We start from the raw sequence: 72,089 nt of genomic DNA, 5'->3' as shown, positions 1-72,089 counted from the left end.
TATTTTTGCTATTTCATCTTTTTTGTTGGTTTCTTTCCAAGGTCTTATAGAACACTTTTTTCTTTTTTTCTGTTTTATTTCACCAATAGATAATTTTTTTATATGGGGAATTCTGCTTTTTATCATGATTTTGAACCTTTTACATTTAAAATACTATTGCTGTGGTTTCTGAAGTTAGTTAGATATTCCCCAGGAAAATTTAATTATAGAATTTAAGATTTTATATTGTTTACTGTCCATCTTTATTGCAGAATTTACCTGGCGATCAGAAAATACACAAGGAGTACTCAGAGATTCAGGAAAAACCCTTTATTTAAAGCAGTGCTGCTGGTTCAGGGAATACAAAGATCCAAAGCCTGAACAATTTATACAATGAGATTATTCCTTATATATATTTATAAATTCTTTGTTTCCTAACGCCCTCGTTTTTGTGGCAGGTTTTCACAGCTCCTCCTGAGTCAGTTAGAATGGGGAAGTTAGATTGTATCTAGATGCCTGGCCTTGGTGGTGCCAGCAACCCCGCTCCAGCCACGCTGCAAAATTCCTGGCCCATGATCCCTGCAAACTGAGCACCCAGGAAAACAGACTATTGCCTAAGGAAGGGGCAGTGACTTAATCACAGGCTAACAAGAATGTGCCCTAGGACACCGGTAACTGGCCCCGATTCGGATTGCTAGCCCCCTCTCCCCCCACTCCAGGTTGCCCCCTATATTCCTCTTCATCTTCACCAATAGACTGTGAATTTGATTTGTTCTACACCAAGCACAGTGCCTGACACAAAGACTGTGGTTTTATGAATTCTTTGCTAAATAAATGACAGTGTTTTCTGCCACAGTTCCGGAAACATTCATGGGATAAGAACAATTTTAAACTCTTTCAGTTGAAGAATCCATGTGTAACAATACAAGTTTTGCCCTTCCAGCTACAAGTTTGTTGGCTTAATGATGTGTTTATTGATGATGTTGCTGATGACACAGTCATCAGAATAAGAAATGAAGACGCACAGACCTCCTTGCAAGAGAAGGATGGGTAATAAGCTTCCATTTCCTATTGAATTACATATTGTGAAAACACAGAACAAATATTTATATGAATAGGAAAACAATTTCTCTTGTTTAGACAGGTTAAAATAAGATTTCTTTCATGGTGGAGACATAGTCATTGCTTTTGGTAGAATGCATAATACCCTTGTTTTACAGCCTGGAGGAAATCATGTTTTTTGTTTTTTGTGTTTTTTTTTACTCAGGCTTTCTTTCTGTTTCATTTGTGTTTCCAAAGTGATTCTTTATTTCAGGAGCTCAAATTGATTCATTTGAGTAGCCTACCAAATCTTCCACTGTGCTTATATTGTTCTGTGACATGTATTTTTTTCTTAGTTTTTCTCGCGCCCCCACTCCCCATTTCAGTACTAGAAGAAAGCTTTATCACCAATTCATGGTGGTTATTAATAGGCTGCTGGTCCAACGTGGCATTTCATATGTTTGTTTTTATACAAAGGAAGAATAACATTTTGTTGTTATCGCTCTGCTTATGTAATTGCTATGCTTAAAGTAGGAACATTTTTGTTTAAAGGTTCCAAATTTTGTGAGTTTATCTATTAATTTGAAACAGGTAATGGGTATTGAACTATGATTTGTGCATCCTTCATACTCTGCTGATTTTTGAGATAAATCAAGATTTCATTTCCTCATTTTATAAACAAGCTAAAAATGTGATTTACGAAAATAAGCAAACCAAAACAAAAGCAATTTGCACACAGCATTTTTTCTGTTATACCAGTGAGCTGTTCACATCCTCATATTGTAGCGTTCCAAACAGTTCTTATATAAGGTATTAGAACAACTAGCTTACAAAAGTATGCTGAAAATTGCATGCTGTTATGATGTAAGACAATGCAAGGGCCATGATGTAAAGGCCCATACTTAGACTTTTCATTCCTAGTGCCAACAGATAGTGGAGTGATGGTGCATGCTCAAGATATATTTGGTGAAGAAAAAATACAGTAAAGAATAAATTATTCTATAGGGAATACATTCTAGTTTCCATTCTTTAAAATCCTTTCATTTCTTTTTAATCATTTTCATTCATATATATTTCATACATATATGAAATTTCTTTAGGAATAAGAAAATAGCAGCTAATGTTTTTGAACAGCAGTTATATTCTAGGCAGTGTGCTAAGTGCTATGTATGATTTCCTTAATATTTTACTTTTATGAGGTCAATTTTATCCCATTTATAAGATGGGGAAAATGAAGGAGGAAAGTATATTCGAGTCCATTAAAAGGGTTTTCTCCATTTGAGATGGTACGTGTGTGGCTCTGTTAGAAGTCAAGTGAAAGATAAGAAACAGTTTTATGCTCTCTGGTTTTGGAAAACCATTATTCAATTAATCTACAACTGACTGTGACATATGAAAAATAACATAATTTTAAATAAGTGGAATATAAACTGAAATAAAAATGAATAGAAAACATATAATGGTTTTCTCTTAATAGAAATCATTTAGTTTTATTACTTTACAACATCCATGAAAATAAAAATGTAAGATATGACAGATCAAAGGCCAAAACAACCATGATATTATCTATTAATGCAATTTCAAGGCAACCAGCACCATGGTGTCTGTTTTCCCAGATAGTGATATCACTCTTTAATCCTTTATTATAAATTTAAGAGTAAACATCAATAGTTTAGGCCATTTGATTAAAATGGAAATCACCTACATCTTTGGGGATTGTCACCCATTCCTTGTTTACAGATGCATGAAACTCAAGCTTTTACTTTTAATATAAGAACAGTGGCTTTTCTTTAAAATTCCTTCCTATTAATAATTGGTGTCATGCAGAAGTGAGGGTAATGAGGGAGAAGAAATGAGGATAAGGAAGGGAATATTCCTGGTGGTTTTAAAATCCAGACATCACTATTGTCTTGACCACAATAAAAGTCTAATTTTATGTAATTCATGTATTACAAAAACAAGAATGAAAAAGTAATCAGGCAGCAAAATGACATTTATTATTGGCTGTTTTGAGGTAGATTAACTTTTTTGAGTTGCACAATCTCACTCTCCATCTGTTCCGTAACCTTGAGAGCCATGTCTCTCCAAGAGCAGGTTTTTGGGAAAAATTCCAGGCCCAGCTGCAGCCCCTGGGTCATGTTTATCTGGGATTCTGTTTCCAGACACCATGAGACATGTCTGGTCTTTATAGTCATCGGGTGAGACATGAGTTTGGCAGCTTAGTGATAGAAACCTATAATCAGTTAATAAGCAACACAAAATAAAATTAAGACAATCAAAGACTATCCCAACTATTAGGGAAATTCAGTATTTAATAATTGAATGACTGTTCTTCTGTGCTGTGTTTTGTATGTAAAGGAAGAAATAATCCCTCCCAGAAGCAAGTTTTATTTTTAGTGGCATTTGTACTTATTATCATTTTATTAAGTGTGTTGGTGACTCCTTTTCTGTTATAAACAATAGCTTTCCCATATTAAGAAAGAAACAAGAAGGAAGGGAGGTAGGGAGGTAGAGGTAAGGAGGTAGAGGTAGGGAGGAAAATAAACATGTAGGTCAATCACTGATCCCATTTCTCTCTGGGGCTATTTTGCTTGCAGTCTTTCTAAATTTTTTTAAGAATTGGCTTCATTTTTTATTATTCGTTCCATTGCTCCCTTCATTTTGGTTTCTACCACCTTCTGTTGCTGTCTAATTCCCAATGGGTACTGCAATAAGTTGACAAAGTGCCATTTTATTTTTATAGGCTAGGTTGAAAACAGACTCAGGGAAGTTAACTGTCTTGCTCAAGATCACCCAGTTTGTAAATAGTAGGCTGAGCTTAAAACTGAGGTTTTCAACATCAAAACATGTCTTTCAAAATCTCCTCATTTGAGTTTTCTTTGACTTCATTCATTGGTCTGGCATCAAAGCCTCCCCTGCTTTCTCCTAAACCTGTATTTCACTTTCTCTCTCAGTGATGCTTTAGGAAGACCCCTTGCATAGCCAAGTTAGTTGGATAACAATTCTGAAAGCTACCACTTATTGGATGGCGTGCCCACTAATGCCCTGAGTGCTTCATATATGTTTAATCTTTACCACAATGAGACAGTTCAGGGCCAGGCTGACCTATGGGTGCTTCAGGCAGGCTAATTTGCTCCCCCTGAAATAAAATTCCTCAAATATTTGGACAGCATTGAATTAGATGAAACATTGAACCCAAAATAAGGAACAGGCACAGATAAGATACCGTCTAAGGTAGCAAAGTCCACTTTGAAAATAAAAGTTCTATAATTTCTTCTCTCAAAACAGTTGAGGGATGTTAGTTTTATGTTGAATGACCTTTGGAAAGGTGGGGTAGGAAGTTACTGAGTGCTCACTGCACTCCTCCCCAATCTAAATGGCAAGTGTTCCTTCTAGTCACACACAATGATCTTTCTTAAGAACTTTCTAGAAATGCAGCTGTGTTTATCTCATTACATTTAGTGGATGTTCTCTGACCTGATGGGTGTTCTGGATATCTGACTCAGATGACCTGCCTTGAAACTCACACTGATAATAGCATTACTGTTTTCATTTACTGAAGTATACCAGCATTCACACCCAGGTGGAGCTCCACTCCATATTTCTCTAATCCTCCTCCTGTTTGGTCTTACAATTCCTGGTTCCATATTTTGAGTGTTTCATCTTCATCTACTTTTATGGCAGGATTTATTTTAGGGGTTAAATGTTAAGCAATTGTACTTCTTACACAATTTCCACCCCCTCTCTCCAATATGTTCTCATTGTCTCAGTTTTTTCTCTCTGCAATGGTCTCTCCAGTTTTTTTTGTTGTTGTTGTTTTAATTAAATCTTTATTGTTCAGATTATTACAGTTGTTTCTCTTTTTCCCCCCATAACTCCCCTCCACCCTCTGCCCTTACCCACTCCCACTGTCCTCATCCATAGGTGTACAATTTTTGTCCAGTCTCTTCCTCCACCCCCCACACTCCTTTCCACCCCAAGAATAGTCAGTCCACTCCCTTTCTATGCCCCTGATTCTATTATATTCACCAGTTTACTCTGTTCATCAGATTTTTTATTCACTTGATTTTTAGATTCACTTGTTGATAGATATGTAATTGTTGTTCATAATTTTTATCTTTACTTTTTTCTTCTTCTTCCTCTTCTTTTTTATTAAAAATATATTTTTATTGATTTTTTACAGAGAGGAAGGGAGAGGGATAGAGAGTTAGAAACATCGATGAGAGAGAAACATCGATCAGCTGCCCCCTGCACACTCCCCATTGGGGATGTGCCCGCAACCAAGTTACATGCCCTTGACCGGAATCAAACCTGGGACCTTTGAGTCCACAGGCCGATGCTCTATCCACTGAGCCAAACCGGTCAGGGCATTCTTCCTCTTCTTAAAGAATACCTTTCAGCATTTCATATAATACTGGTTTGGTGGTGATAAACTCCTTTAGCTTTTTTTTTTTTTTTTTTTTTTTTTTTTTTATCAGTGAAGCTCTTTATCTGACCTTCAATTCTGAATGATAGCTTTGCTGGATAAAGTAATCTTGGTTTTATGTTCTTGCTATTCATCACTTTGAATATTTCTTGCCACTCCCTTCTGGCTTGCATAGTTTCTGTTGAGAAATCAGCTGACAATCAATCGTATGGGTACTCCCTTGTAGGTAACTGATTTTTTTTTCTCTTGCTGCTTTTAAGATTCTCTCTTTGTCTTTTGCCCTTGGCATTTTAAATATGATGTGTCTTGGTGTGGTCCTCTTTGGATTCCTTTTGTTTGGGTTTCTCTGCGCTTTCTGGACTTGTAAGTCTATTTCTTTCACCGGGTAGGGGAAGTTTACTGTCATTATTTCATCAAATAGGTTTTCAATATCTTGCTCTCTCTCTTCTTCTGGCACCCCTATAATTCGGATGTTGGTACACTTGAAGCTGTCCCAGAGGCTCCTTACACTATCTTCATACTTTTGGATTATTTTTTCTTTTTGCTTTTCCGGTTGGGTATTTTTTGCTTATTATTTGAAATCTTTGACTTGATTCTTGGGATCCTCTTGTCTGCTGTTTGATCTCTGCATATTATTCTTTATTTCAGTCAGTGTATGCTTAATTTCTAGTTGGTTCGTTTTCAAATCCTCGAGGGTCTCACTAAATTTATTGGTGGTTTCTAGAAAATTCTTGAGTAACCTTATAACCATGGTTTTGAACTCTATACCCAGTAGTTTGCTTTCCTCCATTTCTGTCATTTGTGTCTTGTTTCTTTGTCTCCACATTTTTTATGCTTCCCTGTGTTGATAGAGTGGCTTTCTGTGCTAGGTGTCCTATAGGACCCCGTGGCTCAGCCTCCCCAATTACCTGAGGTGGACACTCTTGGTGCACCCCTTTGTGGGCTCTGTGCACAGTCTTGTTGTAATTAATCCTTGATTGTTGTTGCTATCACTGGGAGGAATTGACCTCCAGGCCAATTGTCTGTGAGAATCAGCTGTATTTACAGTGGGAGAAATTCTGTGCTGAAGACACCCTTATGGGGCAATACTTGCTTCAATGGGGCTTTGGTGCTCACTGAGTCTGTCCCCTGAGTGTGTCCCTTATGGGTCTGAGGAGTTGTAATCTGGATGGTCCCACTCTGACCACTAGGTACACAGGCTCTTGGATCTCTAAGGAGGTGCTAATTTAGCCTCTTCCTGAGGCTACCCAGCAGGAGCTATGGAGAGATCTGCAGATTCCTCTTCCTTGTTTGAGGTTTGGAGGTGCTCAGATGAGGCCCAGCTGTGAAGCAGTGCAAGCTGCTGTGGGGTCTTGAGCCTTCTTTTGGATGTTCTGGTTCTCTCTGACCCAGCTGCAGTTTGTTAGGTAATTTTAGATCTCAAAGGGCCAGCCCATTCATATACAAAAGCTTCCTCTCACAGCTTGGATGGGGTGGGGTCTCAGGGAATCAACAGGGCAGACACCAGCATCCTCCGTTGCCAGCCCTTTCTGCATGTGCCTCTGTACCTCTGCACTTTACTTCTGCACCTCCTGAGTCTCAGTGTGATTTTCTCTTTTCTTCTAGTTGTAGAATTTCCACTCAGCCAGCCTTCCTTTGGTTCTGGGTGATGTCTGTTTTGTCTTTAGTTGTAGTTTTGAAGTGGTTGTGCGAGGCAGCAATTTCAGGTGTTTACCTATGCCACCATCTTTCTTTACCTATGCTGCCATCTTTCTCTCCAGTTTTTATTTATATCAATAAATTTTCTTCAAAGATGCAATTCAGCATTTCCACTTAAATACCCTACAAAGGCATTATTGATCTTTTATCAAATTGGCCCCTACTTTTGCTAAGTTCCTCTCCCTCCCTTTTACCATTTCCAGTATAAACCATGTTTTAGTGATTGTTGTGAGAAGGCTAAACAGGGCTAATTCAAATGTAATCCTGATATTTTGGGGGCTAGCAATTGGAATCCATGCCAGCAAGCTCAGTATACATTCTTGATTACCTATAATTAAGTCATTACCTCCTTCCCAGAACTGGTCTTGCAGAACCTGTTACAGAGGTTGTACAACCGTTGACAGTGCACTGTCTGGAGGGAGGGTTATTAATGCTGGCATCAGGCCAAACCATCAGATAGGGCCTGAAGACCCCCAACACCTGAGGGCCTCCTTGCAAAGCCCGTGAAAAGGACTGGAAGCATAAGCCATATTTGTGGGACAAAGACCACAGGGAGATATAAAATGAAGGCCCCTGCATGTTTCATTACTCAGATTTGGAAAGCTATTCCCTGAGTCCACTGGCATAATTAAACAAGTGTCCTTCCATTTCTTTAAAGCGTCGCTTGGTTTTCTTTGGTCTTTTGCAACAGTTGAGTCTCATGGCTTCATTTCCATCAAGGCTGCTTTATTTCCATTATCTCTGCTTCCATAAAGCTGGTCTCTCACCTTTTAATGCCAAGACTTTTAGAGAGGTTCTAACTGATCTCTCTGCCTCCACCCCTCTGTCCATCAGCACATATTCATGTTCTCTTAGGGTTAGACTTCTGAAAGTCTAATTTGTATTTATCAGCCCTCTATTTTCAAAGCCCCAATATCTTCTAATTATGATAGACTAAGAGCCATACTCCTGACTACTTTTAAGCAGGTCCAAAGTTACTTTGCTTTCTTTTTTTTCTTTTTTTAAAATTTGTTCTAAGAACATTTTGTTTCTCTTTACTCATTGACTTCCTCTTAGTATCTCCCACCTGCCTGGGTTGCCTCTTTTCTTCTCTTCATCTACCTAATACTGTCCTACTTCCAAAATCCAATAATTCTTCTTACATGCTCCTTCTCAGACATCCTCACCAGGAAAGGATCTTACTGTTTTCATGATCACAACTTCAGTCAGATCTTCAGGTAGCCAATGAATTCAACCACTGCTCTGTTGTTTCCACCTGCCTGTAGGTCAATGCGTATCACAGTGGCAGGCAGAATTGATCAGGAAAGTATCTCCATCTATCATTAAGACAGTCAAAATGACTCAATCATTCATGACCAGTCACAACCCAGTCACTTTGATAGTGAAGATAGACCCTGACACAATGTTTTCCTCTTCAAGCATTTGCATACAGCTACAATCTTTAAATAAGGGACAAAAGGGGAAAATGGTAACCACTGTGCCACTTCATACTTTCACTCTCTATTTTGTTCTATCATCAAATAAATTTTCTGATACATATTTAAGCAAATATTTTCTTATAGTGCAGCAGAACTGGGATGCTCAAGTGTTTTAACAAATCAGATTTTCTGGTTAATTTGGGATTATTCAAACCCATACTTTTGAATGTCTTTGATTACTCAGGAGTATTTCTAGATATGAGACATCTTAAGATTGTATTTCAGCATATTCATCTGCATATTTTGAAGTTTTTATATGTATAATTTTTTTATTTTTATTTTCATAGACCTGCTAATCTCAATGTAAGGCACCAAATTTGCTTGTCACCAGTTTGTTTTATAAAACTTGTAAATAAAAATGCAATAAATGAATAGATAATATTTATTGAACACCTAGCTCATCATAGGTAGAATTACCATCTCTAATGAATACAAATGCAAAATACCAGTTACATTTGAATTTCATATAGTAGTGAATAATTTTAGTATATATGTCACAACATTTTAGGCATAAATACTATAAAATTAGTCATTATTTATCTGAAATGCAAATGTACTTGAATGTTTTATATTTTACCTGGCAACTCTAATTATATGGGTTATGCCATGTATTTTTTACAACAAGGTAGTTGTAATTAAACCCACTTCACAGAAGAGACTGAAGCTCAGTGAGTTTAAAGAACTTACCCAAAGGTCATAAGCTATTAAGTAAGATAAGTATTTGTGCCCAGCTGTGCTTAACTTTAGAGCTGGAGATCTTAATCTTATTTTCTCATGTTAAATCTTTAGAACTGAAATTTTTGGGTGAGATGTTACAATTATTTTAAAGGCTTTTTAAAAACTTTTTAAAAATATATTTCTTTATTGATTTCAGAGAGGAAGGGAGGAGAGAGAGAGAGATAGAAACATCAATGATGAGAAAGAATCATTGATCAGCTGCCTCCTGCATTCCCTCTACTGGAGATCGAGCCCACAACCCAGGCATGTGCCCTTGGCCGGAATCAAACCTGGGACCCTTCAGTCCCCAAGCTGACACTCTATCCACTGAGCCAAGCCAGCTATGGCTAGGCTTTTGATTATCAATTTGCCATAAAAATGAACCAATTTATAGTCTCACCAATGTATAGTTCTCTGAACCCTCACCGACACTGACATGGCTTTCAAAAATCTTTGCTAGTTTAATTAATAAACCATAGAACAACATGTTTGCTTATTGTGCAGTTACTTAATCTCTAGTGAAGCTGAACCCTTTTAAGTAATTATTTTTATTCTTTTATGATGTTCTTAAGGTAGAAAAGAAAAATTGTTTTTGTATCTTGATTCTCAACCTTCAGTGTGCGTGACAGTCACCAGGAGGGCTTATTAAAAGATTGATTTCGGGTACCTATCTTCAGAATTTCTGATTCAGTAAGTCTTGGATGAAGCCAGATTTCCATTTCTAACAAGTTCCCAGGTAATGTTGATACAGCTGTTCTGGGGACCATACTTTGAGCATCACTGGTCTATAGTAAGGTGTATGTTCACAGTTTAAAGCATTGCTCCATTTGCCATTTATTGTTTAGCATGGTGTTACTGATCTCAAAGTTATAACTCAATTTCAGACAGGAAAATCACCTAAATAAAAATACATGTATCAACTTTGATAGAGGACAAGCTAATTTGATTAGTTCTAAAAAATGCAATAAAATGTTTTCAAATAATTTGCCAAAGAGCCTATCTAATAAAAGAGAAACATGGTAATTAGCGTAGACTGCTACCCTTCCCATTGGCTAATCAGGGAGATATGCAAATTAACTGCCAGCCAAGATGGCAGCCAGCAGCCAGGCAGCTGGAAGCGAACATGAGGCTTGCTTGCTTCAGTGACGGAGGACTCCAACGTTCCCCGCCTGCCTTGCCGGCCTCTAAGCTTGCTGTTTGAAACATTGTAACAAATATAGAAGCTAAACAAAACCCCAGAAACCGGCTTTCAGCGCCAGGATCTCAGAACTGGAGTTGATACACTGTCTCGATTATAGAACCCAAACAAACCAGATACCTGCTCTCAGCAGCAGAGGCCTCAGAGCTGGAGCCAGAGCTAAAGCTGGCCCAGAATAAAAAAGAAATAGAAAAAAAGGAGCGGTTGGGAGCTTCAGTCACCCGCCAGCCTGAAAACAGCCCTCAGCCCCTCACCCAGACTGGCCAGGCACCCCAGTGGGGACCCCCACCCTGAAGGGTGTGTGACCAGTTGCAAACAGCCATCATCCCCTCACCCAGGCTGGCCAGGCACCCCATTGGGGACCCCCACGCTGATCCAGGACACCCTTCAGGGCAAACCAGCCAGTCCCCACTCATGCACCAGGCCAATACCCTATATAGTAAAAGGGTAATATGCCTCCCAGCACCAGGATCAGAGGAGCAGCGAGGCCTCCCGGCACCGGGATCAGCATGACAGGGGGCAGCGCCAAAACCCCCTGATCGCCCTGCGTCTCTGTGTGTGACAGGGGGTGGGGCCACAACCTCCCTATCGGCCCTGCTCTGTTCCTGACAGGGGAAGGCGCCCCAACCTCCTGATTGGCCCAGCTCTGTGCCTGATAGGGGGGAGCTCCCCAACCCCCTGATCAGCCCTGATCTGTGTGTGACAGGGTGCAGCACCCCCCCCCCCTCCACAGGCCTTGCTCTGTGAGTGATGGGGTAGAGCCATAACCTCCCCATCGGCGCCGGCCCTGAGTGTGAGAGTGGCAGTTCCCCAACCCCCTGATCAGCCCTGCTCTGTGTGTGACGGGGTGGCGCCGCAACCTCCCCATCGACCCTGCCTTGAGTGTGATGGGGGCGGTGCCCCAACCCCCCAATCGGCCCTACCCTGAGCATGACTGAGGGTGGCATCGCAACCTCCCAATCTGCCCTGCTCTGTGCATGACAGGGGCTGCGCCCCAACTCCCCAATCGGCCCTGCTCTGAGCCCGACCAGGTGCTGCATCTAGGGATTGGGCTTGCCCTCTGCCACCTGGGAGCAGGCCTAAGCAAACAGGGCGTTATCTCTCGAGGGGTCCCAGACTGTGAGAGGGCACAGGCAGGGCTGAGGGATCCCCCCTCCCCCCCGAGTGCAGAAATTTTTGTGCACCTATCCTCTAGTAAATAATAAAAGCATCAGCTGTTTAGGCTATGACTAGAATTTGAATGCTTCTTTTTCTGTTGTAGAAGAAACAAATTCTGAGTCTATTAAGAATATGACACATCTTTTCTTGAGTTCAGAGCAGCTATAACAACAACAACAACAACAACAACAACAACAAAGGAATTGTTGCCCTGGCCAGTTTTGCTCAGTGGATAGAGCATTGGCTTGCAGACTGAAGGGTCCCAGGTTCGATTCCAGCCAAGGGCACATGTCCGGGTTGTGGGCTTGATCCCCAGTAGGGGGCATGCAGGAGGCAGCCAATCAATGATTCTCTCACATCACTGATGTTTCTATCTTTCCCTCTACCTTCTTCTCTGAAAGCAATAAAGAAATATATTTTTTAAAGGAATTGTTTGGCATGTACTTAATTGAGCACAGCGTTTGGCTAAGTACTGATATGTAATTGAGTGCTGTGGACTATAAAAATGTACCTTTGTAAGCTCTGTGAGCAGGGGTCATACCTGTCTTCTTCATTGTTGAAACCTGACCACCTCATATAGTGCTGACATGATATTAGTGAACAAAGAGTTTACATTTAATTATACTGAATAAATATAAGAAGGATTCCAAGTTCCCTAAAACTTCACTCAGGATTGTTCCAGATCTTACTTATTTCATAAGGGATCTTTGGAAGGGAGAAATTATAAAGAGGTAAGTTACCAAGAATAAGGTATATAACCAGCCTTGGGTACACAGTTCTGGGGTGATTTCCAGTAACAAGGTGAAAGGAAGACTTGATATCTTTGTAGAATAACATAATGTAAGTAAAATATAACATCTGACTTGAGCCTAAGAAGAAACTATTTTTTAAAAATATGGTGTTTTTTATTGATGAGAGAGAGAGAGAGAGAGAGAGAGAGAGAGAGAGAGAGAGAGATGACAGAGAAACATTGATCTGCTGCTTCCTGCATGCCCCCTACTGGGGATTGAGCCCACAACCAGGGTATGTGATGTGCTCTTACTGGAAATTGAACTGGCAACCTCTTAGTGCATGGGAGGATGCTCAACCAACTAAGCCACACTGGTCAGGGCTAAGAAGAAACTATTTTTTTTTTTTTTTGTTTTAGGCAGAAGGTGACTTTTAGAAGAGGTAGGATTATGTTAGGAGAATGCTACTACTTTCTTCTGCATTGTTCCCTGCTTACCTGTTGGCTTCACTTCTTATAGCCCTATTTGCTTATATTTCAAGTCCTGCTGTATGTCTCTCTGTTCCTCAGGCATGCGTTGCTTTTATTAGAATTAAAACTTTGATTGTGTTGCTCCTGAGCTCTGTCAACCACTTAGATAACCATTTATATACCTCTACACATCTTTTTCTTTTTAACTTGGAATTTTCTTTCCCTGGTCTTTCTTGACTTTCTCATATCCTAGGCCTGTGTTAAATGGAGCACTGTTCCCCGTGTCCCCTGGTAACCTAGTAGCTGTCATCATAGCATTGATTGTATAGTAGCACTGCATTATACATATTTGTTTCCTAGCTTACTTTTACCATTAATCTTGGAAGTTTCTTGACATCAAGAACAGAGTTTAAGTCATCATTATTCATTTGAATCTAGACACTCAATAAGCATTATAGATGTGCACTACATCACAGTTGAATAAATACATAAATGAATGAAAACACCAGAGCTAAGTAGTCATATGCATTTCAAGAAATGTTTTGAGAAGAAAAAATAGCCATGGAAAAACTTGGCACAGTGGATAGAACCAGCATATAGTTTTTATTGTAATTATACTGACATATCTTTTAAAAAATTAACTCTTTGAATTTTGCACTTAAAAGTAAACATTCTTAGTTGCAAAAAAATAAAACCTGTCTTGTGTAAGGTGAAAGGAGCTTTATAAAGGACATTAAAAGGGATCCACATTTTTCAAAAGGACAAAGAGTAAAGCTCTGGTTGGGCAGCCAGGAACTATATCCATGTTATACATCAGGATTCTACAGAGGAAACTCTAAGCCATTTCCCCCTGGCACAGGTTGCTAACACCAGTCCTTTGGAGCAGGAGGTTCTCTGTTCAGACCCGCATGTTGCAGCCTCTGAGAATAGAATATCCCTCACATAATTCTGCCCTCTTCACAACACTCTCTTCCTAAAAGAAGTCTCAGGAGCATGTTTCTGACTAGCCCATCTACAGAACCTGCACTCTTGTACCTCAACTGCAAAAGAAGTTGACAGAAGGCTTTCACCTTGAGATATAGAACTAATTGGATAGGAAATTAAAAACATAGGAAAGATGTTCAGAAGTTTCAAATAAGACAGATGACAACTATACCTGACCTTGAGAACATGCATGGGAGCTAGAGATTGAATTAAGTAGCTTTTGAGAACTTTTTTTTTTATCTAGGGCTTTGTTAACATCAATTGGTTTCTATGGTTGGCCTTCATATATGCTAAAATGCCTTTGAGTTTGGGGTAGAGACTTTAGATGACAGATTATTACATCTCTTTATGGCTCCTAATATCTCAGTACTAGTGTTTCCTTCTCCACTGCTATTTGGAAAAAAATACTAGTAAGTATTTAGCTCTCATTTCATGATCTTTTGGAATGCCCTGACAACTTAAATTTATCTTGTTTAATTCAGTTTGAACAAGCATTACTGAAATTTTAAAAGTGAGCACATTGACATTGAAATTACATCAAATGATGGTGAACAGCTGAAACTCACATTTGGTCTCCCCAAGTACTTGATGGATATGTCTGATCCTGGGATTTTAAGGGAATAAAAATATCAAAATTAAGGGCTAACATAGAAAAAGTGCATTTGGTAGTAATTTTAGCCTCAGAGCCTCTCAAGGAGTCAAGGGGATAACTACACAAAAGATGAAATTAGAAAATAAAGAATAGGGACACACAGTGCAGTGTACATATCTTGTGTCATAGGGTTGTACATTTGAAACCTATATTATCCTGTTAACCAATGTCACCCCAATAAGTTCAATAAAAATGAAAAAATAGCTTAAAAAATAAAAAAAGAATCCTCCTACCCTCAAAAAAAAGAAAAAGAAAATAAGGAGTAAATTTCACTGGATTTGATTGTTGCTTAGCTTTCTTTGAACAGTTTTATGTGTCCCTGCCAGTTGGGTCTCAGGATAGCTGTTGAAGTCAGCAAAGCTAGGTTACTCCTCAGCATACTCACTAATGAACAATTTCATTTAAGCAAACACACCGTTCTCCAAATTACCTCCTTTCTCCCTAAGCAGTAAATATTCTTATAAGACCCTAAATCCAAATAGAAATTGTTCGGTCAAACTCTTTTGTTTTATTAGCTGAAGAGAATAAAGAGCTAGAGAGTGCAAGAAAGGAAGGAAATCCCAAATCTCTCAGCAGAGCCAGATCTCCTAATGCACTGTCTATAGCATCACGCTTTTCCTTATGTATTTACTTTCCTCGTCTCCACTTTACTGTCACCCACTCAGCAGTGCTCTCAGACAGGTCGCAAGAACATCAGGCACTGTGTTTTCTTCGCACATCATGGCCCAGTAGACCATGGTCCTGTTTTGCCTCTTTCCCCGAAATTATCTGGCAGCGGAGGCCCTTGTTTGCCTTGTCTTTGTTTCTAATCCTATCCTTGACTCTGCTTCCTTCTTTTGTTTCTAAAAGTGGACATTTCCAGAGTTCTACCCTGGTCCTTTCCCCAGAGTTCTGTATATATTGACAATCAGACATTGAATCCTCTCCAAGTTTTAAACAATCACATATTTTTTAGGTGATTTTTCAAATTGATGCCATACCATAAGTATCTGAATATGATAGTTCAAGGTATATAAGATGTGTCTGAATTCAATGGCTATTTCCCAACTGTAACCCTTATTAGCTGCATGACCGCGGGTAAGCTATTCAACCTCTCTGTACCTCAGTTCATCTACTATAATATGGAGATTAAAATAGTATAACTGCCTTATAGGACTGCATGAGAATTTAGTGAATGCTTAGATAGGTTAGTTAAGTGCAATATACATGTTTATTAAATGAAAGAAAATGTAGATGTGGAAATTATTGGCATATAGGTGGTAAAATGGTAGGTATTAGAGGAGAAGACAGGCCAAAAGACCATAAGAGATACTCATATTTGTAAGATGAGAGAGTAAATGAGAAGACCAGATGGAGTAAAATGTCCTATATTGTACCCAAAGTTAACAGATTTTTCTCTTGCTTTCCACCCTCATGACTAAACAGCTCATTTTGCTTGCTCTGCCTGCATTATCACTCTTACTCTTGCCCACCTGTCTCACATTATACAAATCCTACTGGTTCTTCAGCGGTCACCCCAAACGGCTTCTTGCAAACTCTGTCCATAAAATATTCTTCCTATTAAAAAATAGGGATATTAGAGTATCTTTCCAGGTAATATATAAAATTTAAGGTGGGGTATAAAGTTTGTATCATATACAAGCTTGTCTTCCTCTGATCCCCTAACATTCTGTCTTCCCTGTAGTGGGAATTCACTTTTCAAATAACTTTGTCAAGTAGATTATTGCTGTAGGTTGGTGGATGGTGTGTGTGTGTGTGTGTGTGTGTGTGTGTGTATGTGTGTGTGTGATGAAGGAGAAGGAGAGGAAAGATGGGAGGAAACTGGTGAGGAAGGCCACCATCTTCACATAGTTCTGTAAGAGCTGTAATACAGTTGTAACAATTTAGCACATATATGAGTATGTCAGCCAACGCATCCATGAATCCTGACAACTATTATTTATTTCTCATGGAGAAATTGTGCCATCTTAGCCTATAGAGTCTGGCCTAATACTCTCCTTTTTCTGATGAGGAAGGGACCTGAGGCATGGAGAAGTAGAGTGCCTGTGTGTCCTAGTAATCATGGAGACTTGGTGTCTCACAATGCCTCTGCTACTTGGTTGCTATGTGATTTGTAAGTATCTAAGCTTACTTGTTTGTGTTTACCTATGGAATTATGTGAACATCTGTCCATCCTTGTAATCAACTTAATAGATGCTCAATGATGTAACCATTTCATGTTTTGTTGTTGTTTTAAGTATTATTCAGCAGTGGTGATGTTGCCTCCATGAAGTTTATCTGAGGTGGCACCACTGAAGCTAACTATGTCTGCATGAGAGATGGCAGGTCCAGAGGTAGAATCTAGTTCTCTTGATTTTTAATCTGTATATGTTTATTGTACTATATCACTCAGTGACTTTTGTTACTTGGTGACTGAATTTTGTTGCTTGTTACATTTTGTGAACTAAAGATAAGTTGCTTACTATATAAGTGCACTATTTTAGTGGCTTTATATAATACTAGAGGCCCAGTGCATGAAAATTGTGAATGGGTAGGGTCCCTAGCAGCTGCCAGCCCGGGGGGGGGGGGGGGGAGGGAACCTCCCTTCCCCTGGCTGCCTGCCCCATCGCTGATGCCCGCCATGTTCCTTGCCACCCCCTGGTGTTCAGCAAAAGTCTAACTTCTGGTTGGTCGAACTCCCACCCACAGGGACAATTTGCATATTAACCTTTTATTCTATAGGATAATTGTATTTATCCCCCATGTTACAATCCAGTGTGAGGCAATGAGATGGGGTTCTGGTATATGCAGTCCTCTGTGGATCCAAGAACTTCCCAACCTGTCCTCTTGATCCAGCTAGAACTGTGAAAGAAAGCTTAGGGTCCACCAGAAGATTCGTAGGAGCAAGGTGACCAAGCAGAGGACCTTACTCCAACCTACATTCCTCTAGCCAGAGGTTAGTTAGCCCCATGGCTGGGTCTGTCCAGAAATAAAACCAGTACAGCTATGTGCATGGGAGAAAAGGGGAGCTGGTGAATAAATAAGCTGTTTCTATCACAAATACGGTTTTTATTTTTTATTTTTTTTATTTATTTATTTTTAAAATATATTTTATTGATTTTTTACAGAGAGGAAGGGAGAGAGATAGAGAGTTAGAAACATCGATGAGAGAGAAACATCGAACAGCTGCCTCCTGCACATCTCCTACTGGGGATATGCCCGCAACCAGGTACATGCCCCCGACCGGAATTGAACCCGGGACCTTTCAGTCCGCAGGCCGACGCTCTATCCACTGAGCCAAACCGGTTTCGGCATAAATACGGTTTTTAAAAGATGCCAAAGTACAATGTCTATAGATGATGATGTTTAATTCTAATCTTGGAGAAATTGTAGGTCACACCAATTGTATTTGCCTAAGTAAGGCTTTATCTATTGCTGCTATCATATATTCTTTAAGCAATGTTTCTAAAACTAGTTGAATCACAAAAGATGTCTTGATTGTTGGGTATGTGGCTTTTATTTTTCTAGTTTTAAACATGAATACCAAATGGTTTTCATGGGTTTCTATTTGTAGAATGGTGATGCTACTATTAGGTACACCGTTTTATTTTATTTGCTTTAATGCACATAATGGAACTAAATTTAAAAATGTGCTTCATTTAACCATTTGCCATTGCATTAAGTGGTTTTCATTCTAATCAAGTTGGTCTGATTTATTGATTTGGAAAATTTAAATACTAAATATTTTTTAAAATCAATAAATTTGCATACCTTAAATATCTTGAAAAATGATGTTGCTTCTTGAAATCAGTATGTCTTGACTATTAGGTCAATATAAATGCTTTATATGACTTGGAAAATATATAGTGGAGAATATAAAAAATTTTCCTAAATATTCAAAGCTTTATAGGAGCATCATAATACTTATTAAAAACAACAACAATAAAAAACACATAAAGGACATCTATAGCCTCTGTCTGGAAAGAAATTCAAAGTGTTTCATAGTATTATTGGCTATATAGACCAGAAACTCACAATACATACTTGATCTTTTTGAGATGAAACTTTAAAATTTTGATAAATAACTCAGGATATCATAAATATTGTTTTTGGGAAATCAGTTGACTTAAAATTAACAAAATGAGTTTGGAAGAAATATATGCAATCTTTTAGATCTTACTAAAAGGATATATTTTAATAAAATTATTTAAAGAATATAGAAGGTGGGGAAAATTATATAAAGACATCATTAAATAAAGTTATGTACCTTTACATAAAAATCATATAGTTTTATAAAAATGACTTATTAAAACACAATATTGCTATAATTATTATTTTTAGTATATCAAACAAATTAGAAACTAGGATATTTGTATTAAGGTAACACTAAGATACTCTAATTTTCAAAAAGAAACAAAAATTCATATAAAATACCTTAAGATAAAATTTAGGATTATAGAAAATATTTGCCTTAGGAAACAAAATGCCTCATTGAGCTTGCTCATTATAATATCAACATTCTATCTGGATTTTTAAAAGGTACTAATTCCTTAATGAACAAAAATTCTTTTGAACATTATATTGTCTTTATTTGTATCCTGCGTGGGGCAAAAATATTTTATTAATACGATATTAAGCCACTATTCAGAAAGCTATAAAAAGAATGAAATAACTGTTCGAGATTTCACTCTCATTACCACCTCTGAGGTAGTATTTTTTTCCTGCTGAAGCCCTCTGCCAACCGAGGAAAGCCCATTAGTCTACTTCCAGCCCCAACAACTTTATTCGCTTTGAATCACTGAGGCAGAGCTGCATTACATGTGTTAGTAGCTAAATGTATGGATTTAGGCTAAATAGCCTATTTACCTGTGTTCTCTGTCACATATTTTCTGTTGCGTTGTAATTTGAAAAAGTTTTAAATCAAAGAAAAAAACAACTAATTAATTGAGGCACATTGTAAAATTATAAATTAATAAAAATAATTTCTGAAAGCAGCATTCTATTAAACCAACTTTGATAGCTGAAACAATCATTTCTTTGATATTTTCAGGTCTAGTAATTGTTCTGACAGCTATTAATAAGCAACATTTGATGTTGTATTTGTTCTCTTCTAAGGAAGATGAAGAGAGAGCTTAGCAACTTTAACTATCTTTATCTATCTTTCATCTCCTTTCCAAGTATAAATTTTTAAGACTTATTATCTTTAGTCTATTGGCTTACTAGTTATACTTAAAATAATACACATAAGTTTGTATTCTTGTCCCAGGAAGTCTCAGGCATTCCTCTTATTATCCTGTTGTGGGATGAAGGTATTAATGCACCCATCCTTTCTAACACTTGTATCAATGATCAATATCAATAAGCCATAACTTCATCTGTATATTGTTAAAATGATACATTTTAGATGATTTTCTGTTTATTTTCTACTATCGAGTTGGAAATATTATTTATTATTTACATATGATTATGGAAACACTGCTTTCTACAAAGCTAGTTGATACATCATGATAAGATTTTCTTTTCTGCTCCTCTATGAACTCTAATGAAACTATTTCAAGTATCAAGTTCAAATGGATCATCTTTTCTCACATTTCATCAATGGATTAAAATTGCACCATATATTTTAGTTTGATTAATATGGGCAAAAGTTAAATTCTTATTTCAAGGTTTTTGATTGTTTGTTTTGTTTTGTTTTTAAGAAACATACACCTGGAAATGTGTTAATACAAAAGGACTACTGATGAGTCCACCGTTTCTAGAGCATAGAATAGATGGTGTAGGGTAATGGTAGAAAAGATTATGAAAGAAGATTCAGGCTAGATTGGGAAAAAGACTTGAATGTCCTTAATAAGAAGGTAAGGCTCTGTTGTTTACAAAATAAATTGAAACCTGATATAATATCCAAATAATAAGGAACACATTTTATGCTCCTGAAAAAGTAAAAAAAATAAATAAATAAAACATGTCCTTTGAATTTAAAAAAAGAAAAGAAAAGGACTTACAGATTTCTACATTGCATATCTTTTGTGTGGAATGTTTTGTACCTCCTCTTGAGAATACTTTTGCTCATAGCTCACTGACTTTCTACTCTAATCCAGACCAATATATTTGTAGGCTAGGCATGTAGTTATCTTTTGGATATTATTTTTTACCACATTCTTTCTTATCTCATGTCTTTCTCCTTTCCCAAGAAAAGGTATGAGAGATAAGCTGTATAATGCAATTTCTTTATTGTGATCTTATATTCGATTGATAGTTGTACTGATAATAGAATTACACTGTAAAATTATTTTTTCTCAGTATTTTTGTTACAGAATTTACCAGGTGACCGAAAAATACACAGGAGTACCTGGAGATACAGGAAAACCCCATTCATTTTCAGATGTTTCACATGAACTAGTACAGTGACTCAAGGGTCAGTTCTCCAAATCCTAAGTAAGCCAATATGGAGGAAGTTTTCTCTTTATACCCTTTGGTTTCTATGTCCCCCAAATAAGGATCAGTCTTCCGGACCTTTCACAGGCTTTGCAAAATGCCCCGTGTGTTGGGATAGGGTCCGTGAGACCGAACCTAAAGGCCTGGCCTGGCTGCAGGACTGATAACCCCCTTCAGGGGTTGTGTATTGTTCATGGTTTATGGCCTCTGTAAAATGGGAGTATTTGGGTAAACAGGTCTTGCAAGACCAGAAAATTAAGGAAGGGGCAGTGAACCAGGGGTGGGCAAACTTTTTGACTCCAGGGCCACAATGGGTTCTTAAACTGGGCTCAGAAGAAGGAGCTGCGGCCGTGTTTCCCGACGTTGCCATGTTAACACTGCTGCTGGTGAAGGAGCGGAGGGGAGAGCAAGAGAACCCTCCGCTCTTTCGGCTCCGCGGGCCGGATAGAACAGCAGAACGGGCCGGGTCCGGCCCGCGGGCCGTAGTTTGCCCACGGCTGGACTAGATTATAGGCTAACAGGAATGTGCATTAGGGATACAGAGTCAGGCTGCTAGCACCCTCCCGCCCGCCCCCCCCCCCCCCCCCCCGCAAAAAAAAAAAAGTCTTATTTTCCTCATCACTTTCATAACATGCAGTGTTCTTATTTTAAATTTAATGCCAATTTATCCACATGTATGTACTTTGCTTTTTTATCCCAATAGAAATTTTCAAATTGTTTTTATTTTGTTTTCTGAAACTGCACAAGATTGAGTGTAAACTGATTCTTTTCATGTTCATTGGAAAATTTCAATTTGAAGATCTATGTCTTTACTTCTGAGAAATGTTTTTCTATTTTCTACTTTTACAATTTTCTACTCTCTTTTTGCTACTCTCTCTCTCTCTGGCATATCTATTAATTGCATATTAATTTGTTTTTTTTAAAATATATCTTATTGATTTTTTACAGAGAGGAAGGGAGAGAGATAGAGAGTTAGAAACATCGATCAGCTGCCTCCCACACATCTCCCACTGGGGATGTGCCCGCAACCCAAGTACATGCCCTTGACTGGAATCAAACCTGGGACCTTTCAGTCCGCAGGCTGATGCTCTATCCACTGAGCCAAACCGGTTTGGGCCTAACTTCTTTGTTTTATCCTCTGCCTCTTTCTTTTGATTTACAGCAGCTTTCTTATTCCCTGATGGTTCCATTTTTTGGTAGCATCTTACTTTATGTTCCTGAGGAAACCAGTGAGATTAGCTTTTTAGTTTACTTCTACTCCATGAGTTATGTTTGCTTCTTCAGGGTGCAAGTTATTTTGTTTGGTTGTTGTTTGTCGTTATAGTATTCAGTATTGATCATTCACTTTCCTGTTGCTAATTTTTTTCCTATGTTTGGTAAGCACAAGTTTTCTGATGATATTTTATAACGATAGAATTGGATTAACTTTTCTGGGCAGCTAGCCTGAGTTTTCTCTGTTGTGTGAGTTTGCTTACACAATAAGTCTCTCTCTGAACAAAGGTTGACTAGTGCTTTGTCATGGGAAGAGGTAATTAATTTTGAAGCTTCATTTGGGGATAAGTGGGAAGGAGGCAGCCAACTGCTTGGAAATATGGTCCTTTTTTCTAACAGAAGTTGTACACTGGGAATTCTTCCACTGTTTGTTTGCCATTTGGCCACTTCAAAATCGATAATAAAGAGTGCATGAGGAAACTTCTAGCAATACCTGTATGTTTTATTTCTGAGGAAGATTCTATTTTATGAATTTCTGTTTTCTTGAACTGAGTTGGTTTGGACAATGTAAACAAAAACCTTAAATAAAAAAAAGGAAGAAAAAAAGAAATATTTTGTTGCTCTCTCTTAATAGTTTAATAAAACTACTTCCATTGTGGAGGTGTAGGATCCAAATTTTCTCTATTCTTAGTTCACATGTTCTGAGCAAAGAGCAATTTATCCTTGACTCCAAGAGTAAAGTATGTGGCCTGGAGCTGAGGGAAATATTTTATACTATTTCCCTGGCCACACAATTCTTTCCAGAGTAAGTTTCATCCATATGGAAAACATGTTTGAAATTAATTTTGTATTATGTATAAAAATCAATTCCAGATGGATTAAGTCACTAAATATAAAAAAGCCAATTTCTAAGCATTTAATCAGAAGCAGCATTATTTTATGTTCTTTGGGTAAGAAGGAATGTTTAAAAATATAATCCAAAATCACAATAATTTTCATAAAAGAAAAAATATTTTATGATAACAAATTATAAATGTTATATTTTTGACAAGGTGTAAATTTCAAGAAGAAATTGGCAAGATAATTTTTGTTCTTAAGCTAAAGATTGTAATAGATCTTCATATAAATTTTTTTATCAATTAATAAGAAAAAGACAAGATATCCTAAATAAAAACTCTTGAGAATTTATCAAAGGGGATAATGTATAAGAATGTTTATTTCAACTCTGTTATAGTCATAAAAAATTGGAAGCAACAAAAATGTCTAAGAATAGAATTAGAATATTATATAGTTGTTAGTTAATGTAAATCAACTAACGCTGCATATATTTACCTAGATAAATCTCACATATATGTTGAGCACAAAAGTTGCAGAAGAATAGATATTTAGTTGGGGGGAATCTTAAGATATTTAAGACCTTTATAAAACACTAGAAATTCGTGCAAGGGCCTTGGCCCCCACTGCTGTGGCCATCTCTGCCTTGGCCCCCACCTGCCGTGGCTTTGTCCAGTCTAATTAGCATATTACACTTTTATTATTATAGATTTGAGGCATGCAAAAATTATGTGTGTGTTTCTTTATTTGTTTATGGATTAAGTTTACAAATAGTAAAATCATGAACACCAAGTGACTTAGTGATTCATTATCTGGCAGATGGGAAGAGTCAGGTGAGGGGAAAAGATCAAGGATCTATATATAGTGATCTTTAATTATATTTGAAGTGTTTTATGTCTTAAATAGGTTATTTCTTTACTGTCTAAATTTGTTTTGATTAATTAAGAAATAAAAAGGAGATAATTAATTTGATGTAGATGGCATTATTTGAGTGTCTGCATCCAAATGACCCCCAAGCCATTCCCAGCTCTATGGGCACACAATGAATTTTTGTGTTGTCAGTTGAAATGGAAACTGCCAACTTCTATAGGTAGGTACTGTGGTTATTGTTGCTTTCCAGTTGAAAATTTGAGATTTAAATATGCAATTGGGAAATGTAAAATGTCTGAGACTTAATATTGAGATCTTAGAAGTACATAATATCTGTCAGAGTAGCTTCTATGAGGTGGAGGTCTCTTAGGTGAAAATGAAAGAGCAAACCATGTTTGGCAAATTTGCGAAAACTCATTAAAGTCTTATGGCTCAGACAATAAAAGTGGAAGTTAATTTCTTTTCTTTGTGTGTGTGCTTGAAATGTGATACTTGCCTGTTCTAAATGTATGCTCTATGGAAGGATTGACCCTTGCAGTACAATGAGTCCCAAAAGATCCCTCCCAACTAAGTTATAGTTATATCCCCAAAGTGTAAATTCCTGATATTTCTGACTTCTTCAAACTTGTGTCACTATGTTGTTTAAGTAAAATCATTACAATAACTAAAAATAGTATGTGACAAACCCTCTGGATTATAATAGACTAGTGGCCCGGTGCACAAAAATTTGTGCACTTACGGGGGAAAGGGGGGTCCCTCAGCCCGGCCTGTGCCCTCTCACAGTATGGGACCCCTCAGGGGATGTCCACATGCTGGCTTAGGCCCGCTCCCTGGGGAGATTGGGCCTAAGATGGCAGACAGACATCCCTCTGGCATCCTGAGAGCCCTCAGGGGATGTCCACTTGCCAGCGGGGAGCAGGCCTAAGCTGCAGTCAGACATCCTTAGCGCTGCTGTGGAGGCAGGAGAGGCTCCCACCACCACTGCTGTACTGGCAGCTGTCAGCCTGGCTTGTGGCTGAGCAGAGCTCCCCTGTGGGAGCACACTGACCACTAGGGGGTAGCTCCTGCACTAAGTGTCTGCCCCCTGGTGGTCAGTGTATGTGATAGTGACCAGTCATTCCCAGTCGTTTTGCTGTTAGGATCAGTTTGCATATTACCTTTTTATTATATAGGATTCTCCTTATACAGTATTAACCTCATTTTATTTTCAATGGTCAGTGGTGACTTTGACTGCTTATTAACACAGCACTTTGTTACAAATACTAATTTTCCCAATGTTTATAGAAATATTTCTCAGATCCTAACCAAAATCTCTGAATAATAATCTCCAGGGGTATAGCCTGGAAATATATACTTTAAAAGAAATCTCCCTAGATGGTTCTAATCATTTGCCATATGTAATAAGAAAGAAATAGTTAAATGATTTGCATCACCACTCATATTTAGACTCTTGCTTATTACCTTATATTTCATTATTACTTGCATATTGATTTTATGTTGATTATCTGATTTATTTGCATTGCTTGATTACATGGTATATCAACCCACACATTGATTTGCTTTACTGTGCCATATAAGTAGCAATTTAATTTGGTTTTATGATCAATCATAAATTATTATGACTAAAATATATCTATAGTTATAAGCAGTATGCTCTTTCACAACCCATAACCAGTGATCAGCATTTGCTATTTTTATTTCCCCTAATAAAATACTTTTATTATTTAAGAAACTGAAGCAAGATCTAGATAAATGCAGCCACACTAGATGGAACTGATATTTAGACCTATAAGCATAAAAAAAATTAGTTTTTCAGACCAAAGGTGCATCCTAATTTCCTATCTCTGGAAGGAGCATCAGAAAGGTTTAGTGGGATTAGTTGGTAGTTGTTCTTCATGACATGAACCTATATAGTTGAAGATCAATCCTGATCCCTCTCCTTTGTTCAATGCTATTTATGCACTAATTTTACACACATAAAGAGTGAGGCAAAAGTAGGTTTAGAATTTTGAGTACAGGACGCAGTTTATTCCTATATTATTTGTTAATTATTGTATTATTTTACACACCAACAGCTGTAAACCTACTTTTGCCTCACCCTGTAATGACACACGATCTCATAATCTAGCTGCAATCAGTTTTAGAAGTGCACAGTTATCCAAGCTCAGCCAGTCATGGCCCTTTCTTTGAAATCACATGGACTAGTAATATAACAAGCTGTGAGGGGGCTCACAGGGAGGATGGTTTCCAACCATATGGAGGGAATCATTCTATTAAAAAAGAATGAATCCCTCATGAAGAAAGAAGCAAATAAAAGATATGGAGAAAAAGAAAGGGAAGAAGAGAGGGAAAATTGGAGAGAGGGGGAAAGATTATCTGAGGAGAGGCTGATACGTTGTTCTTGTAGTACTGACCATTTTAGTTTCAAAGGGTCCCAAGGTGGGACTAAAACTCTGCCCCTCGGACATTGAGATCATTCAACTTTTCCTTTGATGCATAAAACAATAAAATCTTCTTTCAGATTGTTTTTTTCTTATTGGCAAAAGTCATACCTTTTTCTTATTTGCAAATTCTGCATTGGATAAATATAGAATCACAACCACCCAACAAGACGCCAGCACTTCCTAAGATACACAGCATCCCAAGCCCGATCTCTATAAAGTATAATCAAGTTCAAGTGGGAATGTCTTGGAAAGTGAAGCTCAGTTAATTAGACAATACTAGAAGAAAAATAAGTGAAATAAAATGTTCCATATTTAGAAATCATGTTTAAGAAACAAAAATGAAAATCTGAAATAAGATTAGTAACAGGAGGTTCATGAGCTTTTGTTTTCTCCATGTGTTTTAAGCCAAGGTTTGCAATTTCAAGAGAGTATAAGGGGTCATGTGAATAACGAAAATGAATGTCCAGACTGGATATAAAAAAAGAATCTTACATGCCTGGCTGGTGTGGCTCAGTGGTTGAGCATCAGCACATGAACCAAGAGGTCGCTGATTCAATTCCCAGTCAGGGCACATGCTTGGGTGGTAGGCTTGATCCCCAGTAGGGGGTGTGCAAGAGGCAGCAGATCGATGCTCCTCTCTCATCAATGTTTCCATCTCTCTATCTCTCTCCCTTTTTCTCTCTAACATCAATAAAATAAAATATGTTTTCAAAAATCATATAAATAATGTTGATTACAGAAATTGAAGGAATTTTTCTGTACTTAAAGGAGAGGTCCTTCTTACTCCCGCCCTTTATTAATTTCTAAAGAAATCCAGAAACGGAGTTTTTAGGTGAAACCTCTGTATTTATAAACATTGGTTCAAGGTTTTATAACACTGCACCAGCCAAACAGAACACATTTGCAGGCCAAATTCAGGCCTTGGCATCCATTTCCCAATGTATGATTTAAACTCTCATTGGTTATCTGGGACCAGTAATGACTGGACAAAGTATGAACACACACAAAGAATCAGGAGCATTTGTAGCTTCTCAGGAAAACCCTGAGGAAGTTTCATTTTCTTTCATCTTTGATATGACTGACTTCTTAAATTTCACATAGACTAAATTGGAATTTTTAACTTGTATGGTCATGAATTACTCCCACATACTTGTATGTGTAAGAAAAAGTGCAGTGGTGTTTTACATTTATTTACTACATAAAACTGAGCTAAACTTTTCTCAAAGAGGCACATCCAACCGGATAGTAAAGGTAAAAAATAAAGCCTTCCAAGGTAATGATGCAAACTCTTTAGACAATTCTCTTTTGGTGCGATTAATGTTGTTTTATAGATTATCTCTTCTGCCTATATAACTCTTTACTAAGATGTTATCTGAGTATATGATAGAAGGAGCTTAAATGAGGATCACTTGGCTCCTTCCTGATATTCCTCATTAGCTCTCTGTTTATCTGCAGTGATGCCATTTGGCAGAGGGGCTAGATCAGTAGTTCTCAACCTTCCTAATGCCGCAACCCTTTAATACAGTTCCTCATGTTGTGGTGACCCCCAACCATAACATTATTTTCGTTGCTACTTTATAACTGTAATTTTGCTACTGTTATGAATTGTAATGTAAATATCTGATATGCAGGATGTATTTTCATTGTTACAAATTGAACATAATTAAAGCATAGTGATTAATTACAAAAACAACATGTAATTATATATGTGTTTTCTGATGGTCTTAGGCGACCCCTGTGAAAGGGTTGTTCGGTCCCCAAAGGGGTTGCGACCCACAGGTTGAGAACCACTGGGCTAGATGAACACCCTGAAGACATTCAGTTCTGTAGCTGGTGGCTGGTGAAATAGTGATGTGTCATTTTGGTTCAAATAGTGCTGTATGGAAAGCCATCATCTCTTTGGGGACTGCATCAACTTTCTGGCTTTAAGGACCCTGAAGTCTAGTAATAACTCTCTTGTGGTCCTTCCCCCAGGTGGGCTACCAGGCAGCTCTTGATCTCAGGGCCTTTCCACTCAGCTCCTGACACCTCAACCTCCTAGCATGTTTATCAGCCAGCACACCAGGCTTCCTTCTTTACATTCTATTTAGATGTCTCTATCAACTCAGGAGCTGAGGCGGACTTTGGTATAAAGCCCACCCACCTGCTCCCTCTGCCCTCCCATAATGACCTGCCTCTTCTATTCTACCTGAGGCAGCTACTCCTCCCAGAGTCTAAAAAGAAAATGATTTATTTCTTCTCATGCCCCCACCCCTACATCAAGGCATGTCAGTCTGGTGAAGACCAGGAAGCCGGGGGGGGGGGGGTAAGGTAAAGGGTGGGAGGAGAGGAATAAAGGGGAAGTAAATAGAAGACATTCGTAATACAATCAGCAATCAAAAATATACATATAAAAAAAAATAAAAGGAAAGTGAGATTGCCCTGGCTGGTTTGGCTCTGTGGTAGAGTGTCGGCCTATGGACTGAAGGGTCCCAGGTTCGATTCCGGGCAAGGGCACATGCCTGGGTTGTGGGCTCAATCCCCAGTAGGGGATGTGCAGGAGGCAGCCAATCAGTGATTCTCTCTCATCATTGATGCTTCTATCTCTCTCTCCCTCTCCCTTCCTCTCTGAAATCAATAATAATAAAATAATAAAAAAGAATGCTTTAATTAAAAAAAAAAGAAAAAAAAAGAGAGAGAAATTAAAGCCCTTTGGTCTGTCTACATTTTACCCTCTCCCTCACCAGATGTCATAAAAGCCCCTTAACTCCAACAAGACAGAAACTCCTAACAATGGTTCAACAAGCCTCCTTCCTCACTACACCTCACTCTCTCTCCACACCAAGATGAACCACCTGGGAAGGCAGGTCCAGGCTGGTGTTAGTTTCTCCTCTGTTAAGTATGAAAATTTTATGATTAAGAAATCCAGGCTTTCCGTAATGTTATAGAAGTAAATGATGACATTTACGAAATATGTTCCCTCTAGGTAAAACTAGCTCCCAAGCCTACTGCCTTACTGAGGATTTGAAAATCATATTTTGTGTGTCAGAGCTGAATATTGCTTTCCTCCTTTTCTCCTTGCATTTGTGCTATAATGTTCCTCACATTCTTGGAAGGAAGGCAGATGGATGCATCAGGCTGACCATGGAGGAGATCATGTGCAAGAAAATCAGCAAAAAGTACAATAACAAATAACTTATTACACTTATGTGAATAGTAAACTAAAGCAAGAATTTGATGCACATTTAATTTGGATGTACTATAAAACCTGAGAGTTTGGCACAGATCCTTGTTTCTGCATTCCAGTCCTAACCTTGAGACTTGACCAACATTCCAGCACTTAGGAAATATGGGGAAATGTTGGGAAGCATGAGACTTGGTTGGAAAGTTTGTAAGGAGGACATTCTGAGAAAAGGGAAGTGTGTGGAAGGCTGCCTGGCCTGGTTATCAGAATTCTGACTTAGAGGAGACTTAGGTGAGTGTGGAAGGTGGCACCATTAATTATTCCTTGACCTTTCCAAACAAGTCTGTGCATATGCAGACCCCTGGGTGTTTACTGGAATCCTTGTGCTTAATCCCTGGATGCCCTTGCCTAGAGGACAACGTAAACACATTTCCTCCCAAGATTACTCATCTTACTGATTGCGTCTAAAAATAAAAACTGCAATAAAAGGCTAACGAGGCAGACAATGGAGGTTGCTCTGGATGCTAGAGCCAGGAGCCCCTTAGCCCTCTCTTTCACAGTCAAACTGTGTCAGAGTAATCTGTTCATCCATCGTACAGGGGCTGCTGGTCAGCCCCGGCAGAGAAAAAAATTCTATCTGCTATGGTCAATTATACGATATGATTTATGTTTTACAGTGCAACCTTTTCAACCTCTTCTGATGTTTAGTGAACAATAACTAACATATTATTATTAATTTGTTTTCTTTCTGTACTTTTTGTCCTCAATACTGTATCATTTTGTTTTTGCTCTTAAAATTTTTTTAATCTAAAATATTTTATCATTATAATATCAAAGAGATTTTTCCATGACAACATATCAGTGTTAGTCTCCCAGTCATTAAATTGTATTTATTGAATGCACTTATTATAATTTTAAAGTAAAATTACTGATAAAAGCCACTTCTCATATTAATACATAATTTTCTTTTTTGAACTTTGAAAGCTTACTTTGATTGATTTTTAATGACAAAAACATTTTCTTCCATGTTAAAATTGATTCTGGAGTACTCTATTTTTTCCTTAGGTGATTCACAAGAAGTAAGGTAAACATATCTTTGATGTGTTAGTATAAGTGTCATTTCTCAAAATTGATTGCAAATTATGATTGTCATTCCATAACAAACCTGAAATATTTATAGATATTTGTAATTTAAAACACATAGTATTTTCCAAAACTTCTATTTGAAATGTAATTAATTTCATTCAATTAAGAATAAGCATTACACTAGCAAACCAAACTTTAAATTTAATTATGAGTTTTACAATGTCTAAGTGACCTTGAAGAATATACAATAACTTTGGGCCATATATTTTTAAACAGCTGACAAAAATTAGATACATTCTTACCTATTGAATTATATTTTAGGGTATATAAAAGAAATTAGGTGAATACTCATTTTTAATGTTTTGGAACTATTTGTGAAAATTCTCAAAAGAAGGAAAACCCTGGTGTTGATTTTCAAATGCCATTGTTTTTAAACATAAATGTTTATAAATCCATGGAAACACTGATTTTTGTGGATTCACGTAGACCCCAACATGTACCCTGCTGACACATACTAACTTCTTATAGAGGATTAGAGTTCCGTAATACCTATTCTCCCTCACCTTCCCTGGGAGGGGTATACATCTCCATCCCAATGGCATTGAACGTGGCCAAGTGTTATGCACCAGCCATGGGGCAGGAATGAAAGTGGAAGAGTAGCAATTTCAACTGGAATCTTTTTTTTTAAATTTTATCTTTATTGTTGGAAGTATTACAGATGTCTCTTTTTCCCCCTCCATTAACCCATTTCAACCCTTCCCCAGACCTTCACCACACTATTGTCTGTCCATGGGTTATACATATGTGCAAATAAATTTTTTGCTTAATATTTTCCCACTCCTCCCCACATTCCCTCTGAAATCCATCAGTCTGTTGCATACTTCAATACATCCAGTCTCTGGATCTATTTTGTCCATCAGTTTGTTTTGTTCATTAGATTCAAAATATAAGTGAGATCATGTGCTATTTGTCTTTCTCTGTCTTAAATTATGCTAAACTAGCCTAGCATAATTTAAGGGACACTGAAAGTTTCTGCCAGTTCTCCTGCCTTTTTCACTCTGGCATGACAACATCATGCCCATATTAGAACTGCTTCAAACTAGGTTCTTAAATGAGATGTCATGTTCTACAAACCAGAACCTGACCCACAGCCTATAAGAGAGCTGCTACAGCCAATCCAAAAATTTGTGAATGAGAAAAAATATATGTTACTAGTGGCCCAGTGCATGGAATTCATGCACATTAAAAGGGAAATAATTAGAGGAAATATTTTAATATTGCTATTTGCCCTTTCTCTATAATAAAAGTGTTAGAGATGAAAGAAAATTAGTAAAATGTATATGAATATCTCCCTTCTGTCAGAGTCTGGGGCATGCCACGGGACCCAGAGTCAAGTCCCTGCCCACCCATGCACGCCTGGAAATTGTGCAAGACCCAGACCCAGCCAGCCCCTCCCCCATCAAGCCCTCCAGGGTGGGGGGCATGGCCTCAGGTCCCCCGGTCAGCACCGGGGTGTGGGGCGCAGCCCCGGCTCAAGGGCACAAGGGCATGACAATCATTTGCATATTAGGTCTTTATTATATAGGATTGTAAACCACTGAGATTTTGAAAGTATTGCGTTCATAATATCATTGTAGAAATAGCATATGCATGTAGTAATTGCTACCTAGAAGATGTGTGCTGGCAATGCAAAAACCTAAAATATGTGACATTTGGAGCTGAGTGGAAGGCATCATGGACATTTTTGTTTCAGATTGGACAAATGGTGACATACTATTTATGGTCAAATATCTGGCAAAACTGTCACCTGCAGTAACTCAGAAGGCAGAAAATACACCTAATAAATCTGTAGGTTGGGCAAGGAGATTTTGAGACAGACCAGTACTAAATGAGTTGTTTGTTACTAGCTTAAGTTGATAAATATCATGAAAAAGGGATAAATTTAGGAAAGAATTGGCCTAATCACTTATATGTGGAATCTGGTGAACAAAGTGAAGCAGAGTGGAGACAGACGCATGGATATAGGGAATGGACTAATGGACTGACAGCTGTCAGAGGGAAGGGGGCTGGGGACTAAGTGAGAAGGGTGAAGAGATTAAGCAAAGAAAACTAAAGAAAGATTCCAGGACAACAGGTATGGTAATTACAAAAGGGAAGAGGAAGTGGATGGAGGAGGAGGACAGAAGAGGGATAAATAGTGATGGATGACAAAGACTTGACTTGAGGCAGTGAATACACAGCACAGTGTATAAATGATATGTATAATTTTGTTAACCAATGTCACCCCAATAAATTCAATTAAAAAGAAATTAATTAAATTACAAGAAGGGATAAAAGAGAAAGAGAATTCAAATATCCCTGAACTTTCAGTGTTCAAAGATGCAACTCATTCTCAGCTCCAGCATCATCAGCATTAACTTATTGTCAAATTAAGGGAAAGCTAGAAGAAAGACCAGTCTAAGGCAAGACTCACATCTTCTGTTAAGACCTGTGATTGAATTAAGATGTCCTCCAGTAATTTTTTGTTTTGTTTTGTTTTCAATAAAATGACTCAATGAAAAGTCACTAAGGACACAATTCACAAAAGTTCAATAATCTCAAAATATCTGTAAGTCTATAGATTTATTGGCACATGGTAGTGACTGGAGTCAAATATATTTTTAAAATGTTTTTGAAAATCATGTTGCCAAAAGTGCTATAAAAATAGACAATTTTTTTTTTTGACTGCGAAAGAAGTGAAGCAATCACTAGTCTGTGACTTTCTAAAAACAAGAGAAAGGCTGAGAATGTAGCCCAGTCACCAAGGAGAACCATTACTTCAATGACTCAGGTGTTATAAAGAAGTATCATGGAACAGAAAAGAGAATCCAAGAGGGTAGAGACAAAGCCTTGGAGAACAATGAACTTGAGAGCTACTCGCAGGACCAGAACTGGAGTCTATCAAGGAATTTTACCTTACTCAGCATAAAGGGCCGCACAATAATTTCCCAGTGGGTTTTCGGACTATCCGTATATCAGTGACTACTGCATTCGTACCATTCTTACTCTCTTTGAATAGAAGTGATTATTGCGGTTGTCATTTCTTTCCCCATCATGTGTGTTGGAAATGTAGGGGAAGATAATATTTAAAAATAGATTTCTACAATAAATTGCATCCATCCATGATATAGAGACTACCACAAAATATATTACTCAGTAATATTTGTTGCTTATATGAATGAATTGAGTAGATGTTAACTGAGGTAGCATGCATTTATGCTATATATTTTGCCTGGAATATTTATTGTACACAACTTAATCATTAAAATCATTAATTCAACAAATATTTATTGTTGCAATAATAGGCCTAGAATTCTCTAACTATTTTCCTATTCCATCTTGATGACTAAATGTTAACATCCACATAATCATCAAATTGATTTATCTAAAAACCAGAACTGACCACATTGGGAAGACTTCTGATTGAACCAAGTCATGTCTTCCATCACTTTCTGGGTAAAGTTCAACCCCTTTATGTTATATGTAATTCTCCATAATATGGTTTCTGCTATCATTTTTAGGCTCATGCTTTCCTTTGTCCTCAAAATTTATATTTTTAGATATTAAATTGACGGGAACCATCAATCATCAGTTGTTTGATAATTCCCAGGTTAGCCAGTTTTACCAAATGTATCCATGTACGACAGCAGAAGCGACTGACCAAACCAACTTGGCCTTTGAGATATTTCAAAAGGAAATCCGTTAAATTACAGGGACATCGCAGTGTGACATTTGTTTTGTTTTGTTTTGTTTCATGACTCCCGTGACTCACTCTTCCTTGACCAAGAATCATTTTAGTAAATTTCTCTTTTAACTGAACAAAAGTGAATTGTACACCGAGGCTTAGAAACTTCAGCCTGCAGTATTACTTGTTGCTTAAAAATAATAATAGTAGGAATTTGACGGAAGTAAACACATGAAGTCATCATTTCCCTTCATTTATTTCTCAAACAGTCAATATAGAAAAAATAACACATTTATAGAGGGAAATAAATAAATTTGGCAAATTACTTATTTCCCAAGATTTACTCCCAAATATTCAAATATCTGATGATTTAAGACTCAGAAAAATGCTGAGATAGTTATATAGGCCATGTCACCATCAGAAGCACAGAAAGACTCACATAATTTTTTTTTAAATGCCATCTTATTTTTACCTGAATTATCTTGACTCTATACTAGGATTTTCTCAACCTCATCGGTATGTATATTTCAGGTCAGATACCCCTTTCTGTGATTTGTGTGTGGGGTGGTTGGGGGTGTGGGGGGGTGCTGTCCTGTGCATTATAGGATACTTAGCAGCACCCCTAGCCTTTATCTATCAGTAGTACCTACCCCTGCAGTTGTGGCCATCAGACCTTACCAACTATCTACTGGAGAGAGGGAGGGCAGAATGTCCTGGATTAGAACCACTCGTTTACACTGATCAGTTTTTGAAAATTTTGTATAATTTTCCTCTTCATTTTCCTCACCTAGGATTATTTTTGTGTAGTTAGACCCATGATATCTGCAGACCATTTGGATGCTCACCTCAACTAGCTTTTCTTACATATTACTCTTCAGTCTCTTCAGAAGCTGGGGTGAAGTCTCTGTAAACTATGAGTAAATTCCTCACTGGATAACATGAGAGCATCGCCACTTCTGCTGCAGTATTGTACAGTTGAAAAAACATCTTATTTTTCTTCTAAAGATCTTGTGTTCAAGGTGTGGTTTCCAAACAATCAACCAGTAAAAAGCTCTTGCACAATCATTTAGATCTCTCAGCCTCAGTTTCCTGATAAGCAAAATAAAAATTATATCTATCCAGTTAAATTAATGCATTGCCCTAAGAAAAAGTTAACAAATGTGAATGTGTATTAGAAATGGCATTCTAAAGATACAAACTATCACTTATTAATTGATCTATTTCTCTAAACCCTGATTGAATATAAAAATTTAGATGCCAACTTGGGTGATATTACATTTATACTAATATCAAACCTCTAAATTAAGGTACTTCTAAAAGATCAAGGAAGGATATGGTAACAGTTAACTCTTTTTAAAGTGAAATGATGTAGCAAATATTCTCTGGACCAGTTAAATTTTAATTGCTTGTACATGGATGATTCCATAGTGCTTTGCTCAGATAAGTGCTTAATAAATACTTGTGGAATTGAATTAACTGAACCAAAAGGCATATTTCCTTCTAATAGATCTAGCAGTGTGACTGTCACTCGTTCCATCATGCAGAAATAAATTATGATGCTTTTAACAGCTTCATATGGATTTGATAAAATAAGTGCAGAATAAAGTATTCTGTATGCGTTCATTTCTATTTCTTTGTTTCCTTTGTATTCACTTCAATATAGGGGATATTAAAAATGATTTTTATAACTTACCTTGAAGCTGCTGGTTTGAGACAGCATTTTACTTATCTTATATTTTCTCATTGCACCTTTCTGAATTTTCCCCATTCTTCAAAGCCCAAATCAATGTCTATCTTCTCCATTAAGTCTTCTATAAATACTCAGAATCACATTGATTTTTAAATATTCTACTTGTTGACTCTACAGAACCGTAAAATGTCCTACTTTATTATGTTACTGTCATCTAAAATTTCACATGTTTTGCATTGCATAAGTATTCAGTAAATGGATGTTTATTGGTTGTGTCTGTCCCTAAAAATAAAAGTTCTATAAATGTAAGGACAATGTCTTACACCTATTTTGTATTCCACGAAGAATTTTTCTTTCAACAAATATTTGCTGAATATCTGCTATATGCACGTCACTGTGCTCAGTGCTTTGGGGCTACAGAGATGTGTCAGCTGCAATCCCTGTCCTCCAGTAGTTTAAATGTATAATTGATAAGTGGCCTGAAGCCTATCTTATAATTACATGAGTTCACTCATTTTAGGATATTTTAATATTTTCATTTAATTTTCACTACCACCTGTTTGTTGTTTTGCTCTTTTTGATATTTCTTAAACTCAACATCTAAATGGGAAAGCAAATGAATGACTCAAATATTAAATTTGTAAATATGTGATGACACTCTTGCTTTTACTTTCCCATTACATTTCTTTTCTGTAAAAAGAATGCCAGAATACATATTTAAATCAGAATATCAGATCCATATAATTTCACTTTTTCCTCTTAAGTTAGTCCTTTAAAAATTCATCTCTTTAAACTTCAGTCCTCCTTATCTATTTTTTTTTTAATTCACAACCTCACTGCGCTGTTAAAAGATTTTCTTCTTCCCTTTCCAATTCTGATCACTATGCTTTTCTTTGAGGTAACATTGGAAAACAGAGTCAAGAGCTGCCTCTGGGTAAAAAAAAAGGCAGAATAAATACATTTTTACCTTTTCAATAGCTTATTTTTAAGACTCGATAGTTGTCACTGCAAAGCTCTTCATGCTGGAAACTGAAGCTTTCAAAGGCCAGAAAGTGCATTTGGATAATATGGCCTACAATCAATTCTAGACAACTTTCAACCTGTCACAATGCCAGCTAACACTTCTTAAAAATCAGTGTTATGGATACATGTCCATATACATTTCCAAACCCAGAGGATATACAACAGCTAGAGTGAGCCATAACGTAAACTATGGGCTTTGGATGATAATAATGTGCCAGTGTAGCTTCATCATTGTAACAAACGTGCCCTCTGTTGGGGAAGATGCTAATAATGGAAGGCTATGCGTGTGCGGGGACAAGGGGGAGAAAGGAAATCTCTGTGCTTTCCTCTCAATTTTTCTGTGAATCTAAAACTGCTCTAACAATATAATAAAGTCTTAAAACATATATTTTTCATCAGTGTTATGATAACTTTATTTGGGCTCAATAATGTAATTTCTGGTAGGTCATGTTTGAAGTTTTTTGAAATATTGTATTAACCTAGCTCATTAAGCCATGAGTTGATCATTGATTAACCTAAGGAAAAGCATATGCTCTATACTTTCTACTTATCATCTATTTGTTTGTATCGCTGTTCCAATATGTCTTATATTTATATGAATGATAATCTCAGCAGTGACTAAAGTTATTTGCTGACTACTTTCCTAGGTAATTAATATGTAATAGCTCATTCACCATCATGTAAAACTATGAGGTATAAACTATTAATATCTCCCTTTTTCATATAGTAAAAGTTAGACCCAGAGAAGTTTTACTGGTTGTCCAGCTATTAAATGACAAAGTCCATGATTTTCATTATCGTGCTTTACTCCTATATATAAATACTAGAGGCCTGGTGCACGAAATTTGTGCGGGGGGGAGGGGGGCACGGAGAGGGTATGTCCCTCAGCCCAGCCTGCATCCTCTCCAATCTGGGACCCCTTGAGGGATGTCCGACTGCCCGTTTAGACCCGATCCTGCCAATCCTGGTGTAGGATCGGGCCTAAACGGGCAGTCGGACATCCCTCTCACAATACAGGACTGCTGGTTCCCAACTGCTCGCCTGACTGCCTGCCTGATTGCCCCTAACTGCTTCTGCCTGCCAGCCTGATCACCCCCTAACCACTCCCCTGCCAGCCTGATTGATGCCTAACTGCTTCCCTGCTGGCCTGATTACCCCCAATTACCCTCCCCTGCCAGCCTGGTTGCCCCCAATTGCCCTCCCCTGCTGGCCTGGTCCCCCACAACTCCCCTCCCCTTCTAGCCTGGTCCCCTCCAACTGCCCTCCCCTGTTGGCTTGGTCCCCCCAACTGCCCTCCCCCTGCTAGCCTGGTCCCCCCCAACTGCCCTCCCCTGCTGGCCTGGTTGCCCCAAACTGCCCTCCCTCTTCTGGTCTGGTCTCCCCCAACTGCCCTCCCCTGCTGACCTGGTCACCCCAACTGTCCTCTCCCTGCTGGCCTGGTCCCCCCCCCCAACTGCCTTTCCCCTTCTGGCCTGGTCGCCCCAGGTGCCCTCCCCTGCAGTCCTGATCTTCCCCAACTGCCCTCCCCTGCCGGGAATCTTGTGTCCACATGGGGGCAGCCGTCTTGTGTGTTGGAGTGATGGTCAATTTGCATATTACTCTTTTATTAGATAGGATCATTTTTCCTATATAATTGCTGTAACATTTTTCTTTTCTAATATTGTTGTATCATTAAAAATGGAGATATAGGACAGCTTTCATTAATAAAATATTTGAAATAAAATGTTTTAAAATATAGGTTTACTGCAAACAAATGTAGTTACTAATATGTGTTGCCTAAAGACTGAACTTATCAAGTGGCTTCCTTTATTAGAGATTTGTAATTAACATACATATTTTTTATTAATAAGAATTTCAAAGTTTACTGAGTACACTTGAAATTTTTCTAACATATACAAGCAAAGATAAAAATCCAACCAATATTTTTCTTTTGAAAAAAAATACAAGCATAGGCTCTGGGAAATATAAAGCGTATATGAAATATTATCTATAAATTGCAAGTAAAATCATGCAGAACCACAAAAGCATGACACCAAAAAACAAATGAAGACATCTAATGAACTGAGTTAGCAAACTATCAAGGTACAAATTTTCTTAAAGAATAACACTTATATATAATGCAAGATGGGTTGTATTAATTTTTCTTGCTCAAGATAATTCTTAGCATATAGTAAACTTCAAATAAATACTGGTTGGTTGGTTGGTTGGTTGGTTCTCAGATGCGAGTTAATATTATCAGTGACAGTACTGCTAATCATTCTCACTAGATTCCTCCCCCTTCCCTATTTCTATTTTAGTTTATATAAAAAATGACATGTGAGAAGGCTCAACGCACTAGAACTACAGTTCATCACACATGACAAGGCTTCACTGTAGAGTCCTATAGCACAGTCTGGAAACAGCCTTCCAATGATCTTAATAAGCATCTTGCCACAGCTGGACAGAGTGACAGGGCTCTAGAGAGAGGGATCCCGAGAGCTGCCTTGGTTCTTCCTATTGTCAGAATTCTCCTGTTGGTCAGTTTCCCAGTGATGCCCAGATTCCTGTTACCAATGCCTGGCTGTTCAACACCATTTCAGAGTCCATGAGATGCCATAATCCCATTCCCACAATGATTCCTTTTGCTTAAACCAACCAGAGTTGGTTTCTTTTGTTTTCAGCAACAACAGAAAGCACTAAAAGAAAATGTTTACTATTAAAATCTCTGTTTAAAAAGATACGTATTTACGATCAGCCCAGAAAATCTCTAACCATTATCAAGGCAGCTTCTCTATCACTGCACTTGCCTAAATACTTGGTATAATGATTTTTAATATCATTGACAATTTATTGGTGGAAAGGACACCTCATTGTCATTTTCATTTTATTTATTTGAATGTAGATTGAATGTATTTTCACATATTCTTTGACCATTTACATTTTGTTTTTGGTAAAATGTCAAAGTTCTTTGCTTATATTTCTATTGGGATGTTCCCCTTTTCCATATTGATTTGTAGAAATACTAATTCTCTGCTAAGTTAAACATGAATTTCCCAACTTTATGCCTTCTACTTATTCTGGTCTTTAAAAAAAAAATAGAATTCTTTTCACTTTTAAAACAATACATTCTGCCAATTTTATTCTTTTTGAATTTTTTCATGGTTTTAACTTTATATTTGATGTCTTTCTTTACCTTGATTTTGATGTTGTTGTTAACCCTCACCTGAGGATACATTTCCATTCATTTTTAGAGAGAGTGGAAGGGAGGGAGAGAGACAGAGAGCAGAGAGCGAGAAACATTGATGTGAGAGAGACAAATTGATTGGTTGCCTCCAACCGGGCCAGAGATCTAGCCTGCAACCGAGGTATGCGCCCTTGACCAGAACATAACCTGAGACCTATCAGTCTGTGAGCTGACACTCTAACCACTGAGCAAACAGACTAGGGCTCCTTACCCTGATTTTTTAAAGTTCAATTTGTATACTTAATATTTTATTTTCTCTCTAATTCACATTGGTAGAAGCTAGAACTCTAACTTTTGTGATTTACTAGATAATTTCTTTTCAAAGAGCCCTTAATAATGTGTTTAATAATCATTATTTTCTTCTTTGATTTGAAACATCCTTTGAGTTAAACACTTGTGATATTTGCTTTTTGGTCTTTATTCCTCCTTTTCCTGATAACAACATTACACTAAATAAATGTTCAACATTTTATTGGGCAAATGTCAGTCATGTGCCAATGGGTGGGATTAAAGACTGATCTATCCAAGATGTTTAGAGAGAGTGGAAGGAAGGGAGAGAGACAGTAAAATGGATGTTGTTTTCTGAGATTCGGATTCTTAAAAAGATAGAAAACAAACTGAAAATGATTGAAGTTCATACATAAGCTGCTACTGCATGAGAGGCTTATTCATGCCACTGCCTGCTCTTCAGCACTGCTTCCCTCTGGGATAACCATATTCTTAAAATGAACTTCTTTCCTGCATTTACCCAGAGCCAGTTTACATTTGTGAAACAAAAAATACCTAAATATTATATTTTCACATAAATAGAAAAAATCCTGAAAAAATATAAAATATATTTTTATGAGAAAGCCAAATATTGATATATGATGTTTTGTTATTGTCTCAATGTAGGAAGGGCCAGAATGTCACACAATGTATTATTACACTGAGTGTGGTCAGAAACTATGGCTAATGGATGTCAACATAGCCTTTCAGTTGCTGGCTGCTGTAGCCAGTGTCAGCAACAGAACTTTCGTGAGATATTCTTACATGGTATAATGATCTGTCGCAAGAGAGGCAACCCTTTTCCCAAGCCTAGTACTTTGCAGCAACACAAATACTCCCTAGGGTATATTTGTGACCATTCACAGAAGTGACTTAGAGTATATTAAGGGCTCATTTTCCTAGGGAGCTAAGAAATGTCTTAAGGAAAGACCTCTCACATCAGAGCAGTTGGAAATAAAAAGCTAATAGAAGAGGCCTCCCAAAATAGCTCCAGGTAATTTCCTTGATATCCTAAAGAATAAGACAATTTTTTTACTTTAGTATGACTCTGCTTAGACCCATACTCTAATTGGAACTACATACATTCCAACAATTATCTATCAAATAGAACTCTACTCTCAATTTAAAACAACCCACTAAATTATAGTTATGCTATGATTTGAATATAATAGCTTGTGAAATTACCCCTCAAATCAGTAGATTTTGTAGTCATCCCTAGCTTAGTTGATGTATTTTTGGGTTGCTAATTCCTTGAAACCTCTCTTTGTCAAAAAGTCTACTTGGTTCTGCTTTCTAAATACACCCACATTCAGCCCTAGCCGGTTTGGCTCAGTAGATAGAGTGTTAACCCATGGGTCCAATTCTGGTCAAGGGCATGTATTTCGGTTGGAGGCTCCATTCCGGACCTGGTCAGGGCACATGCGGGAGGCAATCCCAATGATGTTTCTCTCTCTCAGTCTTCCCCACTCCCTTCCACGCTCTCTAAAAATCAATGGAAAAAAATGTCCTCAGGTAAAGTTTTACAAAAAATAAATAAATAAATACACCCACATTCAAACAATTTCTCCTCACTCCATTGTCTCTACACTTGCCCAAGACATCATTGTCTCTCACTCGGATTAAAGCAATAGGCTATACATTGCTCTTTGTGCTCTTCTCCTAGTCTCCCTGGAGTCTTGTCTGAGTGTGGCTTCTAGACTAATGCTATTAAAAATAGGTATAACTATATTTCCTCAAAATCCTCCAGTGATATCCATTTTCACTCAGAGTAAAAGATATAGATATATAGATTATATTGAAAGCCCAATGTGATCTGATTCCCAGTGACATCTATACCTCACCTCTTTCTACTCCTTGTCCTTTCTGCTCAGAACACATTGCTCTCTCAAGATCACTCAAACAAGTCCAGCAATCTTTCATTTCAGGATCTTTGCACATGTTCTTCCCTTTGCCCGGAATGCTCTTTTCATGGGCAGCCACTCGGCCAGTTCCCTCAATTCCTTTAGGCCTTCAGTCAAAAGTCATTGTCTCTCTGAAGCCTTCCCGGTCATCTACCTAAAGCTTTAATCTTTCTCCAACATTTCACATATCCCGTTTACCTTTTTCCATTACTTATCACATGACTATCTACTTGTCTAATTATTTTATTTTATATCTCCTATACCCATAGAATGCAAGCTTCATTGGGGAAAGATATATTTTTCCTCATCATGTACTTCATTGTCCCTAGAACCTAGAATAATGCCTGACACATGGTAGACACTCAGAAAACATGTGTGTTGAATGAAAAAAAAAAGTAATGAATGAATTTACTTTCCTACTCACAAAAGACATTTTTTAGATTCTCTACCATAGTCTTCTATTGAGAGCTTCTTAAGGGCAAAAAATATATAGTTTTCTGGTTAAACAGATTGAAAATATAAACTGTTTATAAATGTATTAATAGTGTTCATTATGAGAGGTTTCAATAATAAAACCAAAAATGAAGAAACATCTGATTTTGAAAGATCCATGGAACTGAAAATTAAAATAGCCCAAGAGGTACAGTAGCTTCCATTTCTATACAGTATATACAGAGAGAGTCACATGGAAGATTGACAGCTGTGTTACCAAGATAAAGAGTGTTAGAAGGGAAATACCATAGAAATACATGACAGTAACTAAATTAATAGCATATATTTTAACTAAGCAGGTCAGTAACTGACCATTATGTGTATTTGTAGTTAGAGGGATGTATTCTAGAACTTGTTCTGCTTATAGGATCGTTTTTCTTCCCATAGTCCCTTTACTTGTAAAATGGGAAGAAAATACCCTCATAGAATTTTCAGTCAGTGAGATGATGAACTAAAATAGCAAGTGCAATGTTAGTACTCAAGTATCAGGTCCTTTTCTCCTTTGTCATGCAAAATTCAGTAAGTTATAAGAATTTGAAATTGTGAAATGTTGGCATCTGTAAGGGGCTTTTAGGGTCATATTTTTCCCCTGACTGTTCAATTTTCTGGCATTCAAATAATTTGAATGAGAGGTTTTGGAATGAAAGGGATTACTCAAAGACCTATTATATGTTTGTAACAAATGGGAATTTGAACTCAAGTTTAACGACTCTCAGTCCACTAGAGTAGATTATTTATTCAACTGAATTTTAATAAGTGCTTAATATGTGCCAGGAACTATGCTAAAAATTTGGATTTATCAGTTGGAAAAAAAATACATAAAAATCTCTGCTTTGTGGAGATCATTCTAGTGTGAGACAGAAATTAACAATGAACCAAAGAGTTAAGTAAAGTATATAGTATAGAAGAAAGTGATAAAGTCTATGGAAAATGTAGAAGGCAAGGAAAATAGTGAGTCTGGTAGGTTCATTCTTAAATAGGGCAATCTATATAGGCCTCTTTGAGAAAATGACCTTTGAGCAGAGATTTAAAGGAGTGGAAGGAGTTATAACAATGGCTATCTGGGGAATGGGTATCTCAGTTTGAGATAACAGCCAGTGTTAATGCTTTAAGTCAGGGGGATGTTAGGTATTTTGTAGAAGCAGCAGGAGTGCCAGTGTAGCTATAGGGATGTGGGTGAAGAGGAGACCATAGAAGATAAGGTGAGAGTTATAAAATGAATATATACTATTCTAAAAATTGTTTTTAAAATTATCTTTCTGAATGAAACAAAAAGACCATTAGGAAGATTTTATTTGAGAAACTAGAGACCTGGTGCATGAAATTTGTACACTGGGCGGTCCCTCAGCTCCTCTCGCAGTCCGGGAGCCCTTGTTCCTTATCGCCCGCCTGCTTGTTGCTCCTTATCACTCGGCTTACTACTTCTTAGCGCAGCCTGCTGCCACGGAGGCAGGAGAGGCTCCCAGCACCACTGCTGCACTTGCCAACCATGAGCCCAGCTTCTGGCTAAGTGGTGCTCCCCTTGTGGAAAAGCACTGACCACCAGGGGGCAGTTTCTGCATTCAGTATCTGCCCCCTGGTGGCCAGTGTACATCATAGCGACCCGTCATTCCACCCGTTGTTCCTCCCTTTGGTCTGCCATTTGGTCAACTTGCATATTAGGCTTTTATTATATAAGGTGATATATTCTGAGATCTATTTGAAAAAAAAAATCATAAAAATTGTTAAGAATAGATTGCCTGTTAGGAGATCCGATAAAAGATAATAATGGATTGGACCAGGTGATTACAGTAGAGGTAAAAAGTAATGGTTTTATTCTCAATATATTTTGAAAATAGAACCAACAAGATTTCCTGATGATTGGGGTGTAAGGTGTAAAACTATATATAGATGTCTCTGATACTATGCTAAAATTTTGTGGGGTTTTGTTGTTGTTTTTGTCTTGAGCAATTAATGGATAGACCGTGGAAAGAGAATGCTGTGGGAGGAAAATCAAGGCTGCTGTTTTGGATGTCTAAAGTTTGAGATGTCTGCCTTCCAACTGCAAAAGAGTGGACATGTCAAGGAAGAAGTTGGATATAGAGATCTGAAATTTAGGAGATGAGTCTCGATTGGGGGTATCAGATTAGGAGTTATCTTCTAATAATTGATATTTAAATTTATGATACAGTGAGATAAAGAAACAAACTTGAGTGTAATTAGGAAAGAGGTCAAATAACATCCCCGGTTACACCAACATTAAGAGATAAGGAAAAGCAGAGAAACTAGTAATGAAAATGGGAGAACGTTAGGCATAAAAACAAGAGAGTGTGGGATCTGAAACCCAAGTGAAGATAAATATATATATATATATATATATATATATATATATATATATATAAAAATATATATAAATATATAAATATAAATATAAATATATATATATATATATATATATATATATATATATATATATCCTAGCTGGTTTGGCTCAGTGGATACAGCATTGGCCTGTGGACTGAAGAGTCTGGGTTTGATTCTACTCAAGGGCACATGCCCAGGTTGCTATGCTAGGTCAATCCCCAAGCCATGCAGGAGGCAGCCAATCAATGATTCTCATCACTGATGTTTCTATATTTCTCTCCCTCCTTCTTAAAAGAGGGAGAGAGAGAGAGAGAGAGAGAGAATATATATGTAGGAGGAAGGAATGATGACTGTGTTAAGTGCTTAGCCTAACCCGTTAAGTAATGTGGGAAATAGTGATTGGTCATTAAATTTAGCAACATGGCCATGGCTCACTTTGAAAAGGGGACTGTTGAAGTAGTGGGGGCAAATAAAGTGGGCTTACCACTAAATAGAAAAAGGAGTTGGAAGAAATCAGTTAAAAAAAAACTTAGTGGAGTTTTGCTGCATAAGGGAGTGAAGAAATATGACAATAGATAGTGTAAAGAGGAATTGCTGACGGCAATTCAGTAGGAAGAAAACTTCAGGTAGAAGAGAGGGGGAATCTTTGGAGCCTTGACCTTTGATAGTCAAAAAGGGGTAGATCTACTCATGGAGTGGGATTGCCATTACATGTTTCAAGAGGAGCATGAATACTTGATCTATATAAGCAGGATAAACCAGTACCTACTGAATGGTAGGCGTTAATAAAACTTATTTGACTGCCTCTAATTACTTCCAGTGAAAGAGAAAGTACGGTTGTCAGCCAAGAATTCTCTTCTTAAGGGAGCAAGAAAGAATGGGAGGACCAGGAAAATGTGCGGTTGTGCATTTAAATGGTAACAGTTGTGAGTTGTCTGCAGCCATGATCCCTGCATTGGATAAGTTTCAAAGAAAGCAGAGGTTTGGAGTGACCCAGCCTACACTAGAAAGGAGTATGTTAATTTCCTATGGCTGTTGTAACAAATCACCAGAGACTGGGTGGCTTAAAACAACATACATTTATTTTCTCACAGTTCTAGAAGTCAGAAGTCTGAAATCCAAATGTCAGGAGAGCTGAACTCTCTCCAAAGGCTCTAGGGGAGAATCAGTTCTTTGCCTCTTCCAGCTTCTGGCTGCTGTTGGCACTTCTCGCCTGGTGGCTCACACTCCAATCTCTGCTCCATGCCGTGCTTCCTCCTCTTCTCCCTAGCTCGTGGCCACGTCACTCAAATCACTGTCTCTGGCATCACACCAACTCCTCCGTGTGTCTTCTACTGGGATGTGTCTCTTCTAAGGACACTTATCATTGGATTTAGGGTCCACCTGGATAACCCAGGGAGATCTCCTTATCTCAAGATCTGTAACATAGTTATATCTGCAGAGAACCCATTTTTCTAAATAAGGTAACATTCCCAGGTCCTTGGAATTATCATTTCGGGATAATTCAGCCGCTCTGAGGAGCAAGGAACAGAAGTTGGATACAATCACTCCCATGATTATATCTTTTAAACTATAGGAAGAGGAAAAAAAGTCTGCAAGAGGAATGACTAATGTGAAAAAGATGTTGGAATCAAAGCATTGGGATTTTAGGTGAAGTTGAGAGATTGTTGCAATCATAGTGCTAGAAAAAATGACATGAAATGATTGAGGTGTTAGAGTGACACATACCAAACTGAGATATATGTCCATTAAGGAAAAATAAATAAGAAAATACTATATGTGGTAAATTAAAACAAAACTCCCTAATATAAAGTAGTAATTTCTTCTCCTATTCTGTTTTGTTCCAGCTGTCACCAAAGCTGCATTTCCCCTGATTGCTCCTACAGCTGCAGTCTTAGAAGTGAGACACAGAGAGAACTGAGCGTTAGCCTTTAGGAGCTTGGAGGCATAAAGAAGTGAGATTGCATCTGTGCTTCAACTAATGCCATTCCCATTGGTCTTTCAATAGCTTCTCTCAATGAGCTTGTCCTCTAGGCAGGCGGTGGTTATTGTCTGGGTGATGCTTCAGGAGAGTATGTTTTCCTAGGAGCAGTGTGCTTTACTAAAAATCCCCCCCGCCACCCCCCCCCCACACACACACACTCTACAATCGTGACAGAGAAGCTCACTGTGTTCTCTAAGTCTTTAATAACGTCATGAAGAATTATTATTTAACACCACAGCTTTGTTCTCTCACCCTCCCGTCCCCCTTCCATTTCCCCCAGCTTTGTTTTCCCCTAGAGGCTGAGGTCAGATGAACTTCATCAAGTTCCTAAGAAAGACCTTCCGTGCCTGGTTATTCTAATGCTGTATAAGAAATGAGTTTGAAATTTATTTTCTCATTACAATACTCAATTTAATTGCTCCAAATCTACATTTATTCAGCAAACAAACATTTACTCTGAGATAGCTCTGGGAATAATAATATAAAAAAGACATAACTTCTGCCCTCAACTCACTCACTGTTATGTGCCGGGATCAGCAAACTATGACCCATGAGTTAAATCCAGCCCACAGCCTGTTGTTCAGCCCTCAAGCTAAGAAAGATTTTTACATTTTTAAGGGGTTTATAAAATAAGTAGAGTATGTGACAGAGACCATATGACTCACAAAGCATAAAATACTTACTCTCCGTTCTTTCATATAAAAAGCTTACTGACCCCTACTGTAGTGGGAAAATATGTGGAAATAAAAACAGCATGCACACATTGTAGGAATTTGTTATGGGCTATGAACTAGTTTTTCCTGGCCAGCAAAAATCTCTCATCTTCTATTATCTTTGCCAACAAACCCTACCCTGATCTCAGACTGTGAGGTATGAATTGGCCTGCTCCACGATTAGCTTAGGTCTGGACCTTAGGCCTGGTTAGTCCTGCTTTTCAAAGTCTCTTCCTATAGAAAATATTTCACATGACCCAAGTAAAGTAGGTCTAGTAAGATCCAATCATAGGACTTTTGTTACAATTATTGGGGGGAAAAACCACCCTCTATTTATTTTGGAATTAGCAGATGAATAAAAAGGAACATCTTTAGCTGTTCAGGGCCACTGTTTGTAAGAAAGCCTACACTGTATATTTTAAACTATAGGAAGAAGAAAAAGAAAACTTCAAGGATGAGGGGCTGGGGGCGGTGGCTGTATAAGAGACTAACTGTGAGGAATGGAGAGACAAAAACTGAAGAAGAGACCAAATGGCGAAGCATTTGAGCCCTGAATTCAACTGCACCTGGAGCAAAATCTTGTTTCTGATTTATTTATTTATTTATTTATTTATTTATTTATTTATTTATTATGGGAAGTAATAAAAGTATTATTTTTTACTTAAACTGGTTATACTAAGTTTCTGTTACTGTAACATAAGGTAGTCCCACTAAGATCAAGTTAAATGAGAGAATGAATATTAAACAATGTACACGTAAGTGCTTCATGAATCCTCTACTTCCTTAAAATCAGTACTTAATATTCTATAAAAAATATAAAGCATTTACGTTTATAAGATGTGTTGAAGATCATCTAATCCAACTCCCTTGGTTTGCTGGATTGGAGACTGCAGAGCTCAGCAATATTAAAATAAATTGAAACATTACCAGCAAAATGGAAACTCACAACGCTGTGTGTTAATTACTCACTGGGATAGATTTCATTTTGTATAGTAACAGTTACAAGCAGCATCTAATACATCCGAGGCCATCAGAAAAGGCTCCCTGAAAGAGATGATGGCTTCGGTGGGTTTGAAGGAAGAGTGTCTTTGCCTAGTTAAAGGGGGTGGGTCATAGAGGGAGGGAAATTACCTCCCTCAGAAAGAACGCACTCTGTGAAGGTCAAAACATAAAAGAGAATCCACAGCTTTCTGAGAACTGCAGAGTTAAATGCAGAGGAAGATTTAGAAAGCATGAGCCAAAGGGGATGAGGTTGTGGAAGCAATCCAGGATCAGATTGTTTCTGGAAAGGGGACCGGCCCTGAGTGGGTCTGCCTACGGGCTGCCGGGAGTGTGTGGGTTCTTCACTTCCTGCAGGGAAGATTTCACAAGACAAGTCCAGGTGACTTTTAGAGGACGTTTATTAAATTTGGAGAGAGTGAAACAAGGAGGGGCCTGGCATAGAAGGAGTAATGGGAGAGAGACGGCTGGAATATAAGCCTAGCTGCACTGGTTTGACTCTCTAGACAGGGGTCCTCAAACTACGGCCCGCGGGCCACATGCAAATACAAATATTGTATTTGTTCCCGTTTTGTTTTTTTACTTCAAAATAAGATATGTGCAGTGTGCATAGGACTTTGTTCATAGTTTGTTTTTTTTTAAACTGTAGTCCGGCCCTCCAACGGTCTGAGAGACAGTGAACTGGCCCCCTGTTTAAAAAGTTTGAGGACCCCTGCTCTAGAAAGTCAGACAGAGAAAAGGGAGCTTGGGAGACAGGTTCAGGGGGTTAGCTGGGGAGGAGCCTGCAACCAAGATATTTGCCCTTGACCAGAATCGAAGCTAGTATCCTTTGGTCTGCAGGCTGATGCTCTTATCCACTAAGCCAAACGGGCTAAGGTTTCATCAGTATTTTTAATCCTGTACATTTTACAACATTATCTTCTTATTATTGAAGAATGAAGAAATAATGTGTTTGATGGTTAGAGTCCCAGACTGGAAATCAGTAGACATTGTGTTCTAGTTCTGCTTCTGACTGGTTGTACCACTCTGAGAAAATCATCTGACATCAGTGGACCCCTTCCTCCCACCTCCTAAAGTAGATTAAAGAAAATGTTTTGTAGGTATCATCTCTACTCATTCTAAAAGTCTAAGTATTTTTCGATCTTAAGTAATCTGTTATCCTAATGACACTATTGATATGATAATCTTAAGAGGTGTGGTAAGCAGGTCTGATGACATCAGAGTTTATACTTTCAAAGCAAAGTAGAAATATGAATGAAACCAAGGTTTGGCTGCCTGCTGCCACGAAGGCCAAACTTGTGCTTGTGAAAAAATGTTGGCCACCTGAGAAGATGGAGACTCTTGCCACAAAGCCCATCTTTCATCTCAGTGCAGGCAGAGGTTTTAGAAGGAGGGAGAGGGTAAGCAGAACGAAGAGATCAAGGGGAGGGAGGTTGAAAGTTCTCTGTGTATAGGCCAGCACAGCCTATTCTGGTAAGGGCTCCGAAACTGGTCAAGTGAGGGTCTGGTGAGCATCATCCTGGTTTTGGACATCCTGATTTCAAGGTTGAAGGTCAGCAGTTCTGCTAAAGCTGAGTTGACTGAATGTCAGGGTCTGTATCTTCTGAAGTTAGTTGCATGCCATGTATCTACAAGCTACATATTAGAGTCAGCAATTCCAGAAACAAGTCAAAAGAATGGTGGGGTTGGTTACAATTCCCCACTGTTACAGAAATACATACATATAAACAATAATTTTAGATTTAAAAAAAGCTGCAATTTGTGGTTGTTTATCATTTTAATATCTGCTATTGAATTGCCCTTTTTGATCTTCTCAGCAAGGAGAGCAGGGTACTCATGGCCAGGGCAATCAGTCCCTTTTCTCCATGTACTCCTGTTACCAACAGATGAACACAAAGTGTTTGATTTTAGACTTGTTTAGCGAACCTGCCTTGACATTTAATGTTGTGTAAGTTCATTAGTGCCATAGTGATAAATTATTCAAAATATTGAAAGCAGCATTTATTTGTATCTTTTGCAGGCAGATTTTTCAATTTAGCCCAAACATTTAACGTTCAATTGTAAAAAAAAAAAAAAAAAAAATCCAATAACTAGATAATTGGGTATACAGAACATATTAATTTAAACCAAAGTAATTCAATTATAAAATGTATTTTAATCATGAAAAACTGACAACATAATGGATAGAAATTGTTTAAGGGAATGAACACATCATCAAATAAAGAATGATTGACTTTCCAGGAGTCGAAGAACTTGAAACATATAAAATACTGTAGAAAAAAATGTGTCATTCACATTTGAAAGTAGACAAGCAGATTCAGTTTGAATATTTTACTTAAATACGTCTACTTCTCTCTTTAGTAAAGTAAAATAATAAATTTTAAGAAAAAAACATGTGTATAAACTCTCAAAAGACGGCCAACCATGACTTATAGGTAACGTATATAAATTATAGAGCACCTCTTTGCTTCTAGGTCTTGACAGAACTACAGTATTAGTGAATAAAGGCCATAACAGTGGGTGTAATATGTATTGATTTTAATGAGGCATCTGATGTAGTATTTAATGAACTCTTATTTCCAAACTCATTCTAAGTGGTGTGGCGAGGAGAACAATCACAAGTATTGGAAACTGGCCGAAGGAACCTGAATGAAAGGTGGTGTGAAATGCCTACCCGGGTAGAGAGAGCTACGCTCCAGGCTTCCTGTCCGCTCCTTGGAGGAGACAACAGGGAATGGAGGAACAAGAAAATATTGTGAGAATAAAGTGAATGTTTAGTTTATTAGTGTATTTTTTGGTCTTATTAGAATGAATTGAAAATAATTCAATGCTCTGATTTGATCTTTGAGTTTTTTTGTTCTTAGCTTTTATAATAGCTTTTGTCTGTTTTGTAATTCAGACTGGAATGAGGGGGATCTTTTATTCGCATTTGTGAGGTATTTAGAGCATTGTGTCTACCTTTCAGCATTTATTATTACCTGGCTTGTATTATTATTGTCTTATCTCTGTATTTTCCCCTATATTTATGGAAGGTACTTATTAATTATTCCTTAAATTTATCACAACTATTTTCTTCTCTCAGTTGTAGCCTTTCATCACTTGAACTTATAAGAAACCTCAAAACAAAACAAAACAAAAACCCAAAACAGTTTACTGATTTACACTGTTGAGCATGTTTTTAAGTGGAAAAAATGGTGGGAGGGAAGAGTAAGGAATCTGTTTTAAATTATTACATGAATATGCCATGTAAAACTTAATTTTAAAATATGCAAAGAGAATTAGTTCATTAAAAAACTTTCAATACAAATATGTATTATTAATATTATTTTATTTTTTGCTAACATGAAAGAAAAAAATACTTGAAATAATTTTTTGCAACACGTGTTCTGGTAATAAAATTTATAAGACTGTAACTTAATTGTTAGTAGAATGAAGGTCATAACACTTATGTAGAATAAGATAACTCACTTCTAAGGTCTACATGGAGTATTTTTGGAATTAGTGGTGAATTATTCATAGTGTTAATTTATTGTATGTTTTCCTGAAATAATTTTTACACAGAAGATTCATGGTGCTTTTTAATGTATGAATTCTTATTTTATTCAAACATATCAGTATTATTTTCTCTGTTTTATAAAGAAAATTTGCACATGGATGAATAAGCTTATAAAGGATTGAGAAGGATGTTAAAATAAGATCTTAAATTCATATATGATTGTCCTTTATTTTCTGATATTTTTAGGAAGTTAATCTTTTAAAATTAATATTTGTGTTTCATCAATAGCCACTCCTTTAATTACAATGTAGTATTTTTTTTTCTGCCTCTGTGTCATGGTGATTCAACATAAATTGCTATAAAGTCTTTGTAATACTTTCTTTCAACCAATAAAAGAAAATTATTCCTATTTATGTATTTGGTTCTTTGAAGGGATACTTAATTGTTTGGTTAATTTACATCGTTTTATTCCTGACAAAATTCCAGGTGATGTTCAAAGTGGTAGGAACTATTATTACAGCATAAGACATAAAAGAATATGCTGTTGTCTTAGAGACAGACTTGCTCTGTTATCTTCCTATAGTGGCACACAGCACTGGGAGTCTGCCAGCAGCATACAGCATTAACATGGGGCTGGGAGAGAGCTTCATAAGCCGCAAGAACATTCCATTCCTGTAATTTATATCATCATGCCTTGTATCTCAGAGGATAAATGAATATTGTTAAAAAGAAGTGAAATAAATATGGAACCATTCATTTTCTTTCAGCCTTTTATCAACTGCATATCCCATGCATGAGGTGCTGCCTCGGAGGCTGTGGGTTCTGGAGGATACACTTGAGATTTCTGAATAACGCAATGATATTAGGATATCATAATAGAAATGCTAATCACCTAGCAAAGCTGTGGCAGCATTTAATGAAAAATTACTGAAGATGCAAAAACCATTCAGAGAATGACAGTTGAAGGCACGAAACATATTTTAGCTGTGATGTGTTAAAAAAAAGTGTCAAGAAAACAAAACAGGTCAGAGGTTGCAAGATAAAAAGGTCCTTTTTTAAGAGAATCTCCAAATTGAAAGGATTTGCAGGGCATAAGACACTGTTTCAGCACATATTCACTGAGCACCTCCCACTTGCTCGATGCTCTGCTAGGCATTGGTTATATGGCATAAAAGGGGGGAAAAGGATCTGCCCTCATGTGCCTTACACTGTGGGAGGAAGAGACAGGCACCAAGTTAGTAGACAAGGGAATTAAATGATGTGTCATCTAGTTGTGATGATAAGGAAGCTAGGAAGAATCTAAAGCAAGAAAGGAAAATAGGGAGAGAGAGAGACAGAAAGAGCAAGCTGGGGGGAGAAAGAGTGTTTGGAGGTCGTGAGGGGACTGCCTTTTGAAGCAGATGGTTGGGAAAGGTCTCCCTAATAAGATAACATTTGAGGAGAGAATGGAGGAAAATGAGAAGTGAGTCTGTCTAGATAGAGGAAACTGTTTTTATCTAAAGAGCAGCATAGCCCTGATCATTTTTTAAAACATTCAGAATTGAAAGACAACTCAGAAATCACTCAATTTCAACTATATGATTGTTTCCCCCATAGAATCATTGTATTTGTACTTCCATATATTGAGTATTATGAAAATGCACAACATTTCAGGGTATAAACACAGAATTGATTAAATGCATTGAAATATAACATGTTACAAGGTCAAAGGCTTATTGCCTGATACATAAGCACGTAGTGAAATATAAAGATGTTGAACTTCACTTTGTGACACAGAAAGGCATGTGTAGATGATGAGTTGTGGTTCTTTTGTTTCCTATTACTTTCTCAGGTACAGCAGGGAAATATACTTTGAGTTATACTATCATTGAATTTCTTGTATTCAATAAATACACAGAAGGACATTATCAAACCAAATAATAGCATGAGGATATTCTTTTTGAGTCCTAGTCTTGCCTTTCATCATTTCCATGGATATTGGTTTCACTGGTACTTACATTAATCATTCCTTCGCAAAAAGAAATGAGCAGTGCTATTGCCCCTGTTTTGTAAATAAGAAAGAGGATGATAGGAAGGTTAAAAGAGCTGCCTCCGGCAATTCTAACTATAAGGTTCTGGCACAGCCTTTAGAAGAAACTATTTGTCTTAAATGGCAGTTTTGAGTTTTAACCACTGAGGTTCAGAGTAAACTAAATCTGAAACAGTCTATTCTAATAGAAAGATAATAGGACTGGCAACCTGGAGCTCTCAATTCTACTTGCATTTGCACCACTAACTAGCTCAGTGCCTTTTAGATTTTTTTTTTTTAAGTTGGAAAGCCATTATATATTGTCATTTATTGAAAATCATGTATCAAGAGTATTTTTCATACCAGGCATGGTGTGAAGTTCTGATAAAATTATGCTCCATATCCTGAAAGAGCTCATGTTCTAAAAGAGCAAATTCACAAAGAACAAAATGACAGGGTAGTGCGTCCATGTAAGAGGCAAACACAGTGTGATACAGGAAGAGGAAGGGAGACAATCAAAACACGATACAAAGGGAGGGTGGCTCTCAGACACTTGACTACAAAGTAGCCAGCTCAAGTGAATTAGAGTTGGGGTTAACTGGTGTCCATAGGTATCACAGACAAAGGGGACCAAAGTGCAAAGGCACAGAGACAAGAAATAACAATTTCAGATGTATGATGGTTTCTGTGTGGTTGGATGATAGGAAATAAAGCTCAATTTTCAAGAATGGGTCAAGAAGAAGTGCCTGTTGACCACACACAAAAAAATTTATTTTGAATCTGAATGGAGAGGGACATTCTCCTATGCATTTAGAGACTTCTTGTATTTGAAATTTACAGGGTTATACTTGAGGCAGGGTAAAGGATTTATTTGAAATGGGAGGTATAAAGCTGTGATAAGACTGAAAGGGAGAAATTATGAGGGAGTGAACTAAAATAGTGAATGTAGACTAGATTAGAAAGTTGATTCAAGAGATATTTAGAAAGTGAAATCTATAGGATTCAATAGATAACTGTATGTGAAGGAGGAAAGAATGGGTAAATATGAAAGCATCATTTTGAGCAGTAATGTAGGAGGAAGGTATAGGTTTTAGGATTAGCTGACATTGGAAGAAAACCTATTCTGGAGGCATATGTAGTCTCTTTACCTGCAAGTCATTGGGCAAGGGCATAAGTTAGTATCCATTTGGCCGAAGCATGCTAATTTTTACTTAAAGGCCAGGGTCTCTGGGAATAGCGTACCCAGGGTCTAAAGCCATTACAGACTCAAGCTTTTGTTCTTCCTCTAAAAGTGTCCTAAAGCTTTCTTTCCTTCAGAGATGGAAGATGAATGTGATGGTTGCCAGAGGTGCATTTGAAAGGAGCCATGACAAGGAAGTCTCAATTCTTGGTGTTGTCACTGTAGGAATCTAGAGTCATCCTCCTACTCTACTTCCCTCCTCCTTCCTCTGCACACCCCATGACATCGGGAAATCCTAGATCACATGTCACTCTCAACTAATTAATATAATGAGATGATAATTTGTTCCAGCAAATTGAGATTTAGTGCTGAGTAGAGGCTTGTTCTCTCCTGAGTCAAGTGTGAGAAGGTGGGAAAAGAATAATAAAAATAAAAATTCTGGGCTCTGTGCCCATAAAAGGAGGGGAAATTAACATTATGACACCGCCCCTATCTAACATGGCATAAGAATCTCTACCTTGAATACATATAAAGAAATAAAGAGATGATGCAAAATTGTATGTGTGTGCCATGAGGTGCCAGAGAGTAGGAAATGAGAGTACAAGATGAAAGACTAAATTAAAATTTTAGAGATTATTTAATGTAACACATACTAGTATTTTAGTTTATTCATTTTCCTCCCCTACTAAATATTCATTTGAAAGTATTTTTTGTGGCATTACAATTTTCTAAGTATACTGCTTTTCAAAAAAAGTCTTTGATTTGGCTTCTTTGTCATTTCCTTAAAACAGAAGGAAAGTAGTATTTCTGGTTTTTATTCTAAACATGAAGATATCTCTAAGTGTGAAGCAGATCCAGGGGAAAACTAACCCTCTTAGATATCGATGTTATTGCCATTAAATTACTACCTTAAGTAGATGTACATATAGGAGATACAGTTAATTTTGCATGAAGATGGAAGAACCACTAAGGTAATGAACTTTATTGAGAGTGCTTTTAATCCCATTATGCACATGTGAGAAGCTTTCTAAGCAGAGAAGACCAGAGTTGATAAAAAAAGTATTTAGTTAGCAAATGCCTTTGTGCTTCCCTGCTCACTGGGGTATTTGCTTTAGAAATGAATGTTTTTTACACAGTAGATACAGACATGCTTCTTTCTCTAACTAATTTGTCTCAGAAATAAAGTGTGTGTGTGTATTGGGGGGTGATCAGTGTCATGAAGTAACTGAGGAATATATTAAGCAAGTTTTCATGGATATGTGGATTGCATAATTTAAAACCATCCTGGGGCATCCATAAATTATGCATAGGTTTTGTTTTCTTAGTTTACATTTTAGAGGGGAGAAAGACACTTGATTCTGCAATTTCTATACCTTTAGCATTATCTAAATCTCTCCAATTTTGAATGCTGAGTATCCATAAGGTGCCATACCATCTTCTGTTTAAACTGCTTTCCTAAGGTCCTAATTTTTACTCAAACCCTGTTGTCTTTTGAAGACGAATCAACTCCCCAATAAGCATAGAACAATTCCATTAGACATCAGTCAGCGGTAATTTGGAAAATGTTCTAACGATTGGTGTATTTGCAGTATTTTTATACTGTGTTGTTCAAAATCATGTGAAGAAAGGATTACGTAATTACAGTATGATAGTTCATGAGTTATATAGATCCTAAATTTTCCCTCTTTTCTAATGTTTTAGCCCGATTGGCACCTTCTGTGGTTGGACCCGGTCTGTGCTAGGACATGCACTATGTGTTGTTCAAAGCTAGCATTCTAAGCTAACACTGCATTTTGGGTCTGTATGTAGCTAAACAACAGATGATATTAAAATCAAAATCAAACCAAACCTGAGAATTTGAAGAAGTTCAATACAATGATTTTTTTTTTTTTTTTTTTTTTTTTGCTTTGGTCACTTTGTTTTGTACATCAACAATTAGAAACAGCATAGGACATTTTGTTTAGTCATTTACTGTTCAAAGATCTGGCATTATTTAAACATTGCTTTCACACCACTTTTAATTACTACCCTTGAGGACATGGGGTATAAGATTTAATTGTCTCCTTTTAAACGGAAGCCAAAATTTAACAAGATATTCCCCGGCTACAGACCTATTTATTTGCTTTCTGGTGAGTGCTGCTTTAGCTGCACCGCTAGGTGGCAGAAGAGATTTACCGTTGTTTCTGGCTCCGCATCAGAGGCTACGGAGTACCCTCTCAGCTCTTCCCGCAGCAGCTGAGGCTGATGTAAATGTACAAACAAGCAGGGGCTCCATGCGACACACACCACCATTATTAAAGCATGAAGCAGCGACTCCAAGCCCAGTTCTTGGCTTCCGAGGGTTTGGTGAAGACAAGGCTTTGCTGATGGGCCGAAGTAGAGGAACGACTCCTGAGAAAATGACTGCTGAGGGTTAGGCTCTGCGTTTTCGTACCTCCTCTGATTTTGTGCATTGCCCAGCACTAGGGCGTTAAAGGGAGGCAGTTGGCAACTCAGCTGTCCACTGATGCTGGAAGGGCGCCTGGGGCTCCCACCTGCATGATAGTTTGACTCCAGCTGGTAGAGGAGCAGTGAGGCAACCTAACAAGGAAGAGGAGCTAAACGTGTCAAAACGAAATTGTTAGGTTGAAAGGCATGCAGTTTTGAGGCCTCTTAACATCGAGAGGTTAGTTACAGAGTTGAATAGGAGTAGAATCTAATAGTGAAATAATTTATTTAAAAGATTTGCCAAGTTGATAGGATATCATCCAGGAGATACCTGAATTCTTGCAACATATGAAAGATTAACAGTAAATTCAGGGAAATACTTGGGTCACTTGAAAAGACATACTTGCGATTCATGGACTATATGTTTATGGTTTTTAGAGAGAGAGGATTTTCTTTGTTGTGCTTTGTTTTTTTGCTTTTCTTCTTAATGAGACCATTGTATTCCAGAGTAAATAAAACCCTTCCAATGAGGAAAGCAGGAGGGGTGCTGAGAGGAAAGAAAGGAGCTTGCCGTTCCCACGTAGGCAGGGGAGAGGCCCGGCAGCTGCATTATTCTGGGAAGGCAATAACCGTAGGTTGTATGAGTTGATCCACCCACATCTGCCATCGCAGCCGGCTCCTGGTGCAGGGCGAACGGCACACAATACCCCCCAAATGTCACTGTCCAGCCGTGTCCACCAATTAAAACTAATAAACATTCCTCCCCCACGCCGGAGATGTGCCACCAGCCCAGCGAGCAGCAGGGCAGGCGACGGCAGAGCATAATAACGGCAGTCGCAGCAGCCGCCGCCGGAGCCCTGGGCAGCAGGTGCACTTGGCTGGGAGCGGGGAAGGGCACAGTGTGGTGCTGGCATTGCCTGCTCGCATATTATGCAGGCAGAGCTCAGTTGTTTACAAATTGATAGCAGAGGGGATTTGGTTGGAGACAGAGCTGAGCACACTGCATTCAGTGCTCAGAGAAATGCAAATGGGGTTCCGTGCGGATCAGTGGGGTGCCATTTACTGTGGGGGGGGGGAGTATCCCTCTGACCCCCTAACACACACCCTAAGCAGATAGCAGAGGCCCAATGTGATAGGCAGGCAAAAATCACCTGTGAGAAACCCAAGGCTATTTGATGGTGAGGACCAGAAAGTCTCTCTTTCTCACTAAGTTTCTCTCTTCAGGTTGCTTAGAAATGCCAGATCCCAGAGAGCCTCCAGGAAGGTGAGGGGCCTGCTGCAAGGCCTGAGCACTCAGTGAGAGTTAGGGGTTTCACACACCCCTCCATGCTGGACTTCTCTGGGAAAGAGCTGGAAATCCTGGGGGGATAGGGAGAGCTCTGGGGGTACAGGGCTCAAGGATGTCAAGCTCCCGTGAGATGGATTGGAGGGCCAGGAAGCACAGACAGCAAAGCTTTTCACATGCAGTTAACCTTGGACGGTGTTCACATCAACAGTGAGGCATCATGGGTGAGTTTTTCTCGCCTTCAGCGTTATTTCTACCTAAGGCAGGAAGAGTGTGTCCGCTTTCCATCCTGTCAGCATTGCAGCAACCTCTGTCAGTCTTGGTTTTCACCTCTGCTGGTTTCAACTCTGCTGTCTGGTGGTGTCAGTGCTATCAATTTAAAATCATGCCTCTCTCTGCAGGTCTGTTATGATACAGGACACCTGAAGGTGTCATTTTCCTGTGGCTAATTAACCTTGAGACCAGAGGCACACCGGCACGGCCCCTTAATTACATTCATGTGTAACCCTGCAAACACGGGGTGACAAGGGGCCACCAGTGCTGCTGTCGTCTCACTGGCCCATCTGTCTGACCCATAATCTGGGGATTGTTAAACAATACTGATTTCCGTCCTTGACATGGATTGTTCTGCATTCTGAGTTCAGATGGCAAAGCTTTGAGTGTCTGAGTGGAACCTTTTGACAGGTGTATGCAAACACTTGTAGTGAAGAATTTCTTTCACACACACACACACAAAATCAAAGCAGCCTCCTTGGCCTCTGCCTGCCATGGCTGCTTGACCAAAAGCTGGAAAAATAGGCATGATGATTATGACTGTGATAGTGGAAAGCCAGTCTCTCCTTCTTTACAATCTGAGTGAATTGAGCCAAAGGTTTTTTTGTTTGTTTTGTTTGTTTGCTTGTTTGTTTTTCACAGTGTTAGCTGCCAAAAACATTTGACTTCTACATGCTGAGTCTTGGACTATAGGGGTGAAGTAGTCTGAGGCTGGGGGTTGGGGTGGTGTGGATTCAAAAGAGAGGAGAGTGGCAGGTGGTTGTTTTGTCAAAGCAATAAAAGTGGGAAAGAGGAGGCAGGAAGCAGATGATGAAGCCCAAGAAGTTCAAAACATAACAGGGGGCATGAGCCCAGTCTAGTAAACTGAAGAGCAAGATCCAAGCTAAGGATTCGGATCACAAGGAGCGGGGAGCATGAGCCAAGAACACACACATTGGGGCTGGTTCAAACCTAGACAAGGGGACTAATGGTAAAGTGTAAAGTAGAAAGAATCGACAATAGGAACTGATATTATCAAAGTGCATGGTCTCCCTATTACACTTAGAGCAGGTTCATTGTTCATTTATTTTAAAATGAGACAAAAACTAATCGTTGAATCATTGCATGCTTGCTATATGTCTGGAAAATAGAGAAAAGTGAGGAAAAATAAAGTCCATGTAGTATGAGCCAGTCTCATTTTTGGCTTTCCCTCTGTAACATTGCCACCAAATTGTTTTTCACTTTCTGCTTAAATGCATCAAGTGACAGGCTCCTTTCCAGTTATTCTGGCTGCTATACATGGATGGTTGTTCCTTTCGTTCATTCCAGCACGGCCTCTGCACAGTTTCTACCTATGCGTCTCTGTTCTAATTCTGGAGCTATTTGAAGGTAGCTGTTACTCTAGCAGGTAAAAGTATTTAAAATAACTGAAAAATGGTTCATGGTCCATTATTTAACTCATTAAGTACATCATGAATACCAAGCACATTTCTAAATGCTGGAAATACAAGAATCGATGCAATGAGACCTGGTCCTCATGGGACTTATTTCCTTGCTCTGGCGATAGGGATGTCTCTATGGCACAGGGTGCAGGGTTGTTGAGAACCACAGGTGAGTCAGCAGGGAACTCTAGGAGGCTGGGGGGGCATAGAGGAGGGCAGGACCAATTATGGGAGAGTCTGGCCTTGGGGGATAAGCAAGGATTCAATAGGCACAAATATGAAGAGTTTATACGCCTAGGGTTTCCTGGGACAGAGGGAGAAATGCCTCCCTCCTTGGGCAGGAACAGAAAAACGGTTCTGGATCAATTCTTGATGACATTCAGGTCCTGAGAACCACCAGGATTTTCCCAGGGGGACTTGAGCTGACTCTTCACTTCTTTTGATTTTTGAGATATATTTAAAGAGCGGCAATAGCAGGTGGTTGCCTGGCATAAAATGAGGTTTACTAGTTATTAGGTCAGTAACATTAGCTCTTCTTCAAGAGAAAGTGTGAGAAGAAGGCAGAGAGAGGCTTCTTATGAGTTTGTTGATTTTGTTTATTTGTGTGCCTGGTTTGATAAAGCTGAAATGACAGAGTAGGAAAAAAAAATCACAAAGACTTTTAATCTATGTATGATGTGGATAGGGGCCATATCTTAGTTATCTTTATGTTTCCTGTTTCACCTGAGAAATTCTGCACAAAATAGTCAACAGAAATATTTGAATGAATGCCTGTTTTAATAAATTGCAATGGCGTAATACATACTGTACTGTCTCTCTTATGAATTGAATTGGTGTTCCTTAAAACTGTAGTTTTATTATGTGAATTATTACTGTAAAACACGTGCTCAGCTAGCCCATGCCTCTGTGATTTAACCTTCAAATCTACCGCTCTCTGTGTTGCAAATGGATCATGTAGAGATACTGATGCTGGTTAAAGAGTACAGAGTGTTAAACTGCACGTGGTTTATCTATCCCAAGGAATTTAGAAGGAGTCATAAATCACCATGGTAACATAGCACATTGAGGTCCTCAGGGGGATAAAATACTGTAAACCTTTTCTAATGACTTACAAATCTCCCAAATGAATTGTGGTTTCTACACCACTTGGGCCACAGCAGGGAATAATTGTTCTCCATGGTTACACGCATCCTAGAAAAGAGGGGCAACCTTACACTAATACCCTGCCTGAGCTCAAACCACACTCACTGTACTGTCTGCTCTTAGCTTGTTTATTAGTTTTAAAAGAGAAATATCATCCATACCCCCAGGGATTCTGTCTAAAACAAGATTTCCTTTATAAAATGAGATGATTAAGTTAACATTTTTAACAACCCAATAATTTGTACTATTATGGCACTTCTAATTTGATGATTCTCAGGTTTTTAAACATTACAATCATATTAAGTCTGGATTCTCTGAGATTCAAATATCTCTGAGCATCAAATCACAGTAGCTCCATTTCACATAAAGCAAAGCTGAGTTAGTCTTTGAAAATGCAGCTCTGTATCTTCTATTTTCCCACAATATACTTAAAACCTTTTCATAACAGGGAGTGTCTCTTAGTTCTACAGTAATATAAATGTAGAAATGGAAAACTTTCAGTTTTTAGAGACTCAAGATCATAAAAACCAGCTCATTATTGAAAAAATAGCTCATAGTTGAGAGAAAATCTTCTTTCATTATTTTCAATTACTAGGATTAAGGAATTCTTTACCAGATATACTGAACATTGTAAGGACAAGGACAAGCAGGGCATTCTTTCCTTATAACATGTTATAAATTTATAGAAATGCTCCTAAATATTTATTTTCAAGAAAAGAGGTGAATGAATTATCTCATGAACCAAATTCTGCAGCTCAAGTAGTCACAGTGATCCACACAGTTTCACTATAGCTGATACACAGCTATTTCCTGGCACCCCTTGGAATTATCATACCTTGTTAATAATGCAAGGTACTCTTGAGACCTAATTTCTGCCTTAAATAAATCAAAATGCATGCTTTGTATTAAATGAATAATTTTAATGAGAAAACTGTATCTATTTGGGGAATAACTATTGATTAGATTTCACTGTTATTTTGAAATAACATGGGCTAATAAGATTTTACCATACTGTTTTCTTATTTATATTCGAGCCTTATTTTGGGGTCATAATTATTTATCTTATATCATAGTAAATTGAGAAAGTGACAGGAAATCGAGGGAATGAACTTTAGACAAAATGATGAAAAATTTACAGTAAAATCATTAAAGAGAACAAGTAACATACAAACTTCTTTAATTGGGCATTCTTTCAATTCTCTCTGACCTTGAGATTCTGCAGATGATAATTTTATATCAGTCCTAGTATTCAATACGGTAAAACAATGATGTTCTCATATCGTTAATCCACTCTTCTTTGAACCATTTATCAGTCAAAAATTTACACTATTTGTCAAATTATTTGAATAATGACATTAATGCAGTACTGCAGTAGAAAATATAGAGAATGCTTAATACAAATTTATGAGTAATAGTACAAATGAAAAATTAACTATAAAATCCATGGTCAAAGAGATGTATGCTTTTGTGCATTTAGTACCTAAGACAGTGATTCTTACATAGTTGGTGCCCAATAAGTACTTGTTAAGTGCATTGTGGGCAAAAATTAAACAGTGTCAAAGGAAGCATGAATATTATGATAAACTATGTTTAATAAATACTATCAGATGAAGAGTAACCATGTGCAGACACTGGTCAGGGTTTTACATATATTAATTTATATTTTTTACCAAGCATACACAATGAAGTAGGTACTATTATTGTTTCCATCATATGGGAGAAAAGACTGAGGATTGAATGGTTGAAGTAAATTGCTTTAGTTCACCTAGGAAAATTCGGATTCCCTAACTCTAAATGCCGTCCGTACTCTTAACCATTGGACAACACTGTCTATCTTAAAGGCCTATGGGACTTAGTATTCACACAGTGTCTCCCATACAAATACAGGAAGATGCAAACCTGCTTAGGACTTGTTAGTTATGGGTGGGCATGTTCTGGATGGTGTGAATGTAGACATTATTCTTCTTTAATATTAGACCACTATTAAAATGCTCTTCTGCTTAGCTCTTGACTTCATAGTTTAAAAGTATGAGTAGAACATGGAGAACAATTAACTGAACTGTCTGAAGGTTATTAAGAACCTACACAATTAGATTCAGACAGCTACATTTTACTAAGATCTCTCTATCTTCTCTCAGTACTCATAAGGATCACACACACACAAATATGGTTCTCATTATGAAGATGTTTCCATACTATTTAATTTTTTTAATTTTAATATGTATTTTTATTGATTTCAGAGAAGAAGAGAGAGGGAAAGAGAGATAGAAACATCAGTGATGAGAGAGAATCATTGATTGGTTGTCTCCTGCATGCATACTGGGAGTTGAGCCCACAAGTGGGGCATGTGCCGTTGATCTCAATCAAACCCAGGACCCTTCAGTCCTCAGACTCTATCCACTGAGCCAAACTGGCTAGGGCAATGTTTGCATACTATTTAAAATAACGAAATGTGTGGAAAAGACTTAAGAATATTTACAAAGCAGCTTGTAGCTGAGCTTCAGTCTCCTTTCTGGTTTATGCTGACCAGGGATTAAAATTGTTGCATATTTCTCAAAGATGACAACTTAAATATAGAAAATAGTGGTTGAAAATAGATCTATATTAAATAGTAAAATATTTTAATTGCAAAAGAATAAACCAAAATCTTAATTATTGGATGTGAAAATAATTATTTTGTATCATATTTGTGTGTGTTGGTATACATACAATTAAAGTCTTCTTCAGATCCCTCAAATTATTACTATTTGAGTGAATTTCAGATTTTATTTTACTGTAAACTAAATAAGAAAATATAATTTGGAAATAACACAGGATATATAACATAGAGCAAAGCCCTGGGTTCTTGACTCAAGTCCCTTGCTCTCTTCTGAATCACAATTAAAATAGAGTTTTTGTATAAATAAAATGATATGATACACCAAAGATCATACATATGTACATATATTTATGAACTATAAAGTAGTATGCCTATCTTACTATGATTATTAATACTAACTAGAAATAATGACTAATGTCATTTTTAGAATTTTGATTTAAATAGCAGTATTACCAATTGCCTGTTCTTGTCTATTTTCAGGTCACAGCAAAGGAAACAAAATATCCCTCCTTCTTCATTTATCCTTTCAGAGCTAGCAGGAAATTAAAAAAAGAAAGGAGTTCTGTGTAGTATCTCTGACAGCAAATTTCTCAGAACCCAGAAATACTTCTCTTCCCTGTAATAAGTTGCTGCAGATACAAGGGAGTACTTATGATGGATGACTATCTCCGTTTGCATGAGTGATAATTCCTGAACACACAATTCTCGATTAAAATACAAATGCATTTTCAACTGCATATTTCCTTGTTTTATTCTTACATGATGAAATGTGAAAAGAATCAGGTAAAGCTGGGCTCTAGAATATTGCAAAAGTGAAACTGGAGCTGAGGGGATTTTTAAGTAGGGAGGGATGTTCTTTTGTCATCCATTTGGTTCATGGACATGTCATTCCCATATGAATAATCAAGCACTTACTCTTACACATGAGTCTTAGACTTTCTGATCAAATAAATCATTTTAAGAACCTGTAAGCTATTTTACTATCATTTGAAAGTGGAAGAGTACAAACCGGACCTCGTGAGTGAATTGACAAGGTCGCCTTGCTAGTACATGTCAGAATGATACTGGAAGAGGGGTAGAGAGGACAGGAGTGGAGAGACATTGTTAGGCCTCCCTCCATCCACAGTCTCATTTAATTTTTACCTAAATCTTGTGAGATTGGCAGCTATTGCGTAGGTGATAAACTGAGGCTTGCACAAGTGAAACAGCTTAGTTGTAAAGCCAGTGAGTGACAGACGTAGGAGATGTCAAAGTCTGTTCAACCCTGTAAGTTACATTCTGCCCATTGCAACTTGCTGCCTTTCAGATCTACCAGCAATTGGCTTAGTGGCTTTGCTCAAATATGGAACATGTATTAAGGGTTATTTAAAACTAAGTAAAATATCCAATGTGATGAAAAAGGTAGACAAACCCGAAGCTGTCCCCACTGAGGCAGCACTTAGGATTTCAGATAAAGAAATAGCTCCCATGAACAGTGACAACAGAGAATAACAAACATATAATTTGGATTCTTTTAAACTGTGGGTAATATCCCTCATGTGGAGGAATGCCCCTAAACATCTCCTGACACCTGATAAGGCCATTTAGTTCATTTGCAGAAAGGTACAACTATTTACATACTGTTGATGTATGCATGTGAAGCAAATACTACATGTCTGAAAACAAAATAGAGAAAAAATAAACAAAAATGAATTATACTCTTATTTACATTTCAATTCTGAAAGATAATTATTTGTTTAAGTAACAAGTTTTGCCTTGATTAAATGACATTAATGATCATTAATTATTAAAAATATGTTTGCATTCTCAAATATGTTTGCATTTCACAAGTCTCATCAACAGACAAAGCTCAACTAACCCTGACTTTTGTTAATGTTTGCAATCAAATTTTACTTCCTTTGTAAGCATTTCATTAATAAAAATAAATAAAACTTTATTCTACATGTCTACATAAAACAGCATGTCAAAATAACAAATGACATTATAATATATTTTATAAAATATTAGAATATTTTAAACCTTGAATTTGTGATTAAAAGTTTATGGCATATCATTTTATTTCTTCTTTCTTATTCTATCTCTTCTCATGGTTCTCTTCATTCATTCATTCAGAAACCACTTATTACTACTGCACACTATGAATAGTTCCAAGCCCTAATCATAGCTATTAAACAACACAATACTCCCTGTACTCATTGAGCTCATACTCTAAGTGGCAGAGACATACAATAACCAAGAAAAAACAGGAAGATAATAAATGTACTGTCAAAAGTAAAACCCAGTGATAAACACTGACTTGGGATGAATTACTTGGAATACAGTACCAGGATAGGTCCCTATGCAGTTGTCTTTGAGAGGAGACTGTAATGGGCAGAGAAGTTACCCATGCAAAGGTGTAGGAATAGTGAGAACTGCTTGACAAGAACAGGTTTCAACTATTCAAAGAAGATAAAAAAGAACAGTTTGGCTAGCAAAAATACTAGGTAGAGAGTGAGGCAGGGATCAGACCTCAAAAAGCAAGAAAGCATAATAGGAATGTGGCTTTTAATTTCAATCCTATATAGAGTGGAAAGTAGTCAGGTAGCAGTCCACAGGAACTAGATCAAAGCAATCCAGGCCAGCGATGATAGCTGTGGGGGCACGCCTAGCAGCAGTGCAGATGGCATGACAGAGAGAGAGAGATTCATAACAGGTTTCGGAGTTACAACTGAAAGGACCTTAAGCATTTCATGAATAATGTAAGGGAGAGGAATCAAGATTGGCTTAACTTTTTGGCTAAGAAAAGTGATAGAGGATGCCACTTTTAAAGATGGGGAAGTCCCCTTTTAGAAAACTGTGGTACAATTTAAAATTCTTTGACCATGACTACTATCACCCCCCCCCCCCTTTTTTAAGGTGCAACTGGACTGAAGTATTAATTAAAAGGTTTTCAATGACCACAATGACCCTTCTTCATTATCTTGAAGATTTTGCCATTGTAGCCAGTAATTGGCTTCACTCTTTCTGCAGAGCATTGTGTGGGAGATTCTTGGAATGCATATCTGTGAGAGATGATATTGGCAGTGAATCATATGTTATCTCTGGCTCGGCACAATAAGGTTATAAAAGATATTCTCAAATATTCTTGCTCTGCTCCATAAATGGTAAAGAATTGAATAAACCAGAGAATAAATCAGAGATAAGAAATATGCAATTAGTCACTTTAGACCTTGCTGCCATACAATAGGAGCCTGCCTCTCTGTTTAGAAGGACAGTCTATACCCTTCTGAATGTACTGATAGTCAAGGACATTATATGATGCATGTATAAGAAATCATAAGACTATTACCACAGAACACTGTGAGGTAGAAAACCATACTTTTGTGGAATAATCTTTAGTACTTTGCAGCCACAAATCTAAGACTGACAGCAGTCTAATAGGCTGCTGTCCAAGAACGGGTTTTACAGTTCCTCGAGGCTACTTAATTGTAGCTCCCAGTGCCCTTGTTACTTGACTGTCCTACTCAAAATTCCTCAAGGACCCTTGACTCTACCTTTTAAACTCTGCTCATATTATGAATCATTTTGAAGTACAGTGTAGCATTAAGATGAAATATTCAGGGTGAAGAAGGAAGAGGTCCGCAAATGAGCTGACCCTACCATAAGGAAATCTCAAGAAAAACAAAACATCTAGCTAAAAAAAGAAAGCATCTGCTGTAATCAGAAAGGATGAGGGAAGTTGTATTTTTTCCTTGTGTTTTGCACCCAACAAGGACTGCCAATCTTTCCCCCACTACTGCGCTACCCATTGCCCACCTAGTATTTCAATTGAGCCCTCTTGCTCAAATCGGCAAAGTAATTTCAGAACCTGAACAAGAGAGTGAGTGATACAGACAGCCTTTAACTCTGCCCTTTGTGGATCGGGGTTTTCTCTGACACAGTGTTTTTCCTGTTTTGAAGGGTGGTATGCAGCTGCTCTTTCCAAAGCTACATGTCTGGCTCCAGTGGGCTGAACTGATCACGGAGGAAGGATAGGCCAGTGAGCACTGCATACCACAGATTAATGAGTGGAAGCATGGCCATCACAAGAAAGGGCAGGAAGAGGAATAATGCAAGTGAGATTATGCTGATGCACCCCTGAGGGTACAATAATGTCAGGATTGCAAATAAGCACGTGTTGTTTTAAACTGAAATGTTTGTGACACGTGTCCGTTCTTGTTAAATGTTGAGGTTAGATATTATGGCTAAAATGGCAGCATGACACAATGAGGGGATTGAATTTGGGCTTCAGATTCCTGTTGTGATTCTACCACTAACTGCATGAGTTACTTTGGTAAAGTCCCTTCAATTCCTCGGGCTTCAATTTTCTCATCTCTATACTGCAGAGAGTAGGAATATCAAGTGCCTAGGGATGCAATAAAGCATGTAAAAATACTCTGAAAGTGTAAAATGCTCAAGGAAGTAGCAGTTTTCTCTTTTAGTCAGTCGGAGAAATTGAATCCACATTCTGGTATTCTGTTATTGTAAACATGTATGATAACTTGAAAAATACAGGATTAAGAGGTAATATTTTTTGAATACTCACTTTGGGCCAGGAACATAAATCCTCTCACTTAACTCTCACCACAACCCCTTGGGTAGGTGCTATTATCTACACTTCACAGAGGGGATAATCAAGACTCAGAGAGATTGAGTAACTTGATCCAGGTCACATAACTAGTTAATGGCTGAGCTGGCACTTGGTTTCTGCATATCTAATTTCAAAGCAAGGATTTCAGCACTGCATTCTGTTTGGAATTGTAACTCCATGTATACTGTGAAGTAACTCTCAGAATATAACGCTGTAAAATCCTTCCACAATTTTAAAATAAACTATAATAGCTCAATTAAAAATGGATGTTAATGCTAATAAAATGAGATTATAGTGCCAACACTGTACTTTAGTGCAGAATTTAATTAATATGGTTACTTCCTCCACACAAATTGTTTGACTTTATAGCTGTTGTTGAGTGTATACGCTAACTCACCTCAAGGTTGCCAGATTTGAATTTGAAATGGAAGTAGCCATGCCTGTGGGAACAACACTGTGCCAACTTTACTTGGAAGGGGATTTTAAGTTGAGCTGAAGTATGCACGTTAGCGTTAATCATTCTGCTGTCACTATCATTCGTGCCTGAGAAGATAGTATTATTACTAATAAGAATGCCATAATTTTCAAAATAGTTCAACTATCTCCAAAGAATAAACAGGCAAAGTTCCATGAGTGCTAAGCAACTCAATGGCATTTGTAAGAAATGGGGAACTGTTTTAAATCTAAAACTTGTGAAAGTTTTACTCGCCTGCTCATCTTTGTTCCTAAGATAGCATCATTTTAGGGACCAATTTCAGCATCAGTTTCACTATCTGAAATTGATAAATTAGCTGGATGGCATTGGGAATTTACAGCAGATTTCACTGTGTTTTTGTGGAGATAGAATGATAATATAACACATATGCAAACAATCTGGGGTTGAAGTTTGGAAATTGACATTTTTATTGTTTTTTTGTTGTTTGTTTGTTTATGTCTTGGGCAATTGTGTCATGTTGCTTTGCAATCTACTCCTCCACCAGCAAACATGCTCTGTTTCCTCCTCTCAGGATAAAGCCCTTATTTCTTCTATCTCTTATGTGGAACCTGTTTCAGTTCACTTCCACCCAACTTAGCATGGCCAATACCTGAAGGTTTGCATTTCTCTAAAGGCCCAGCTAAGCTCTCGTGTACACTGGTCTCCATTCAGAGCAATGTCAAACCGTGTTTACATAATTTGTATGAAGCCTTTTTAATATTACTGTTTAAAAGAAACATTAAACCAGAATAAAATAAAAAGTGTACCCTGGTCTCTGCTCAGAGGCAATTTCAGTTGACTGGCAACATAATCTTGTAGTTTCTTCATCAGTATATGGTCTATTGTGCCAAGAAGTGATAACTGATTTAATTATATAATGCTGTGATTTATTTTTATTTTTAAGAATACCTGAATAAATTTTATTAAAAAAATATTTTTAGTGATTTCCAAGAGGAAGGGAGAGGGAGAGAGAGATAGAAACATCATTGATGAGAGGGAATCATTGATTGGCTGCCTTCTGCATGTCTCTCACTGGGGACCAAGCCCACAACCCAGTCATGTGCCTTGACCAGGAATCCAACCCTGACCTCTTGGTTCACAGGCTGATGCTTAACCACTGAGCACACCAGCTGGGTCCTAATAAACTTTATTTGATGTGCTGCCATACTGATAATATTCCTCACACCAACAAAAAACTTACTTTGTAGATTTAGAATATGAGGAATAATAGGAAATAAAATAATTTTGGTAATTGAGGCATAATTTATTCATCCAAATTAGTTTTCCAGTACATTAAGATGAAATGGAATCAGAAAAAAGATTGTGCCTTTTTTCACCAAATGTTTTATTATCCTTTATAAAAAATATGCTTGAAAGAGAATTTAAGAGAACAAAAAAAATTTATTACAGAAGATGATAAATATTTTTTTCTCTTTTTCTTATTATTTGAACTAGAAATTTTGGGGGGCAAAGAATGGAAGGATGACCTATGAGTGCGTGTAGTAATGTTAATAAATATTTCTCTGCTTATTTACTGAGAACCGACTCTAAAAAGTTTTAAAATATGTTTTCTAATCTTCACAATTAACTAAATTTCAGTGTATTAGTTATCTATAGCTGCATAACAAATTACCACAAAACATAGTGGCTTAAAATAATAATATTTCTTTATTATCTTTCACTAGAGGATCAGTGCACGAAATTCGTGCATGGGGAGGTGTGTCCCTCAGCCCAGCCTGCACCCTCTCCAATCTGGTACCCCTCGAGGGATGTTCAACTGTCCATTTAGGCCCGATCCTGGTGGGCAGTTGGACATCCCTCTCACAATCCAGGACTGCTGGCTCCCAACCGTTTGCCTGGCTGCCTGCCTGATTGCCCCTAACCACTCCCTTGCCAGCCAAATTGCCCTTAACTGTCCTCCCCTGCTGGCCCAGTCATCCCTAACTTCCCTCCCTTGCCAGCCTGGTGGCCCCTAACTGCCCTCCCTGCTGGCCTGATTGCTCCTAATTGTCCTCCTCTGCTGGCCTGTCCCCCCCCCCCAAATGCCTTCCCTTTCAAGCCTGGTCCCTCCCTACTGCCCTCCCCTGCTGGCCATCTTGTGATGGCCATCTTTGACCACATGCGGGCAGCCATCTTGTGTGTTGGAATGATGGTCAATTCGCATATTAATTTTTTATTAGATAGGATAGTCTTCTAATTTGGAATTCAAGGGGCACTTGGTTCTGGCTTAGGAGCTCTTATGATGTTGCAGTGTTAAGACTT

This window comes from Myotis nattereri, assembly GCF_964212035.1.
Source record: "Myotis nattereri genome assembly, chromosome: 2".
NCBI lineage: Eukaryota > Metazoa > Chordata > Mammalia > Chiroptera > Vespertilionidae > Myotis > Myotis nattereri.
This window is presented reverse-complemented; position numbering follows the sequence as displayed.